Raw genomic sequence first — 72089 nt, 5'->3', positions numbered from 1 at the left:
CACTTTTATTTGTTTCTTCGCTAGAAATTGATCGCATTATTCATGGAGATATATCTACAAAAATATTGCTTTCCCATTTTTATCTTTACATCAGATTGATAGATCGAATTCAAACAAAGATTTTATTTTTCGAGCACTAATCATGCATGATTAGCTGGTGATTTTAGTTTTATTGACTGTATCTTATATTTTGATAGGAAATAATGGGTCACTGTTTGAATCATGCATGTAAAATAAGAGAACAGTGTATATCGCTCAGAAATTCTTCAGCATGTCTAAGATCAGGTAAATGATTGATAAATAGACAAGTTATTCTTTTTGGAAAATATGAAAACTTTTAAATAATAATGAAAAAAATCTCAGTTATCTTTAAATTCCTTTTGTTAATTTCAGGTTGTCGACATAGACACTATTTACTCGATGATAAGAAAAGGATTTGCTACAGAATTGTAGATACAGTTAACCTTACATGGTCAAACGCAGAAAAATACTGTAAAAATGACGGTGGACATTTAATAACACTAGATGTGGAGGATAAAAATGGCTTTATATCTAATGCTCTTCAAAGTTGTAAGTTTATGTTTTTATAAAGCTGTTAGATGAATGACACATAAACCGTTAAATTATGAATATTAATAGTATAATAGTATAAAATCAATTTGTCATAAAAACCATTTCGTTTAAAGCTGAGCACTACTCGTAAAAGGCATTGTCCACAATATTTCTCGCTGAATTCCTGAAGACCCGGTGTAAACATAAGACTGCTTACCAACTGTGCGTATTTTGATGAACAGGTCTGACTTGATAGAACGTACAACTAGTCGCACTGAAAGTATCAAATGCAGGACAAAAGCACATAAACAGGTCAATGCATTGATAGACCCATGGTCCGCATCGCTCACCTGAGCAGCATTAGTCAAGCATTTTGGTGTCTTATACAAAATATTAAAAGAATGTACTAAAATGTTAACTTAAAAGAATGTACTAAAATGTTAACTTTAAAAAATGATTTTGAAATTTTCCTCCAGATAGTATTGTTTACTATTGAGACCCTTATGTTACAGACTAATTTTATAGTCATATAACTTATTGAGCATTGCAGATCATATGAACAACTGTACAGTTTACATGTAAAATAGGATAATACTAACATCAAACTTTGTTGGGCCCAATTGTGCAAAATTCGGCAAAAATCTAAACAATTCTTTAACAGTCAAACATTTTTCAAAATTCATGTATATCAGTAAAACTATATGATATAACATTTTAGCGGAGAACAATGAATTTTTTTCTTTGCTTAATTTCATCTCCCAATGTGGGACAATACTACCCTTGAATATTATGATTTTGATGAATTTGAATTAATACAATCTGAAGTTGCTTTCACTTACACTACAGACTTTTCTAGGCAGTTGGTTTCAATAAAAATAGTTTGAAAGTATTTCGTCAATTTATTCAATTTATTTTTTTTGGCCAAATGGTTTCTAGGAGGAATTTTCTCTCTCTATATATTTTACTGTAAACAACCTCTTCCCAGTGAGACCCACCCTACCCCTTGGCATCATGATACATGTATGAAAAAACTTTATTCTACCTTACATGAGGATGCTCCCAGACAAGTTACATTTTATCTGGCCAACTGATTTTTAAGAGGAATTTTTGGTCTATAGATTTGGTAAAATTCGATCCCAATTGTTGCCTCCACCTCTCCCCGGGATTTTTGATTTGACGAACTTGAATATATCCTATTTGAGGATGCTTTAAGGTAATCGAATCATATTAGGACCAAATTTTTCCAACCTTGAATATTCATCATGTATTTAATACTTTGATATTTATATAAAGCATTTAAGAGTAGAAAAAGGGTTACCGAGAGAATTTTTCAAAAATATTATTAACTAAGCAGTACTTAATTAATGAAAATTGCATTAAGGTCTATTTTAATAAGTAAAAAAGTAATTACTAGGAATATCAAAAAATACTTTGGTGGAAAGATGTATTTTATCATTCACAGGATGAAACTGTGCCATTCAGTCAACTGAATGTTAACTGAAAGATCTGAAAAGGTGACTGAATTGCAGAGCTATGTCATTTAATCACATTTCAGTTACCTTTCAGTCATATTTCAGTTGACTGAATGGCACAGTTTCATCCTGTGATTAGGAATACAAAAACTAATGTAAATGAATTTTAAACCGTATATATTTTGTTTAGAATGAATTTTTATAGAATAAAAGCAAAGGGGGACAACTCTTCAAAAAAAAAAGAAAAAAGGTCATTAATTAGAACACATTCCACTCTTACAGATTAAGTTTTAGTCCAATCTACTTGTGGACAATTTTTGAATGAAAAAATCTACAGTTTTTTTCAATATTTCTATATTATCTCCCATTTGATTTAAATTAAAATTACTTGAACTCCTTTACCTAACATTGGTTTTTGCCAAGTTTGGTTTAATTGATTAAACCATTGGTTATGGTGAGGTCGAAAATGTAAAAAGTTTACAAACAGACGCCAGACAAAAAGTGATCGAAAAAGCTCGCTTAATCTTTAAGCTCTGGTGAGCTATAAATGTACAAAAGTGCAAATTCTAAAGCAACATAAGAAATACTACACTTCAGCCATTGGGTTCAGGTGTAAAATGGGTAGTTCGCTGTGGAGGTCTTACCTGTGTGGAGGTACATCTGTTACTCTTTCGATATGAAATTATCAAATTCTACACACTTTCTCCGGGCCAGGAGAAAACTTACATCAAATATACAGATGAATGCAATATTTACAGAAAATGCACATATAACAATATGTAAATACAAAAATTAATCTAGGCCACAAAATGGATACCACACGTCGGCCACAAATTTAAGGTTTTCAGTAGGGTGTAACGTAATTCAAGGGGTGACATGCATATACATGCCTTTGTGACAGTGCCTTTTTACGAACGATGTTTAGCCTTAACCAATATCTGGTAAATAGCTTTAGTGCTAGATATACCATGACTTCATAAAATTGATTTTATATATATACCTTTACGCATCATTACAAAAATAATATGTTTCAAATTTCATAAATTTGTAGGCTCATTTCATTTACTATATCTTGGCCACCAGATGTTATATTCTTGACCCTAATGATATTTTCAATTTCATTTTGTAACAAGTCAACTCTGGCCGCTACTGGATTGGATTACACGATAGAACAGTTGAAGGCAATTTTCATTGGATTGGTGGAACTCAACTCGATAACAATAGCTTTGTTTCCTGGGGTCCTTATCAGCCGAATAATATTCAAATTGGACATAGGTTTTTAACAAGGAACGCTGACTGCTGCACTATGGAAAGCGATGGGTCATGGTCGGATGATGATTGCGATGACTTAAAACGGTTTATATGCGAAATAACATTGTAATGTAAACATTTTTATCGAAAATTAAAAACCAAATTTTCACATTTATAAAATAATATTTATGAATTATTATTTCTACTTACTATTTATGACAAAATGTTTCAAAAGGAATGCAAGATAGTCAATCAATATACGAATTTTGATCTAAATACTGTAAACGTGGTTAATTACGTGAGGGGGAAAATTACACTAGTTGCGCAGTAAGCTTAAAACTTCGTAAAACTCCCCGCGAGTATGGTAAAAAAATTAAAACTTGTGTATAATAAATCACGCAACTGCGTATCAATACCCGTGCGTATTGTTTGACTCCAAAAAATATGTGTACTTAACCATCAGCTGAAAAACACTTAAACAATACATGTGTATCGTTTTATGTACAAACGTTTTAATGAAAAATATTAATTTATCGTAAATTAGTTTTTTTATATGTAATAGAGAGGAAGTAATCAAGAGTACAAATCTTATTGATTTTGTTCACTTGCAAGTGTTTTCATTTAATTAATCGCAAAGTCGACATATTGATTTGATCAACCATTTCTTTTGTTTAACTTGTTTAAACTTTAAACAAAAATATTTGATATCGTTATTGCTTTGAACTTTCATAATTGCTGTTTATTTTGTGTATTTTTTTTTCAGTTTTCTTCATAAATATTCATTAATATATTATGAAAGTTTCGTCTTAAAAAACGTTCATATTAAATGGAATCGATCATGTCGAATATGTGTTGTAAATAGATGTATGTTTCATGTTGTTTATTTTGTGTATCCAAATAAAAATTATATCATTCAAACACTAGCAGGTATTGGGGTAGATTATTCATCAACTTAAAATATGTTAGAGTATTTGATAAACAGAACTTGAGGAAAACTAATACCGCCCCTCTCAAAAAAAAGAAAGAAAATAAAATCCTGCTTTCAAGTAGAGCACACAATTTGGCGTCGTGTGGGTTGACAAATATCAGTTTTACAATCGACGAGCTATTGAGTACATTTTAAACTCAATTTAATAAGTGACTGTGGTTTATACCTTTAAATCAAATAGTATTTTCGCTGACCTTTTTTAAAAATGAGGACATACACAAAAAATAATTAATTAAAGTAAGGCAAACATTCAAAGCAACCTGCAACAGGTTTTTTCATATCTTAAACATACTCCTTTAGATGCATGCATATCGTAAAAAAGTTTTTAAATAACCAAATAAAAAAGGCTTTTAAACATAAACTTTTCTCATCAAAATGAATTGAATGATTTTGTTACAATGTTTAGATTACTTATCAACACAGTTTATGCTGATTATTCAGTATACACAATTGTTTCATCTTACACTTTGATGTTTAAGATATTATCATGGACTTGTGCTTAACCCATAGAAACCTGTTTTGTATTGTCAAATTATGTGAATGGAATGTAGATTTATTTCTTGTTAAGTTTTATCCTATTGTAAAAAGTTAATATTTATCAATTTACATGTAAAAACACCACAGACTGCATTCTGTTCTCAAAAAAAGATATTTGAAAGCGTACGGTACATTGTATACAGGCAATAATTTTTAAAGTGAGATTCGCAATATTTGTTCAATCGTTGCTTGTACTAACGTTTACTGTTCAAGGAGTGCACATTCGTAATTTACGATAAAATACAAATCATTTGCTATCTTTTCAGTACTAACTCAAATAAAACTTCTTAGGAACTAGATGGCGTTTTTGCAATACTGCACAACGTCGGCCAATAAAAGGAATGTACTTTTTGTACGGTTTCAGGATTTGAAGATTTTAAATGTATGCTACATGTAGCTGTAATATGATGAAAAAGTGATAATAGCCAAGTTAAACTTGAATTCAATGTTAAATTATTTACGATCATCGTTGACCTGTATCGTTTAATTAGTTGCGAAGTCGGTAAATTTATACGATCTTCATTTTTTTGTTTAATTTATATTTGGTTAAACTTTAATAATGGTTCTGAGTCAGTTTAAATTACAGTCATGCAATACACTTTCAACTGTGTAATTTAAGGTAACAAACAAACCTTACTTGAATAATCAATTACATGTAAATATCTTGTTGCATTTTATTCTAAAATACTATTGATAGATAATATTATTTCTTGACTCTCAAAGGAGACGTTTTAAACATTATTTCCCTATGCAATTTCAATTTGGTAACACTTCTTAATGAATTATATCAGATGTTAATTTAATATACAGTGTAAGAGGAATTATTTCTTGCATATTTGTTTTGTTTTTGTTCAATTCAAACGAGATACTATTAAACAGCTAATTAAGATCAATTCAATGTCGGTTTATCGTGTACATTTTTCGAACTGAAGATACAATTCTTAACTATGATCTTGATTTGGGGATCAATTCGTAGGCATGTAACGATAACTCTTTCTTGATTTGAGCTGCTGTATTATGCGCACATATATGTTTTGCATGATATGTAATTTTAAGTTAGCTTTAAAACATGCATTTGCAATATTTGCCCACCTTCTATATGAAGTTGGCTTAAAAATGATAAGAAAAAAATCCAAATGCTGACCAAGATCTATATTTAGTATGCCTTTTGTAAAAATCACATATTTTAATTTTAACCTCATTGTTTGACAAAGATATGCATAAATGGCAAAATTCCCAAACAAACAAATTCTCCTTTTAGAATAATAGAATAAAAACAGTACTGTTGATTGAACTATTGTTTTGATAAACCCAATTTCCGGTTACACAAATTGGACGTATCCCAGCTGCATTTCGTCGTCCATCTAGAATACAGGTGTAAGGTCAATTACAGTTTGAGCAATGTCAAACCATACATCTAAAACCGAAATAATAAATGGCTAATATTTCTTTTTTTATGTAGCGATCTGGTCCTTTCAGGCAAAAATAAAAGTTTATTGCAAAATTTTCATTCCTACAAAAATGCTCTCTAAAACCACAAAAGCCAAACCAGGTGCTTGAGAGATACCTTTTGTCGTTGCTTTGAAATCTTTGAGAGCTCTGTGAAAAATGCAATCGATAACAAGGGTTATCAAATCCATCGGCAAAAATAATGCAGTTATTCAGAACCATTTCTCCATCTTCTTGATAACGAGCAGATATCTTTCGTTAAATATCTATAAAATGAAAATAAGAAAAAATATATAACAGGTAAGATCTAATGTTGAATAGATTAAGTTTTGTCTTTTTAAAAAAAAGATTTATAAATGGAATATTTTGTGTCGTAGTATTAATATGATTCATGTTGTCAAATGCGCATATCAAAGTAAAAATCACATCAATCAAATACTAGCAAGTATTTAGGTAGATTATTAGACTTAAATATAAGAGGATCTGATAAAAATTAATATGAGAAAAACTGACTTTCCCAAACAATTTAATATATTTACATTCTACTGTGTTTTTCCATTAAATTCCGTGATGTTTAAATGCCTCTAAATGCAACAAGTAGTCAAAGGTCAAATTGACGAGTTTTATTATGACGTCACAAACGTTGAACGCTGTAAACTGCAACGTCACAAGCGAAAATCAAAGCTCACGCTTGTGGCTGTTATTGTGGCTCTTCCATCAATATTAACTTACCCTAAGGATACGATAGGAATTTTAAGGTATGAATCACATTTGCAGACAAGGCAAGAAGTTAAAAAAAATGTAAATATAAGCATTAAATCATGATTTTTTGAAGTATACACTCTCATAACTGCAGCGGTGTGTGCATACAAATTTTCATTTTTTGAAGTATACACTCTCATAACTGCAGCGGTGTGTGCATACAAATTTTCATAACGCGCTAACGCGCGTTACTCAATTTGTATGCACACACCGCTGCAGTTATGAGAGTGTATACTTCAAAAAATCATGATTCAATGCTATAATAAAATATATAACTTTTTTTCATCAATGATGTTTAGATGTCATCGTTATGTGAAATGTGGAATTAAAGAATTGTCATATAAAAACATACACATTTCATATTAGTTGGCTCTGGTATTCACTAATTGATTTAGATTTCTTTAAAAAGAATGATTAAAAATTAATAGTTATTTATTTGTCACAAAATAAAACCTGGTCATGATTCGTTTTATATTTAATCATTTATAAATATTTGTGCCTCGTTTCGTCTAATTAGTAATATATTCGATATATTGAATTGATCATCTCTTTTTTTTTTATTTGTTAATATTTGTTTAAACCTTTAAAATGTTCTAGATCGGTCGAAAGTTCATGCATTGCAATTTCAATTGTGTACTTTAAGGTTCCGAGCAAACACTGCGTGAAAATTCAATCAAACCTTATCTTTTGATGCATTTCATTCTTAAATACTAATAATAGGCATCAATATTTCATTGTTCTCTTTTTTTGCTTAATATGTATTTAGACTCTTGAAGAAATCTTCCAAATTTTCATTTCAATCAATTCAATGCAAATTCAAACATTATTTATTTGATTTTTTGATGAACTATTGAGTGAAAAACACATATAAGTTGTTTATTCTTTTATTTATATTTATATACTATACCAACTTTATATGAAAATGAATTACAATGCGTAGTGTGCAATACAAAAATAATCTGGTTATCCACGTAAAAGCCTACGTTGTTGGTTAACTGAAAAATACTGATTTTATAAGAATAATATTTAACAGATATTCATAAACATACGTAGCTTAGATTTTGTTTGGTAAAATTGTTAAATTATTAACCGCTCTTTACATCTGATGACGTACAAAAGACGTATACTTCTAATCAGAAATTTTACTTGCCCGATCGGACAAGTCTACCCAGAGTTTCACTTGCCCGAATAGAGATTTTACTTGCCCCGGGCAATCGGGCAACCGTTAATGTCGATCCCTGCATGATGATCAAATATGTAAATTTGCATACAAAAAATCATGCAGTTTTCATTAATGAATTATGTACCGTATTTAATGAATTTAATGAATCCATAGAATCCAAATTGTGTGCTATATGCAAGATTTTGAAATGATGTAATTATTTTGCTGCATAAATAAAAAATGATTTGCTTTAGGGAAAAAAAATCCCAAATGACGAATATCATAATTACATTTGCCTGCACAACTAAAAACTTCACAAAGTCCTTGATATTACAAACAATTATTTCCTTTCTGTAGTAAATAGTTTTATTGTACTAAATAGTGGATCAACAGCTATACTGTGTCGCAAAATATCGAAAATTAACATTTTGCTTAGTTATTCTAATAATCATAAATACCTCAGAGTTCAAAAGGACTTGACAATGTATGGAAAATTACCAATTTGTTCCCTTTGAAACGCCCCCAAGCCTATAAGTTTCAATTACTACTTCGCTAAAAACTATTATGTTTTCGGGGGTTTATATTGTAACATACATGAAAGTCCCCGGATGATAAAGTGAAAAATTGTGCGAGGTATTCAAAGTGGCTTATAAATAAAGAAAAGATGAAAACAACTCCCACCATAAATCTCCGTAAGAAATCTATTGCCGTTCTGGTGAATTTTTTCGAGTGAAAAATGACAATGCGTTAACAAAAAAATCTTGAATTTTCCCCCTCTCTTCGATTTCAATTGTATTTCATTCAGAGGTACACGTGTGCATAGTTTTATTTGAAATCGTTTAAATGTGCTGCATATATTCATGTATATATATCTCATAAAGATCGATCATAAAATCAAGACTTGCAACACTCATAATGATCAAAAAGTCTCTTCTGTAAGATAGGTAATGGGCAGTGTTGTACTGGTACACGAAGCCATACGCAATTTGGGATTTTCTTTTGTCTTGAATAGGTGTGAAAACCCATAGGGCATGTCGTTTTCTACCCTGGGTTTGTTAATCACTATACACAGGAAATGGTCGCGATCTTTATACACAATAAGGAATTGTGTACAAAAATAGACAAGTTTGCATTTGAATTTTTTAGATATATTCGAGATGTATGCATTTAATTACTTGAACAGTTTCCCATGATGTTTTGTGATGTAACAACCTCATTCCATTTCTTGTGAAGAATAACGCTTTTAAAAATTCGAGTTAAAGACAGCAGTGATATAACAAGCATATCAGGTTAGAATATGAGAACAGTAATTATTTTACTATAAATATAATCAATCTAACTCTGATGTAAACCTGAAAAATTTCCTCGAGACCTTAGATTGCAATAAACCGCTTTGCAAATATTCTTATAAGTTACTGTTTTCTAGATCGTGTATTATATCACTTGTACAAAAAACCTTGCCCATGAATAAGTTGATTAAGAAAATAAAATACACACAACGCACAAATATAATCAATGCTTTTTAATGTGTACTTATTGTTTTCTATAATACGTTTGCAAACTGGTTGAAAGTCTGTTGAAACTCGATCGCTAGGACATATAAAGATCGGCATAAACATTTCATCAATTTAGTTTACCCAGTATGCAGTTTACGTAGATTAAATATAAAAGTTTCAATTCTTCTTCAGAATTTAAATAGACTGAACAAAAACAATTATAATCCGACTGCCAATGATACTGAACAGTTTTTGATTAGGCTATGCAAAATTTGAATGGATTGTAAAATTACATCGTCAAGTATCTAAATGTAGAAGCATCGATGAATGATTTTAAACACACTCTATAAATTTAACATTTATATAAAAACATATATCGTATGTTATTCTAGATTCTAGTTTCATTAAATAAAATAATGTATACATGTATATGAAGTGTAGTGTAACATTACTGTTAATAATTTTTTAGTCGACGGAGATAACTCGCATTTCAGTTCGATACTTTTGTTCACCTGCAATTTATCGTCAAGACCGCGGCGGTGTAGATTTGCTGGACAACTCTACCGCGGGGGTACGCGGTTTTACCTGAGACACCTGTTTTAAATTGCGTTGCAATTTGGACCACGGGGGTGCGCCGAAAATACGGAATCCGCGTTGACGGTACTGTACATAAGTAAGGTATATATAATAATTGTAAGCAATCCTTTCATAATACATACTGCATTATATTGTACAGTTATTCATCTTATTTTAAGGCTAAGTGATTTTTGCCCGAATGACAATTTTATCTTGCTTAACTAGTAATAAATACGCGTACAATAGTCAATACCAACCAACAAAAAGGAAATAAACTTATGATATTTCAAGATCACTTAAAATTATTTTTATTTTAATACATCATGCTGTAAACAGATAGCCATGCTATTACCTTGAATTGCTAGCATTACATAATGGTCACTATGATATTTATGTGTACCTAAATAGTGCGGACTGAATGGTATTAATGATAATTAACAGAATGAACTCTGTGACTCTTGTAGTAATGCGTAGTATTCCTAAATGATGTTATGAAACCAGGTGCAAAATACGGGCACAATAATATCCAAATTGAGAGTTTAACAACAAGTGACATATTTGGCGATTCGGTGTCTGCAACGATAGCTCTGGTACTCTATATTGAGTCATGTATTGTGTATTCTATATATTAACTTTTGTAACCTTTTATGCCATGTATGAATGAACGTATTATGAGTAAGTGATGCCTCATACTAGGTGGGGGACTCCAAGACCCAGGACTCGGAGACTCACATACTGCATCCAGACTCTTTGATTGGCAGTTTTGACGGTTTTGTTACTTTCTTTAGGAATAAACTATTAATCTTAATTTTGAACACTAAATGTTCACTCATGATCGTCGTAAATGGGCCGAACTAGTCAGAACTGTCCATCATAAGTAAAACGTTATATATACCCATGTGAATTGAGGTTGAGCAGACTCTTGATTTGGGCTGCTTTTAATTGCTGTAACTATACGATCACGCTTTAATAAAACCGCTTGATACTGTACTTGTGATCACTAAGTTTGAGCTGACCTTCAATTGGATCCGTAAAACAGAAGGCTTACAATGCATACATTAAGTTACACACATTTGTCATTCTTTTTTATCTAGCATAACAAAGTCCACTTGACTTTGCCATCAATTGTTCTCCTTTTTTGCAGGAAAAAAATAGCTTGGTCGCATGTATTTTGTTTTTGTCTATAACTGTTGGAAATGTTGGCGTTTAGACGGTTTAGTACATACACATAATTGCACAAGAAACTGAAATCATGCTTCCACAATTGATTTATTTTTATGACATATTTCTCTGATCTTTGATACATTCTATATTTTAGTACATAACAAAGAAAGAATTGTAACTCTAGGATTCTATTTACTCTGTAAACATAATTGAGAGATGCCTTTCAAATTCCCCATACACATAAAAGAACCACTGTTAAAATTGTACATTGCATTTCACCATGAACTAAGTAATAAGCATGTGTAAAACATACGAGTATAAAACAATCGAACGTAGTCACGCACTACTACATTGAGCATTATGGTAATCAACAAACATGAGATATTCAAATAAATACAAAAGCACTGTGTGTTACAAAAATTATACAACTTTAATTCGTCACCTTTCATTTTTCTGCATAAGGTAGCAACTAGAGAAATTTTCACTAGAACAATGTTGTAGCGTCCTAAAAACTATATTTTATATTCAGCAAATATAGATAAATATATACATTTTAAGATCAAATAAATATTTATAGAATACAATATATATGCATTCAAGAAACCATGAACATATCAAAATGAAATGATGCATATGTAATTTACATGTACTTGTAATTAAATCATTAAATATGAGACTGCTACATATACACCCCCTTTAAAAAAACATAACCCCCTCCAAAAAAAAACCGAAAAAAAAACAAAAAATGTTCTAGAAACACCAGTTTTCACATATTCTATGATACGTTTTTTCTGAAATCGATGGACTTAGAAAGGTTTCAAATAAGATGATTTTGATTACATAAAAGTAATCCAAAATTTTGACTTTTTGCATATTATACTAGTTTTAAATAGTTCATTAGAAATTAATTAATATAATTAATGATATATATAGTGACATTATCTTCGATTATCTTAAGCATAAATATACTCCATATTAGTCAAACATAAAATGTTCATATTTTCACTTAATTACTTATATTTTATCAACATGACAGTTTAAGATCAGTAACTTGACCTTTTGTAGCTATGAAACGGGTCCGGCAAAATCATTTGAATTTTATGAGAAAAGACACTAGTGTAATGAACAAAATGGTACATGTATATAACTTTTGTACAGTGCCTTAAAAATGCAAGCCGCAAATTTTACCTTAAAAACTACTAAGATATCCCAACAGAACTAGACCACACACGAGTAATAAAATATTACCAACAAGTTCAGCAGAGCATGAACAAAAATCACCATCTTCTCTCTGTGTTAAGCGAAAAAAGGCCAAATGGAAAAGCGACTTTCCGATAGTAAAGATGGCTTTTGTAAGCTGAACTTCAGCACTCAAGAAATCTTTAATTGTGAAAGATATCAGAAGGCAAACGACAATTTGAGGCATATCTTCAAACCATGTGATAAAAGTTGAAAACTGTAAAGGAACACTGCTTTCATTTTCTTTATATGCGATTTTTCTTTGCCGAATAAAAACAATCAAGAAGACACTAATGTTTATCACAGTCGCCATTGCTCCAAGAACAAGGAATGTGAAAATGATAGCTTTAAATGTCTTAGCCTCATTATCACTGAGTAAGTTATCTGAATTCAAGTTGACCTTTTCATAAAAGATCCCGTCTATGATAAGATCAATGACATCCAGAAGTGGAAAGAGGACCATAGAAATTCCAGTAAAGCAATGCATTGTACCTTACTTATGAATCCACAATAGCCTGTAATAAAAAAAATTAAGAAACATATTAACTTTTTAAGAAACTTCTATTCAATAAATTTTAGCTAAGAGATGCTGTGAAATCATTTAATTTCGTGGGGGCCAATTTTCGTTGATTGTGGATTTTTTGCTTATTTGTGGGGATGTAATTTCGTTGATGTGTCAGTTTTCAGTTTGAGTAGGTAAACTAAATCTTTAATAATTAGTTTTCATTCAGGATGTAAATTCGTGGGCAAGGGTTACCCACGAATACCACGAAAATTGAGCCACCACGAATTCTAATGATTCCACAGTATGCAATCTATTCATCAAGTCTTACCATATGCCTAGGTAATCTCTCACTAACATGAACTCGCCAAGATCTATCTTATGTAACAGTTTCTTATTCTAAATATATCTTTGGTAATTTCAGTCGAAAATTCTGTTTTTACCGATGCACGATGGAGAGAAAACCAAGATATAAATACTTTATACCGTTATTGATTTCACCTAATTACAGAGTGTTTTAGTTTTAATACATTCGCATTGAACCTCGATTTGTTCAACAGCTTAAATGAATTGGTGCGACAAAAAAAGTCACGAAGTTTTTAATGCTTCTTAAAGAAACAGTTATTTTCACGTAAAGCATTATTCATATATATATATATAGTATGATGATTATTATTCCTATTGACTTTAAGAATGTGGAATGGTCAACAAATTAACAATCAGATTCACCTAAAATTTTAAGATATGATTTCTTTAGCTTTTAACATTAATTGAGGAAAGAAAAAGGCCATTTTATTAATCTTTAAAATTTTGTTATTTTGATATTATTGCAACGTGAATTTATTTAAAACTAAAACTCTTGAGCAAGGCTGAGCAAGTGTGCGTGCAAGTCACAATTAACAGCTAAACGAAAGCATTGTTACACATTCTATGAGACATAATTTAAAATTAACAATCTCTAGATATAATGAATATTCTTAAAATTTAATATCAACATATGAATCTTCTTTTTTGCCCGATCAAGTTCTAATCTTAAATCTTGTGACATAATGACCTTAGAATTCAAATAAAATGGTCTCTTGAAACTAGAACCCCACACTTGAATCACTACGTAGGATGATATATCACTAAGAATCAACTTCCAAACAACTTCAGTATAAACAAATTTTGTTTTAGTAAATCATCTAGACTAATGCCCCCTTAAAATTATAAAACAGATAAAAAATGTTTAAAATACCATGTGTGTTTTGATAATGCTTCAACAAGTTTCAATCTTTTTGTGTTTTTAAGGGGGAAGAGGGGTGGGTCCGAAGAGATTTTTGGTCTTTACTTTTCCCTATGTAAAGAGCTAGTCTTTAACTATGAAATTGTGGATATAGCCTTGTGATTGATCACAACTTTTGTACATTAGGTTCTAATGAAATATAAACGAAAACAAATATATTCAAAAATATATTTATTTAATAATTATAAAATGTCATATTTTGTAAATCCTGGGAGAAAAATTTGCTTCAACATTTATAGGTCAGGCACCTTTCAGAAAAGTAACTCCTGATCAAATTAAAAAGAAATGTCTAAATGTAGGATAATGCAAATAATTTGCATAATAATATCATGTTTCCAATTTTTACATTATTGTTTTTAAAGGGACATGGTCACGATTTTGGTCAAACATTATTTTTCGATTTTAATGTTCACAATGCTTCATTAAGGCATTTCTAATAGGCAACCAAAATTTGAGTGCCATTTGTTAAGTTATAAGTGCGTTACAGAGCTTACAATTATTCGCAATGTAAACAAAGCTTTTGTTTACAATTTGAGTGTTGAAGTGGAAATTCCAGTTTTAGACCTCAAATGAAGAGGTTAATTGTTCGGAACTTTTTATTTTTGCTTAAAATGAATAAGAAGATAGACAAATCAGCTTCAAAAAGATTTTTTATTGGTATATTGAATCTATGTAAACAAAAACAGGGCAGGAGCCCTGTTTACATGAAGAAGAATTGTGAGCCCTGTATCTTGCTTAAAACTCATCGACTGCCAACCAAATTTCATTTGATCATTAGAAATGCATTCTTAAAGCATTGTAAATAATAAAAGCAGAAATATGAAATGTGACCAAAATCGCGACCATGCCCCTTTAATGCATGGAAAAAACCAGGTTCGAAAATAAATAAAAAAAGAAAAAAAGATAAAACCCAAACGAAAGTGAATTTTAAAAAGATATACTTTCTGACCAAAACGTCAATATCAATGGAAAATTAAACACAACCGAGAAAAATCGAAGGTGACTACCAAGAAAGATAATGGAAGAATAACAGTAAGATCTTTTGTCTAAGACGGAATACCTTTAATCTATCATCAACACTCTAAAATTGTTGGTAATAATAACAAAGGAAAATAAAAAAAAGTTTTTTCGAATGCTATCTATTGTTGAAACTTAGAACAGATCATCTTTAAATTCGTTGTATGTATTCTTAAATCCTTTAAATTTTTCAAAACTTTGTACTGTAAATCGGACATTTATCGTCCGTGATTTAGATCAATCAACAGGAAACTTAAAGTAATTCAAATAACATTATAATGATTCTTTTTTTTAATGTCTAAATAATTAATGTTAATAATGAAAACAGCTCTAGTCTTCATTCGTACGATTCAAACGTATGTGAGTAAGGCTCTATATTTAACACGGGGAAACCAGTGCTAATTTTAGATAAACTTTGAAAGGCTTTTTGTTTTCATTTGCTATCTTTAAAGATGAAATATTTCATTCAGTACATAAGTTGTTTTGAATGCTGAATGTTTTTTTGTTTTTGGTTCCTGTAGATTATATTAGCTATTCGATATGAAAAAAAAACCCCTGACATGACGTGTTCAACTGTGTTTTCTTTAACACATGAGGATGCTGTGTAATCTAGACAGAGATTAAACATGTTAAAGAAAACATGCTTCTTAAAAATGTGAATCAGTATCACATATTGCTATCATTGACTGATGTATACAGAAGCATAAGTTCAACTTTAACATTAAGATGTGCATGTTTTCATATATAAAAACGAATGCACTATTACATAATTACATGTAATCACCTGGCTGTTTACAAGCATCACATGCTATTATTTGTCGTTGATAAAAAGCAACAATGTCTGCATGATTTATTTATGGTAATTATGGTAAATTTAAATTTACTAGAATCTTAACACTTAATTTTTTGGCACCTGTTTAAATTTAAAAGCAATCCATTGAACCTTAGTAAGCCTTAGTTAGGAATTCACAATAGCCTGTAGTATAAAACAAATTAAGAAATATATTAACTTTTTAAGAAACTTCTATTCAATAAATTTTAGTTAAGAGACATGTGATCTATTCATCTAGTCTTACCAGATGTCTAGGTATTCCCTCACTAACATGAACTCGCCAAGATCTATCTTATGTAACAGCTTCTTATTCTAAATATATCTTTGGTAATACCAGTCGAAAATTCTATTTTTACCGATGCACGATGGACAGAAAACCAAGATATAAATACGTTATACCGTTATTGATTTCACTTAATAACAGAGTGTTTTAGTTAATATGCAAGTACATTAAACCCCGATTTATTCAGCAGCTAAAATTAATTGATGTGAGGAAGAAATGTCACTAAGTTTTCAATGCTTCTTAAAGAAACAATTATTTTCACGCAAAGCATTATTTTCTGTTTTTCCATCGAATCTTGACTAATGGTCCCTTAAATTGTCCATTGTGTTAAAAACCATTTTTAAAAAGGATATAACAGATCAAATATGTTTAAAATAACAACTGTGCTTTGATGATGCTTCAACAAGTCTCAATCTTTGTGTGTGTGTGTGTGTTTTTTTTTTTTTTTGGGGGGGGGGAGGGGGTCCGGAGAGATTTTAAGTCTTTACTTTTCTTTATGTAAAGAGCTATGAAATTGTGGAAATAGTCTTGTGATTGATCACAACTTTTGTACATTATGTTCTAACGATATATAAACAAAAAAAATATATTCAAAAATATATATATTTAATAATTTTCAAATGACATATCTTTTAAATCCTGGCAGAAAAATTTGCTTCAACGTTAATAGGTCCAGGCACTTTTCAGAAAAGTGACTCCTGATCAAAATCAAAATAGAAATATCTAAATATAGGATAATGCTACTAATTTGAATAAGAATGTAATGTTTCATGTCTCCAATTTTTCAATATTCTTTTTAATGCATAAAAAACCAGGTTCGAAAATAAATTTAAAAAAAAAAGATAATTCACAAACGAAAGTGAATTTTAAAAAGAAAGTACTTTCTGACCAAAACATCAATATTAATGGAAAACTAAACACAACCGAGAAAAATCGAAGGTGACTACCAAGAAACATAATGGAAGAATAACAGTAAGATCTTTTGTCTAAGACGGAATACCTTAAATCTATAATCAACACTCTAAAATTGTTGGTAATAATAACAAAGGAAAATAAAAAAAAGTTTTTTTCGAATGCTATGCTATTGTTGAGACTTAGAACAGATCATCTTTAAATTCGTTATATGTATTCTTAAATCCTTAAAATGTTGTAAAACTTTATACTGTAAATAAGACATTTATCGTCCGTGATTTAGATCAATCAACAGGAAACTTTAAGTAACTCAAATAACATTATAATGATTCTTTTTTTTAATGTCTAAATATATAATGTTAATAATGAACACAGCCCTAATCTTCATTCGTACGATTCGAACGTATGTGAGTAAGGCTCTATATTTAACACGGGGAAACCAATGCTAATTTTAGATAAACGTTGAAAGGCTTTTGTTTCTTTTGCTATCTTTAAAGATATTTAATATTTCATTCAGTACATAAGTTGTTTTGAATGCTGAATGCTGTTGTTGTTTTGTTTTTGGTACCTGTAGATTATATTAGCTATTCGATATGAAAAAAAACCATGACATGACATGTTCAACTGTGTTTCCTTTAACACATGAGGATGCTGTGTAATCTAGACAGAAATTAAACATGTTAAAGAAAACATGCTTTTCAAAAATATGAATCAGTATCACATTCTTACATAAAAATGTGCATGTTTTCATATATAAAACGAATGCAGTAATACACAATTACATGTAATCACCTGGCTGTTTACAAGCATCACATGCTATTATTTGTCGTTGATAAAAAGCAACATTGCCTGTATGATTTTGCAAAAGCATAAAACTGTGGTAATTTTAAATTTAATAGATTCTTCACACTTAATTTTTTATTGGCACCTGTTTAAATTTAACGGAACAATTGTTCCAATACGGTTATTGTACAATTTAGAATTAGCCATGTTTTTAATTTGCACATTAAGAAAAGATGATTTCCGAAAAATAATATTTAAGTATTTACCAAATCAAAACTTTTCATATCAATATCAAAGAGGGAAATGCATTTGTTTCAAAATCATCGAAACATGTATGCATTAAAAATACACAAACAAACAACATTAATGAAATGGAAAAACTTAAAGGTGTTCAATTACATCGATATATCTGTGATGAGAGAACTATAATCTTTGTTATACCATACAAATGAATTAGTATTCAGAATTTTTTCTACTCGAGTCTACTCTGCTTTGTTTTGCCAGTTTGAAATATTAACAATACGAGGTTGCCCCAAAATAGCGTAGACAAGTGGCGTTATTCAGTTAATCGAAAACGCATGAAGATGAAACTTGTGACATAAAGGGTTGAAGTAGTTTGCATTCAAATTATGACTTTAAATCATTTTTTAAAGATTAAATCAGTGAAATGTAAGCAAGCTAAATCACAACTTCGACATGCGACGCAAGTGTCGTTTTTAATCAAGTCGTTTCTGCAGACATGAGAAACTTTTTCAAAAGATTGTGGGCCAACTTAAGTCATGATGATAAAATTCAATAATTTAACCTGCTACATGTACCAAAAAAACATTATTTTTATATCTTACTCTAATGATACACGTATAAGAGATTGAAACAAAATCGTTTGAATGTAATTAGGTTTTAGACATTTCTCTAAAAAATAATACAATACGAACGTTATCGAAATGTGTTACATTCATGTATACTCATGTGAACACAATAAAGAAGTTTAACGCACGCACGCACGCACGCACGCACGCACGCACGCACGCACGCACGCACACACACACATCTTCGTCCTTTTGAATCCATGTACAAACTATTAATCATGTTAAGTATTCAAATTTTTAGCTCGTTCCTTATAATATGTTTTGTTATTTGTCATTCCCTGTACATCCCCTGTGTGCCACTGTACAGAGCCCCTGTATACCCTGTCATCCCCCGTGCGCCCCTGTACACAACCCCTGTGTGCCACTGTAAGCCCCTGTCACCCCCTGTAATCCCCTGTGAGCCACTGTCTGCCCCTGTGCATGCCCCTGACATCCCCATGTACGGTCTTTATCTGCTCGCTAAGTAAATAAATAGTTTTTAATTAATTTGTATTTTTAAAAATTTATATATAGCATTCATGTTTTAGACGGTGCTTGTTTATCTTTGCATTTCATAGAGGGCAATATTATTACAAGCGTGAATAATTTTGACTTAACATTGAAACAAATCAAGATATACTTGTACACCGATAAACCCCTTATTTTATTACATGCATTTAAACAAATGACCATGTTCTGTAATTTGTAAAAATAAAATAGAAAGAAAAAAAGAAAGAAAAATAAGTGGAGGAGTACGTGAAATCTGCAATGTTCTGTGCCATGTAACCTGACTGAGATAAAGAATAACAACACAACATGATCAGCACGTGCAGATAACCACACACCGATCGAAATGATGAAATGATCACCTATATTTTGATTGTTTTCACCAGTGTTATGATGCGTAGAATTAAACAGCCTTTATGAAGTTCATGTAAATCGCTGATAATTGCTGTCAGTATTTTTTTTTTATAAATCATGAGAGAGAGAGAGAGAGTGTGTGTGTGTTTTGATTTTTTTCGGAAAGGGGGATTCGACCGGTCCATTGACACTTTTAACTTCTATCAGCTGGTGTGCATTTTCCAGTTTAGTTATTTATATGCATTATTGTATAGAATTGTCCACATGCATATACACTGTAGAGCAATGATACCGTTAATGAATGATTTAATGCACGACTGTATGCAAATGCCGGTAACGGGGTACCATTTAATTATACACACATGCATTCATTTATATTAAACAATGGTCCGGATTTCGGATCAGAACATTATCAGGCATTTATTTAAATTTTATTTCATTTGAAAATTGAAAAATATAAAAGAGCAATGTACATTTTTAATTCATATCAGTGTGCCAAACAATGTTCAGAATAAAGCTCTTCAATCTTTACATGTTTGAAATTCTCAGAGCTGAAAAATTGAAATTTTCAATTTCTTGTTTCTTTACTTGACAAACTTGGAAAAAGGTCATAAGGGGTGTTAAAACAACATATTGCGTTATTAATTGTGAAGTATTACCGAGTATCCAGACCTGAGGACGTGTGTGTATATACAAGTACACGTGTGTCTGTCACCTCATTGTTCCCAGTCTCGCTACCATGCACTGCAAATTGTCAAGAAGGGCTGTATACAGTATATAGCTATTATGTAATTACTGACCGACCATTCAGATCTGAGGAAGTGTGTGTTTATAAACGTGTACACGTGTGCCTATCATCTCTTTTTCCCTATCTCGCTACCGTGAACTGCAAATTGTCAAGAGGGGCTGTGAACAGTAGCTATTATATAATCACTGACCGAGTGAAATAATGTCAACATCATCTCCTTTGAAAAATGAAGCTTCAATCAGCTAGTTGTTAATCATGTGTCTTCAAGTTTTTTGATCAATTGATCTGGAGTAGTATAAAACATTGATGAATTAAAAATCAATTTGACAGCTCTAAATTAATCTAAATAATTATAGAAAATTGGTTATGAAAGTTAATAAGGATTGCATGTTTCCTTATTAAGAAATTAACTCCCGGTTAAACTATTAGTAACATTTAATTAAAATTCAATGCAGTCTCTCTCTCTCTCTCTCTGTATAAACTCCATAGGCTACATGTATAGAAAACACTAGTTCTACATTTACATTTATGTTGTGTATGTTCTGACCAGGGCTGCGGAATGATAAAGAATAGGTAAAAAAAATTAGGATTGCATGTTTACTTATTAGGAAATTAATTCCCGGGTAAACTAGTACTCTAGTATATAATTAATAAATAATTTAATTCAAAGTCAATGCAGACTCTCTCTCTCTCTCATGATTTATCAGAGGTTTTTTTAATAATATCTCAATGTCTATAAAACCTCCTACATGTATAGAAAACACATTTACATTTTCTGACCTTTGCGGCAGATTTCTGTTCACTGGCAATTAATTAAATTAGCTTTGATATCTTCCACTTTGCATTAAAAAGAGATATGACAATTATATTTTGGAAATTAATGAAATTGATTATTAGATTAAAACATCAGTTTAAATTCAATTCAAGAGTCCAATAAGCCGGTCAGAAACGTATTGAACAAACATACTAAAATATTTCTTAGACAAACCTATATAAGCTATTGAAGCTTTATTTTGCTATTCACGGGAAATTAATAAAGGTATAACCAAGAACTTGATTAGCAAAACGAAGAAAGGTGTACTCCATCGTTACATGGCTGTTTATAAATTATATATTCTGACCGATTTATTGGTTTTAGTGCGCTCCTATATGTTTAGATATATACAAAACCATGTGCCGCGCTTGATCTTAGTTTCTAGTGTGTTGTTTATTACCAAGAATCGTATGATTCATAGGCTTAAGATATTCATAAGTAAAGTGTACATATATTTGTAGACAATTTTAAAAACTGAATAATTCACTCTATGTTGTATTTTTTATGTATGTTTTTCAAATATTAGGGAGTAGCGATGTTTCCGAGCTCCAAAGGACTACATGCCCTGAGGGGGCTTGCACACCTAATATAAAACATAATTCCTGCCCTCACCTGAGGTTTACCACCCGGTGAATCTCAAATCTTTAGTTGTTAGCATGATTTTTGAAGTATCGATAAATTATCAACTAAAACATGTGATTTCTAATATTACGATAACAGTGTGTCTTGTGATTCGGCGCTGTTGAGTGCATATATTGACTTATAGCTCAAAATATAACACATGTGATTTCAATAGTTGAAAAAAAAACCCAGTTAAAAGCCGTACAGGGGATGTCAGGGGCATGCACAGGGGCAGACAGTGGCTCACAGGGGATGACAGGGGCGTACAGGGGGTGACAGGGGCTTACAGAGGGCTGTGTACAGGGGCGCACAGGGGATGGCAGGGTATACAGGGGCTCTGTACAGTGGCACACAGGGGATGTACAGGGGATGGCAGTGAAAACACAGGGGGTGACAGGGGAAGACAGGGGAGTTCATACATGTACGGACAGGGGTTTTTAGAGCCAGTAGTGTAAAGAAATATATCAATCTATAGAATCAAAATTGTGTGCTTTACACAAGAGTTTGAAAAGATGTAATGATTTTACTGCATAAATCTGAAATGATTTGCTTTAGTCAAATAACCAAATGACGAATATCATGACTACATTTGCCAGCATAAAACTTCACAAAGTCCTTGATATTTCAAACAAAGAATGATTTCCTTGTTCTAGTAAATAGTTCTTTTGTACTAAATAGTGGATCAACAGCTATACTTTGTTCTAAAATATCCTAGATTTACATTTGGCTTAGTTATTCTAATATTTATAAATACCGCAGAGTTCTAAACTTGACAATGTATGAAAAATTACCAATATCTTTATTTTAGCTTATCAGGTTTCAATACTTCAGTATATGTTAAACATATTATGTTTCCGAGGTTTTATATTGTAACATTCATGGATGTCCCTGGATGATAAGTTGAAAAAATTTGCAAGGTATTCCAAGTGATATCTAAATGAAGAAAAGATGAAAACATCATAAATCTCTGTAAGAAATCTATTGCCGTTCATGTGGATGTTTTTAAGAGAAAAATGTAAATGAATCTTGACAATCTTTAATTTAGCCACCTGCTCTGATTTCAATTGTATTTCTTTTATAGGTAAATTTGTGCGTATTTTTATTTAAAATAGTCCAATTGGCTTCATATATATATATATATATATATATATATATATATATATATATATATATATATATATATATATATATATATATATATAGGTTCCCTTCGTCATCGAAAGCAAGATTTTTGTCTTGCCTAGATGGCCCAGTGGTTAGCGCGGTGGCCGCTCACTGCTAGGAGAATGGGTTCCAGAGGTCGTGAGTTCAAGCCCCGGCCGGGGCGGAGGTGGAGCTCCAACAAGGTGAATTTCTTTGTGCTTTATGTATTTCTTTATCATTCACTATGGGCAGGTATATGTCAATTTGAGAGTTATTGCAATGTTTGTGCTTATTATATGTATATATCTATGCAATGTGTATCGTCCCGATCCTCTCAAATTGTCGTTTAACTGCATTCCACCTGTATCTCAAAACGACCGTGTAGTGAGCGACCAGCGCGCTAGGTTCCTTTCGTCATCGAAAGCAAGATTTTTGTCTTGCCTAGATGGCCCAGTGGTTAGCGCAGTGGCCGCTCACTGCTAGGAGAATGGGTTCCAGAGGTCGTGAGTTCAAGCCCCGGCCGGGGCGGAGGTGGAGCTCCAACAAGGTGAATTTCTTTGTGCTTTATATATCTATCTATCTATCTATCTATCTATCTATATATATATATATATATATATCTGTAGATAGAGTGTAATACACATTAAATATTCGGCAGCAGAATGAACAAAATTGTTTGCAACACCTAGCATAATAAGCAGCAGCTGTAGCATAAGAAATTTTAAAAGTCAATAACACAATGTCTGCATTACAGAATACAATCATAATAGGCTTAATTACTCGACACCACTTAAAAAATAGCGTACTGATAAACTGAAAGAACAGATATTTCAAAAAAGATAGGAATAATGTTTTCGTAAGTTTGAAAAAGATTCAATATAGAATGTTTTGTAAGTTAACAGATAAAACACATACAACGTTCACAGATTAAAAAATAGTTTATATGATTAATAATTATATATAATTAATAATAATCTTCTTCATCTTTTCATCGAGATGGGATTTTTTTTTTCTTTTTGCGTTTTTTTTTCAACGTAAATATCCGATCAAAAATCTTTGCATGTGAATATAGAGTTTCATATAACTAATCAAGAAAAATACAACATAACATCATAACATCGTTTGATTTATCGTAATGGATTTAAAGAAAAATCATAAGAAGTCGATTTAAAATCAACCTAGACGCCCCAACAAAACAGCACCACAGAGGAGTAACAATCCGTTCCCGAGGATCTCCGTATAAAGCAACCAATAGCTTCTCTCCTCACCTTTCGTCAGTCGGAAATAGGCCAAATACAGAATTGACTTTGCAATGGTAAAGATCGCTTTTGCAAGCTGAACTTCCTCGCTCAGAAACGCTTCGATTTTGAAGGCCACAATAAGGCAAATGACAATTTGAGGCACATCTTCAAGCCATGTCATAAATGGTGACAACTGTAAAGGAACGGTGATTTTGCTATCTTTGCACGCGATGTTTCTTTGGCGAATGGCTGTTGCGATGAATAATTCGATGTTGATCAATGTAACCATGATTCCGACGACAAAAAATGTCAAAATAATGGCCTTATAATCCTTGGCATCTTCATAAGTCAGAACATTGTTTGAATTTGATTTAACTTTGTCGTAGAAGATTCCATCCATGATAAGGTAAATGACACCCAAAAGCGGGAAAAGTACCATAAATATTGCAGTTAGCCAATTCATTTTGACATTAAAAAAAGTACACAGCTTATGCATCCAAAATACTCTCTATTATGAAAAGAAAAGTTCCGGATTATTTACACTTCAAATGACATTGTTGAAATATTGTTAATGAAAGAGAATAAATCACTATTAATCACAAGCATTCTGAGAGTATTGCATAAGCAATACACGTTCCCTACCGGTTTGTCGAAATTGAAGAAAACAATGCACTGTTATGCAGAATATCATTTCTTACCGTCTCAACAGACCAACCCGATAACAAATCCGATTGTAATAATACACGTACAAAAAACCCTTAAATTTACAACACAATGCTTAACACTACTTTACAGAACTTATTTGTTTGTTAGAAACAATAAAAGGAATGGTCCAAGTAATGCACGATATTATTACTGACAAGTTGAACATACTTTCCTCGTTTTTTATACACACTGAGCCTGATAACGAACCCGAACATTAAAAAATTGGAATATAAAATATTAATTTTCTCGAAAATATGTCAACCAGACGCAACAGAAGTGTAAACTTGATCTGTAGTTTGACATTTTGAAGCTGTTCAGCAAATTTCATATTATTCCTCAAACGCATAAAGAAAAAAAGTGTGGAAAACTGAAGTAGGGCAGACAGACGGACGAACAGACGGACTGACGGACGCAGAGGAAAGCTATAGTCCCCTCCGGTGAAAACCGGTAGGGGACTAATAATCTTACCAAACAAATATAATCGTCTCTAACTGAATTACTCTGACTTGTGATATTGAATGTTTTATATATACAGTATGACAGATAACATTTTGGAAATTCCCTCGACAGCATTATTTTTATCGCTGAATAATAGAACTTTAAAACGAAAGTCTTCAGAAAACCCATATAATTTCAAAAATCGGGTATGAAGGTTGTTGAATGAATGTCAAAACCTTAAGTGCATAAATTAAGTTGTAACAGCAAAGTTCTTTTTTATGTCTACAGGGAAACCTAAACCTTTCTTTTAAATCATAAAATTTTCAGTGAATGTTAAAAAAAACTAAGGTAAAAGCCATTAATGGTCATATCTTGAGACTGGACGATATTTAACTATAAAGTAGACAAAAATATGTAACTCCATATCTTAAATAAATAAAGATGTAATATACTATATAGATCATGGTCTACCATTCCAACTGTACAGTATCATGCTTCTTTTATTTCGGAATGATACAAAATATGCTCTGCATCGACATAATAATCTGGCTAAATAACTAATTTGCTGAAATTTAATATATTTTAGATTAATTTCGATCTAAAGGTAAAATTTATTGAATAACCGCGGAACTAAAAACAATTAATGCAACGTCAAGGCATTTATGAAACATGGTTTTTCAAAAACTCTTTATAGTGCTTTCACACAAACTATGAATTTCAAATATAACTGATAGCCATTCTCGCCTTTGTTATTATAGTTTTTTGGCTTTATTTAATAAGGTCACAGTACTTTAAGAAGAACTGAAATTGAACACTCTGATTAAAATCAGATCTTTGATCCGCTCCTTTTTTCATGGTCACTACGCGAGGCGTCAACAGAAAAAGTAACGAATCGAGGATCTGATTTTAATCAGATTGTGAAATGAAACTGAAATTTATACAGTAATATTGATCATGTTTTAATGAATTTGTCCATGATAGTGTGTACTATGTAGATACTCCAAGTCACATGTTAAAACTACCCAGACGGGTAAGCAAAATGATATCGCTTAAAAGTAAGATAACATTTCCAATGAAGTCAAGTTTGTAGAGCCACAATCTCGCTGCTTCATAACGGTTTTTGGTCATGCAGAGATACACCAAGTAAATCATCGCTTTCACTACTGTAAAAATTGCCTTCGTAAGTTGAACACTTTCACTCAACCAGCTATCTACTTTGAAGGCCAAAATGAGACAAAGTGCAATTTGAGGCAGATCTTCAAACCACGTTATCAATGTTGACATGTATAGCGGTACTTTTATTTCCTCTTCTTTGTACGCAATGCCTCTATTTCTAATGAACGTTGTTATGAATATCCCAATGTTTATCAACACAGCCACACTTCCGACGATGAGAAACGTAAAGATTGGTGCCTTAAAATTATTTGCATCATCTTTGGTAAGAACATTTTCTGGGTTAGATTTCACATTGTCATGAAATATTCCATCAATGATGAGATCAACTGCATCTAGCACAGGGAATAGTACCATAAGAACTATAGTACACAGATCCATTGTTTTATTTGTTATCTCGGTAAAGATCCTGCATGAAGTAAAGAGAATTTGTTAAATTTCTAGATGCAAAAGCAATACAATACAAATTATAAAGAAAAGAAAATATTCCTATACAACTTTTAAGTCGTTAGACATTTTTTCTTTAAATTTACGGGGATTTTGGAATAATTCAATAGTTTATATATACAAAAAAGAGAGTCCCGGTCAAACTCTAGAACTCATTGTATTTATAGGACGATGTTACAGTATTTAAAGTTTTTAATTTACATGTAACCTTGTGTAGTTAATGCTGGAAAACAGATGTCTAATAATATTTTTGTCGAAAAGTGTTTACAAATATTTTACAGATGAAAAAAAACCAAATCATTTTTAGAGATCACGTAATTACATATATTTTTATAAATGAATGTGTGTTACAAATTTGCAGGAAAACGGAATATCGTGTATTCATGTCAAATTGAACCATATTATTTTATATTTCCTGTTCCTTTTTTGGGACTAAAATAATAAATTACATCATCGTGTTTTGATGTTACATATTAAATGATTTTGATATGATATTAAATAACAAGGAACTTATATATATATATATATATATATATATATATATATATATATATATATATATATATATATATATATATATATATATATATTTCACTTACAAGAAAGAGGTTTGAAATTCTCGTGTTAAGGAGGCGAAAAAAAAAACTATCTTTACCTGACATAAGTTCAATGTTTCCTGTCTGAGATATTTAACTTGACTTTCAGTCCTATATAAAAAAAAAACCCCACTGTTCTTTACTAATGTTGAGAGAGTTTAAGAATAAACTTATCAAAGTTAATGTGAAGTTTTATCAAAGTCAAACATAAGGACAAAAAGTCTACAGGCTAGCCATATCAAATCCGTTGAAAAACGTGCATGCAAAGATAAACACGATTGACTTTTGAATCAATAAAAGAAAGCTTTACAACTTACACGACCCGTAAAACACATTCCTATATGCATGATAAAAATAAAATGTTTCTCTCTACAAAAATAAACTTTAATAATATGTGATACCAATCTTATAAATTTTATGGGCTCTGTATTTAATCAATAGATTTCCTGTTCTAGTTTTTAGTCACCAATGGCACCGGATAACGAAAATTCAATTGTCACTTATGATATAAATAGTGAACAACAATAGTCGATATCATCATTCATAACAATGAAGATACTGATCGCTGTTATTGTTGTCCTCTTTGAGACAGGCATTTGCCACTGTCGTAAATGCGAAGGGTAAGTATATTTTCGATCTTTTTCACTTTACTGCTAATAGTTTTCATACATAGTAAGTGAGATAAGCCATGAATTCTGTTATAACCAACCTGAATGTTTATGAAACAATGTTAGATATTATAAACTTTTTGATTAATGATTTTAAGTAATGCGTGAGAATTGCATGACCGGCCAAGTTAATGCATTTTGTTTTTGTAAAATGTGTAACTTTATATTTAGGGGGAATAACACTTTCTGTTGCAGTGGACATATTTGGAATGCTGAACTGAAATCTTGTACGCGTGAGTTTAAATCATACATGAATTTCATTTCAGATATTTTCTGTTTACAGTATTTTAAAGCGTATCTTTAACAATATGCATCATAGCACGGCATTTGTATGTAAAGTTTTGAGAACATATAATCACATTTTCCTGAATTACTTAAAGATATGAATATCTAGCATGTGGTTGGCTTAAAAATAACAGAATAAAAATTATTTGGGGGGGGGGGGGGGGGGTGAATTGACTGTTAAAATTCTACCACTATATGTATCCATGAAAAAAAAACCCCTGCAGTAGTCGAAATCGGGGTTTGTAATCGAAGCTACACCCATCGCACAGAGATTGACACCAAATACGAAAGATTTAAGTTATTTCACAATGCGATCAATTCGCCATGCTGTGAAATACTGTCACAAAAGGCAGAGGTCACGGGGTGCTGAAGATCCTTAAGCGAAATTTTATTATTAAAATCATTAATTGTCGGTCATCGTTGTTGTTTTTAATGTTGTCGTAAACTTCTCATTTTTTGCTCCAGAACTACTTGATTAAAGTCATTTTCATTTTTCCGAATAAAGGGCATGGCTCCCTTCAAGAAGACATGGTACAAAAAATGAAAAAGCGGTTGCTCTCATGAATACCTTGCCTAGAATAAAATAATTTGTTAAATATTTCTGATGATGCATTAAAAGCCGTAAATTCATCATAAAATTAAACTAAACCAACATGTATTATTTGTCCGAAGCATGAATGTAGTTTTTGTTGCGAATTTATCATTATGGTGTGCAAATGGGGTGCAAGAAGTAGGACACAGCGGGTTTGTTGATAAAAAATGATTTCCTGCACAATATATAATGGTCATTTCAAAAATCTAAATATTATATAATTATATGACTTTATTTGACCTCGTGAAAGTGTTGATTTGTAAGCTCACATAAGCTGAAAGCTCAAGTGAGCTATTCTGATCACATCTGTCTGTCGTTCGTCTGTCTGTTCGTCTGTAAACTTTTCACATTTTCAACATCTTCTTGAGAACCACTTAGCACAAAGCATCCTTAGCTTATTGGAATTCAAAGTTGTGAAAAGTAAGGACCAAGCTCGCCTACAAAAGAAGATAATTAAGAATTAATGACAATTTTCGAGAATTTTTCAAAAATCTTCCTCTCAAGAACCATTGGGCCAGGAAAGCTGAAACTTGTGTGGAAGCATCCTCAAATATTGTAAATTCAAAGCTGTGAAAGTCATGACCCCCGGGGGTAGGATGAGGCCAAAATAGGGGGGGGGGGGGTGACTTTTTATATTTGAAAATATAGAGTAAATCTTTAAAAATTCCGGTAAAAAACCCCGTTAGGCCAGAAAAGCTAAAACTTGTGGAAGCATTCTCAGGTAGTGTATATTTAAAGTTTAGGAAATCATTACCTCCAGGGGTAGGGTGGGATCCACAATGGGGAGGGGGGGGGGGGGGTTAACTTTCTACATAGGAATATTTAGAGTTAATCTTTAAAAATCGTCTTCAGAAACTAATTAGCCAGGCAAGCTGAAACTAGTGTGGAAGCATTTTCAGGTAGTGCAAATTTAAAGTTGTGAAAATCAATAGCCCCAAGGGGTAGAGTGGGGCCAAAATATCTATGATCGAATTTCTATGTAGGAATATATATAGTAAATCTTTAAGAATCGTCTTCTCAGAAACTAATTAGCCAGGAAGTATGAATTCGAAGCTGTTTGAAAGCATCCTCATGTAGTGTAGATTCGAAAATGTAATAATCATGATTCCTGGGGGTAGGGTGGGACAACAATTGGGGTGGAATGTTTACAAAGGAATATTTAGAGTAAATCTTTAAAAAATCTTCTGCCAGGTGATTATTTAATATTGTTTAGATTTTGGCTCCTTGACAATTTCTTGACGATTGGGTCTCACAAGGGGTTCAGAGTTTGATGTATGTTTATATCCCATTTATAAACAATTGTTTAGGACCTTTTTTAGAGCTGCAATGCTAAACATGTGTTATTACTATAAAATCATCCTGATAGAAAGGTGACTAATGATAATAAACATTAGAATATCCAGTAGAAAAAAATTATATTTATTTATACAGGATCTACATGTATTATACTACATTGTCTAGATAGTTTCTGTTATGACTCCATTAGGCTGATTTTATCATACCTATTGTTCCTCAGGTGAGCGATATGGCCCATGGGCCTCTTGTTTTAGTTGCTCATGTCAAACCAATTTTTAGCCTGCAATATAGGATACCACGGGCAGCACTGTGAGAGTCGATGTCCCTATCCTTTATATGGGAAACACTGCCAGATGATATGCGTGTGCGAAGAAAATGATTGTCATCACGCACTTGGTTGTTACAATGCAAATCAAGGTATGTTATTTTCAAAGCTGCTTGGTCTGAATTTATATCAAATTTATGCACGCTTTTAAACGATGGCTATGCTTAGTATATGTATAATAATAGACATTGCAGTAGTTTTGCCCGTCAATTATGCCAAATTTCAATGAAGAAAAAAACGTATAAAATTTGCTAACAAAACAAACGACATTAAAAGGTACCTCGTTATTTCGCCTCATGTTAAATTTCACCCCTGACGACGGGACGGGTATAGTTGTATTACGAATTTGACATCGCTTTAAATACAGGTCGAAATGATCAGACAAATTACAAATATACATGTGTACGTTTTGTTCGCAATTATTTCTAAAGTCTGCTTAAAGCTTTCTTTACAATCAAAGCATAGCATGCGGGTTGAATAACCCTAATCAATTGGATGACGCAACCAAGCGGTTTCCTCTTCTAAACATTCCCGTGAAGCATTTTGGTTTGTTTTTTCGTTTGCCCAAATTATTTTTATTTAATTTGAATATTTCTAACTTTGAAAGGAGACTGATTCTGCTGGTGTAAATAGGAGAAAATCCATAACTTTCTAAGATAAATGATTTGTATGAAAAAAAAAAATAAATTGATACTGTAATTACCGAAAAGTCGGACCAAACAGCTTTAAGTTCGAATGTTTGACATTTAACATATGTCACATTTCTCTTTCTGAAGTTAAATTGAGTCGTAATTAAGCAGTACAGATATTTTGCTGATTTTATATCGTTGTTTTTTTATAGAAAGGAATGGGCTGTATACCGTTGACATTTTAAGAAAGACAATATTAGGGAATAACGACAAAAGAACAAAAAAGAAAACCCATGTGAACCAATCAACATCCGCAGGCACTGACTTAGGTAAATTCAGAGACTTTATTATTTAATTGAAAGAAAAAACACATATTAAATAAAAGAAAAAAACTTAAACGAGTCTTAAAAATAAATGTTCACTATATATTGTCGCTAGCATCTGATTTACATGTGAAAAGAAAAATTGAACGGAAACATTTATTATTTTCATAACGTCGCCCAAAAACTGTTTGCTAGGAAGTGACATTTAAGACTAAAATCGGTATACTGGCTATGAGGATGCTTCTTGTCCCACACTATACGTTGTAGCAACTATATATTTTACGAGGTGAATCCGAGGGAAATAGTTGCTGTCGAGGGGGACAATAAACTTGCTATCGTCCGAAAAGACAGTAAATAGGTATTTTATCATACCGAAGAACACTTTATTTGTCGGCGATGCAGATTTTTTTTAATGATAAATTTATTAGACACTGAATTTAACGTAGCGACTCGGATTACAACAGAGGTCTTCCGAGTTAAAAAACAAGGGAAATCGAATGCCGCAGGTGAATAGTTTTGATTACTCGTCACCATAGGCCGATCACACGAAAGCTTTTTTCACGGTTAGATACAGTACATGTAGCATGTTTATTCGTTGTTATTTTACACAGAAACTATTTACAAAAGTATGAGATAGATGGTAGATAGATAGATAGATAGATAGATAGATAGATAGATAGATAGATAGATAGATAGATAGATAGAAAATACAATGCAAGCATAGATAATACATTTTATATACATTCTGATCATATTCTAGGTTTTGACAAAAAAGAATGCGAAGATAGGAGGCATCATGGCAAATCTGTTAGCACTATAAAGACGACCATTGTTTGTCTTTTTGTCCTTGCTGGCATACTCGTCTTGCTGTACACGGGAGCGCGCTTTATGGTGACAAAATAACAACACTCGCTCTATTAACTGATGTTAAGCTATTGTTTTTCCATGGACAAATACTAAATGTAAGATAGAAAATATCTCTATGCAATTGATCTGACTTGAAAATATTTTACTATATAAAGATATTACATAAATGGATTATTCAGCAGGCAATGCTTATGTAAGCCTTCTCTATAAGGTACACATAATTATGACATACATGTATGATTTTATTCAATGCAATTTTGAATAAGGTGCTTATCTTAAAAGTGGATAAAAGATAGCATAATGCTGCTTATTATGGTTGTATAGTAGATAAAAATGTGTATAATGAGTACCAGCAGATAAAACAACCCAAACAAAACAATGGTAAACAGGTAAGTAGAAAAAGAAAGCCCTATGAAAATTATGCCAACTCTTTTTTTTTTGCAAAATATATATTTTAAATTGAATAATCTTAGAGTTAAAAAAAGGTGACATAACGCCCCAAAACTTTTGATTTACTTAATTCAGTTGTTAGGATGTGTACATAGGTATACCTAACAGAAAACGTTCTAGCTTCAGGAAATTTCTAACCGTGTTTTCAAAATAATATTTGGGGCACGTCGTGACTCACAGCAAAAGTTTTTTTGAATACAACGATATTCTAGCTTCCCTAAATAATTTTCTTAAAGTTTGTGTTTTCCGACATTGCGGAAACTTTAAGTCTCGTCATGCACGAGTGACTTGGCGCATAGTGTGAATTGTTTTTCGGAGGTCATTTTGGTCATTGCAACGTTCGTTACAAAATTGTTATGATCTTGAGTTGATGGTATTTCTTCACTACCCAGCATTTATTATTATACCTCAATATGATTATTCTATTATATCTGATTGGTCTAGAAAGTCACGGGACAGGGGGATATCATAGGAATGAAAAAGTATATATGAGCATACGATGTAAACAAATATGATTAAATCAAAAATATGTAATCATTATGATTCTCTTTATATCTCAGAACCAACTTAACTATCTATGATTTATGAAAGAAAAGTGAGACAGTTGCATGGGAAATCAAACAATCACGACGTTAATGTTGCAACTGTTGAAAAGTAAAACATTATGAGAACTCAACGTATTTTGTGTAATCATATGTTGCTTGGTAGAATAAAACGTGTATTGCATTAATGTTACCATCATGCAATACATGAGTATTGTTAATTTTGTTCTGAAACAGAGATACTTATACAGGGTATATATACTAATAGCAAAGCATATCATATTGAGGCTGATAATTGGTGCAATGATAGTAAAACGTTGCAAGATTACATGGAATACGCAAAACAGACGCATAAACACCAGCGATTTTTTTTATGATCTTCATAAATCGTGTATCACTCTTGCGAGTACACAAAACGTTGTAAAACGTTCGTACTAATGTTCGTGCGTTGCACTGCGATAATTTGGATCGCGTTGGGTCGCGTCTGAATAGTGTGCATGTCCACTATTCAGAGGAGACTTCATGCGACCAGTAAAACTTATGCAACGAATGCGAGAGCTCGTGCAACGTAAGCGAGGGCCCGTGCAACGTTTGCGAGAGCTCGTGCAAAGCTCAACAATTTCGATCGCAAAGTGGTGTAAAGTGGTCGTGCGCCAATTGTGAAAAGGGCTTTAGAAACACCCACAAAGAAAATGAACTTAAACTGCAAATATGTGGAATTTTTCTAAGTCAAAGGCGCAAAACTCTGTCAAAAATTGCTCTATCATACCAAATATTGAAATTTCATTTCAATATGTTCATCCTCTGCGAGGAAAATGAGCGGAAACTGCAAATAACTGGAATTTTTCTAAGTCAAAGGGCCACAACTCTGTCGCAAATTGCTCGATTGTACCTAATATCAAACTTGACCTAGATATTATCATGATAAACCTGTATACCAAATTTCATTTCAATATGTTCATCCTCTGCGAAGAAAATGAACGGAAACTGTTGGTGGACTGACCGACCGACCGACAGACAGCAGCAAAGTAATATGCCCCCCCTTCTTATAAATAAACACTTAGAGATCAGTCCACAAAATCATGAATTCAGTTTTTCCTTTCAGGTGTGTGGGAGTAAAGAATATATTTTTTAACATTATATGCATTAACACCTATACATCCATTTTGGCCCTGCCCTAGAGTCAAAGTCCGTACTTCAGGGGACTTGAAAATTAAAATTTTCAATAAAGGACTTCCTGGTAGATATAATTATAAGTCAGTTTTTTATACAGATGTGTGAGAATAGAGAAGAAAATTTTTAAACATTATATGCATCAACACTATATTGCTCCCCCCCATGTCCTTAACCCCTGACCCAGGGGTCATGAATTTCACAAATTAGGTAGAGGACTAGTGGACATCATAACCATGTATTCAGTTTTTTGCCCACATGTGTAGGTGTAGAGTAGAAGATTTTTTTAAGATTTAAAACATTTTTACTAGATGACCATATTGGCTCCACCCTGGAGCCTGAACCCCTTACCCAGGGGTCATGAATTTTACAATTTTGGCAGAGGTCTCATGGACATCATAATCATAAATTTGTTTTTAACAAATATATATGGGAGAAGGGAAGAAGATTTTCTAAGATTTAATACATTATTACTATATGGCCATATTGGCTCCACCCTAGAGCCTGAACCCCTGACCCAGGGGTCATGAATTTCACAATTTTTGTAGAGGGCTTCATGGACATCATAATAATGTATTTAGATTTTACAAATATATATTGCTGAAGAGAAGAAGATCTAAGATTAAATACATTTTTACTATATGGCCACATTGGCCCCACCCTAGAGCCAGAACCCCTGACCCAGGGGCCATGGATTCCACAATTTTGGTAGAGGGCTTCATGGACATCATAATCATGTATTTAGTTTTTTACAAATATATATGGGAGTAAAGAAGAAGAATTTTAAAGATTTAATACATTTTTACTATACACTGTATGGCCACATTGGGCCCACCCTAGAGCTCGAGCCTGAACCCCTGACCCAGGGGTCATACATTTCACAATTTTGGCAGAGGGCTTCATGGACATCATAATCATAAATTTGTTTTTAACAAATATATATGGGAGTAGAGAAGAAGATTTTCTAAGATTTAATACATTTTTACTATATCACCATATTGGCCCCACCCTAGAGCAAGAACCCCTGACCCAGGGACCATCAATTTCACAATTTTGGTAGAAGGCTTCATGGACATCATAACTATGCAAACAGTTTTTTCCTCACATGTGTGGAAGTAGAGAAGAAGATTTTTGAGAATTTGGCTTTTTTTTTTTAATATTTGGACCAACCTGTGGCGCCTCGGGAAGGGTAGAACCAGCAATTTTACAATTAAGATTCCTCTTACCATAGAGATGCCTCACACCAAAAATGATAACAATCAGCCTTGTAGTTTTTAAGAAGTAAAAATGTAAAATCGTTAACGCACGACGACGGACGAAAACGGATAGCAATAGGTCACCTGAGTTTACTCAGGTGACCTTTAAAAATCTAAGTTCTTAACTTTTTGAATATTAGAAGGTACATTTATTAAACTAATTTAGATCTAGATCAGAAACTATATTATCATGCCTCCTATCAGTTTTATTTGTCGCTTTATATTCAATACTCCTCTATTTTCGCATAGCACACAAAGGATTTGGAGTACATGTAAGCATACTTTGCCGAACAAGAGCAAGACATGTGTTTAGACAAAAATCAGTTTGAGCGGCGATCGATTATCGAACTCACGATACTGATATTGGCAGTTGATTGCGTATTTGGTTACGCCACGTCTGACTCTAGTAAATACTTAGTGTTAGGATATATAATAAGAAGTTACAAACAATGACATAAAACAATCAATAAGTTAATAAAATTTAAACAATTGTTCAAATGTTGATAAGGATATCAATGTCAGAGTTTGTAATAATATTGAATACTTATCTTTCAAACATTTGTAATTATCTGATACCACTGAGTCTCCAAAGTGCTTTCTTTTACGACACCTAATTAAAGGAATGAAAAAAAAAGATTCCTGTATGCTTAACAACAACAATCAATAAGTCGATTTACAAAAAATAACTCGTGCAAAATTAAAAAGAAAAGAAAAAAAAGAAACTGAAAGACCCCCCCCCCCGCATATTTCAGTGTGAACAGTTTGAATGTGTTTTTGCATGAACGTGCAGTGAACAGAAATTTTTTTACACTAAAAAAAAAAGATCTATCGGGGGTACTGGAGGATTTCGTCAGTAATGTACGATTGAATAAAATGGAAAACTGTATAAGAAAAAAAACCTAATTCAATATTCGTCAAGGTATATGCCGATACCTAAAGAAGAACGGATTTAACATTGGTGTTATTAGAGATCCACATTTAACGAAGACAAATAGTTGTTTCACTTAAATATTGAGCTGTTTTCCATCACCTTGCTCTCATTGTATAGGACCTGAACATTCGTACAACTATCACTTTATTTTCAATATCAATACGCCTCAATGTCTACGAAATACAGTTGATTTTGAAACAATGTTCTAATCTCGTAGGAGAAGACAAAAAGAAGTGCGCAACCTATGCTTGCGGGACATTGGAACTGTTATGTATGATCAATTAAATATTTCTATTAATATTCCATCGTGTATTACATCAAACATGCAATTCTAGTTAAAATGCCTCATGTCGTGTTCAATTATTTCCTTGTTTACCTGTCATAAAATCATTCATAAGCTTGATTTACCACAATATTAATGTAAACATGTTCTGAATTACCATTCGTGTTTAGACACTACCCCATACACATTGTTCTCTGTATGGAACATGTTGTTTGACGTACCGCTTCACTCATCGACATGCAGACGTATTCTGACTCTTATTGTCATCTTATCAACATTTCTATATGCTTATAAAATGATGTATCATTAGTTTTCGTTTTCAGTAATTTACCTGCTAGCTGTGCCGAGAGAAATTTAAATCCAATAGAGACTGGAAAAAGCATCTGAATTCCAGGCCTCATGAACGGATGCTTGTCCTGTGTGCTATCTGGCTCTCCAAAATGAAAAAAAAGAAGTCGCCCGGCGGATGAGTGATTTTAGAGTGCATGTTACAGACAGTCACATGGCACAGAAGATTTCTTCTCCGAGATATGTACCCAAAGGATTACCTGAGGTTCATCGTGCTTAATTCTTGGAGGGCTGATGCGGCTGTGTGGGCTAGGACAGAAACGATGAGATTGATCAGGGTGAATCAGCTCAGAAAGCGGCGTATGAAGGAAATAGAACAGGGATGGGATGCGGCCAATTCTCCCTCATTGACCTCAAGGAGAAATCTGTGTCAAATTGCAGTGAGGAGCCTGAGGATGATAGCAAGAGAGACCGAGAGTTCTCCCAGACCTGACCTCACAAGTGATTACCAGCAAAAGACCATCAGTCTGGAGTGTGGGAGTGATCAGTATCTACATCACCCTGACTCCAGAGGCGGCTCGAAATCCCCCAATTCTCTCTTCAGTCATGAGAAAGTCTAAATCCCTGTTCCATGATCTATTTTTTCAGAAACCCCCTCTATGATCATGTTGCCTCTTCATAAGAAACGAAATCTCTGCATGTTGTCCTTGCTGTGGTTTCAGAGCACTTTCAAAGCATCAAGAAGGGAACCTGCCCACAGCCTATGTTCCGTCAAAGTAATCGAGTGCGTGTCATTCTAACGATCTTCCTTCCGTTCCAGGTCACCCAAGAAGTTCTGCCGCAAAAACTTGCTAGATGGAGGATTTTCTCTCCATTGACGAGCAACAAGAGGGCCCTTTACCATGGACTGCCAGCTGAAGAGTCCCTTACCATTGAACATCAGTTAGATGATTCTGCTATACTTTCAGGCCAGCAAGAGGAAGTGCCAACTTTTGCCATAAAATGATTCTTGTCGGTCTCGTAGCGCCACATGCAATTTTTCTGGGCGATGACACTTCTGCCCACGAGCCAGCCAGTATTTCCAGTACATCAATTCTCGTAGAACTGGCAGATTCAGAGGCCCTAGCCTGGCCTCCCTTGTAGACAAACCACTTCTTTGCGCAGGAAGCGGTAGCAAGCCAGTCAGTTTCTTCCATGCTAATGCCATTGCTCTATGTTTCCTAAACGCCACTGCAAGCTTCCATCCTTGACCGGTTCCACCAATTCTGAACCTCCTGTGACTAGTTTAGCTTCATACATGGACTTATCAGAAAACCATTTTAGTTTAGATGGGGCACGAAATGTCTTGTAGTTTGGAGCCATGCCACTGCTGCCCCAAGGAATGACAAATTGGTCTGGGGTCGCACCATTTCACATTTCTCTTGAGAAGCCGATCCACACTTGGTCACCTTTAGGTTTGGAAACCATGACACCGGATCAAAAGTTGCAGGGTTGGGACTAACGGCCCTTTCCCTTGAAACGGATGGTGTCATCAACTCTTCATCCCTAATGTCATCCAGATCTGTACTACTGTGTGAGTAAAATTTCCTGTGTCTTCCTTTGTCAGCAAAACAGGGGATAATTAAAGAAAAGGAGACAGACAGGAAGCTCAAATTGTACAATTACAAAAAGCTGTGTTCTCTGGCGAGAAAAAGAGTTCTTTCCCTAAATGACAATCTTTACTTGGAGGTGCTTTCCCACAGTGAACGAAGATCGTGGACATTGTAATAAGTCTCATAAATGAAATTGTGCCATTAAGACTGTCATAAAATTCAGGAAAATTTTCATTTTTTTTGTGGTGGTGTAATATGTTTATGTATGATCAGTTAAGTAGTTCTATTTAGGGTTTTCCGTTTTCAACGGAAAACCCTTCTGTTATTCTACGGTTTCTTTTTCTTTATTAGGGTCTTCCGTTTCCAACGGAAGACCCTCTTGTTATTCTACGGTTTCTTTTTCTTTATTAGGGTCTTCCGTTTCCAACGGAAGACCCTCTTGTTATTCTACGGTTTCTTTTTCTTTATTATTAGGGTCTTCCGTTTCCAACGGAAGACCCTCTTGTTATTCTTCGGTTTCTTTTTATTATTATTAGGGTCTTCCGTTTCCAACGGAAGACCCTATTGTTTTTCTTCGGATTCTTTTTCATTATTATTATTCTTCCTCTGACTTTTTTTGTGGCTTATATCTCAAAAACTATTCAACCGATTTCCACGAAATTTTCAAAACTTATTTGGTATCATAAATACTCGAGGTTATTAAAATTTAAATTAATGACGTCACTTCCGGTTTCAGAAATGGACGATTTTGTAAAATTTTAAGGGTCATTTTGTCCACGCATCTCCTCCGAAACTAATCAAGATAGAAGCTTGAAATTTTCAGGGATTGTAGATAAATGTATGTAGATGTACCCCATTGCCTTCACTTATGAAAATTATGCAAGGCTTCGAAGCTCGCCTGAACCTGAAAATAAGCACCAAATTTTTCCTTGAAATTTTTGAACATTTTCTGAAATATCTTTTAATGTATACATATTTTGTGAAATAATGTAATGCAAATGATGTTTATTCTTGCAAGACCTTTAATTTGATATAAAGGAAAAGGGGCTAGCCCCTCAAATTAGGGGCCTAGAGGGCTCTAAAGTCTTCTTACAATAACCTTTTACTGAACAACAATTTGTTATCAATCATAGAAGCAAAAATGTTTATCGTACAACTGTTTATCTATACAGTACCATAGCTTAGTCATATATTACGTAATTAGGGGTTTCAAGGGGCCAGAAGTTCAAAACTTTGATCATTTTTATCGGAAAAAGGAGAAACATTTTGAAAAGCAATGTAGAACAAAAGTTGCTCAAAATAATGTTCTGTACAATATGCCAACTTAAATTTTTGATGATGGCCCCACTAAGGATTTTAAGGGTCGGCCCCTTAAACACATTTATATAGATATCTCGAGAATGGTTAACACTTTGTGAACACTTGTTGAACTAAATATGTTTATATTTGCAAGACCTTTAATTTGATATCAAGAAAAAGGGGCTGGCCCCTCAAATTAGGGGCCAAGAGGGCTCTAAAATCTTCTTACAATAACTCTTTACTGAACAAAAATTTGTTATTAATTATAAAAGCAAAATGTTAACTGTACAGCTGTTTATCTTTATAGTACCATAGCTAAGTTATATATTACGTAATTAGGGGTTTCAAGGGGCCAGAAGTTTAAAACTTTGATCATTAATATCTGAAAAAGGAGAAATATTTTGAAAAACAATGTAGAACACAAAATGTTATGAATAATGTTCTTAACAATATGGCAATTAAAATTTTTTGTTGGTGGCCCCGATAAGGAGTTAAAGGGTCGGTCCCTAAAACACAGCTGTTCAGATATCTCGAAAACGTTTAACAATTTGTGAATACATGCGAACAAAAAATGTTTACATTTGCGAGACCTTTTATTTGTTATAAAGAAAAAGGGCTGGCCCCTCAAATTAGGGGCTAAAAGGGCTAGTAAGTCTTTTCATGATAACTTTTTTATAAGCAATAATTTGATATTTTTCATTTAGCAAAAACAAAGAACGTTTTAAGCTTAATCTAACGCTGAAATTCGTTTTAAAATCGGACCATGCACAATTGGGGTTTGAAATTTGATTTTTCCGGAAATACTGATTCCGCGTTCTTGGTTTAAAAAAATAATTCGTACCAAAAATAATCGTGTCAAGTCGTACATGAACACATTCGGGTTTATTTTGTTAAGACATTCTTGAAATCGGAAAGGTTTTTGTTAAGCCGTACTAAAAATCAATCGTATTTTTGTTAAGTCGTACCAAGAATTATTCAATTTTTTTCTTATTGTTTTAGTTACTCTTGTTCTTGGCTTAAGAAGACTGCTTCTTACAGGTACTTCTAGCTTTTCTCTTGACATTAACGGAAGACCCACTCGTTGCTTTGCAACGAGCTTTGCTCTAGTTTTTTTTCTTTTTCTTTTTTTTCTGACTCCTTTTTGGCTTCATAACTCAAAAAGTTTTCAACTTATTTAAAGGAAACTTTCAGGGATTATGTGCAATTATAATGCCTCAAAGATATTGAAGTTTCCATAACAACGTCACTTCCGTTTTGACGTTACGTCATTTTTAAACTTTTAAAAAAGTCATTTTGTCCGCGACATTTCTCAAAAATGCTTTAAGATAGAGTCTTGAAATTTTCTGTGGTTATGAATTTGGCAATTTACATGTGCAATAAGGCTGGAAATAAAAATCCATCACTTCCGGTCGAAACCGGAAGTGAAACAAATTTTTCGAAAAAATGAATTTTCTGATCAAATCAAAAATGAATATGTGTTTTATAAAGCTTATCAAGCTGAATCTAACACTGAAACCCGTTTTAAAATCGGACAATGCATTAAAGAGATATCGGGGTTTAAAAATTGATTTTTCCGGAAATTTTGTTTCCGCGTCTTTGGTTTAAAAAATAGCGTAATGTTCAAAGTAAAGTTAACTCGTACCAAAAATTATTGTTAAGTCGTACTTGAACACATTCGGATTTTTTTTTGTTAAGTCGTTCTTGAAATCAGGAAGGTTTTTGTTAAGTCGTACTTAAAATCATTCGGATTTTGTTAAGTCGTACTAGGAATAATTCGATTTTTTCATCTTTTTATTTTAGTTACACTTGTTATTGGTTCAAGCTTTGCTTCTTACAGGAACTTCCAGCTTTACTTCCGACATTAACGGAAGACCCACTCGTTGCTTTGCAACGAGCTTTGCTCTAGTTATACTTTTTTTTCTTTTTCTGACTTTTTTGGAGCGTTATTTCTCAGAAACTATTCAACCGATTTACACCAAATTTTTAGGAGTTATAAAGCATCAATGTCGCTACTGATTATAAAAATTTCAAATGATTACGTCACTTCCGGTTTCAGATATGGACGATTTTGTAAATTTTTAAGGGTCATTTTGTCCACGCATCTCCTCTGAAACTAATCATGATAAAAACTTGAAATTTGCAGGGATTGTAGATGAATGTCTGTAGATTTCCCTCCATGCTTCCAATTGCGAAAAATGCGCAAGGCCTAGAAGCTCGCCTGAACCTGAAAATTAGCACCAAATTTTTTCACAAAATTTTCGCACATTTTCCGTAATATCTTTTGACGTATAAATATTTTGTTAAAACATGTAATGCAAAAGCTGTTTCAATTTGCACGGGCTTTTATTTGATATCAAGAAAAAGGGGCTGGCCCCTTAAATTAGGGGCCAAGAGGGCTCTAAAGTCTATTTGCAATAACTTTTTAGTGAACAATTATTTGTTATCAATTATAGAAGCAAAAATGTTCATTGTACAGCTGTTTATCTATACAGTACCATACTTAAGTCATATATTACGTAATTAGGGGTTTCAAGGGGCCAGAAGTTCAAAACTATGATCATTAATATCTGAAAAAGGAGAAATATTTTTAAAAGCAATGTAGAACAAAAGTTGTTCAAAATAATGTTTTGTACAATAGGCTACCTTAAATGTTTTTGTTTATGACCCCATTTAGGAGTTAAAGGGTCGGCCCCTAAAACACATTTGTACAGATATCTCAAGAACGGTAAACATTTTGTGAACACTTGTTAAACAAAATATGTTTATATTTACAAGACCTTTTATTTGATGTCAAGAAAAAGGGGCTGGCCCCTCAAATTAGGGGTCAAGAGGGCTCTAATGTCTTCTTATAAATAACTCTTTACTGAACAATATTTTGTCATTAATTATAGAAGCAAAAATGTTCATTGTACAGCTGTTCATATATACATTACCATACCTAAGTCATATATTACGTAATATATTACGTAATTAGGGGTTTCAAGGGGCCAGAACTCAAAACTCTGATCATTAATATCTGAAAAAGGAGAAATATTTTTAAAAGCAATGTAGAACAAAAGTTCTTCAAAATAATGTTCTAACAATATGATACCAGCCATTTTGTTGTTAGTGGCCCCGGTAAGGGGTTAAAGGGTAAGCCCCGAAAACGCATTTGTACAGATATCTCGAGAACGGTTTACAATTCATGAACACTTGTAGGACAAAATATGTTTATATTAGCGAGACCTTTTATTTGATATCAAGAAAAAGGGGCTGACCCCTCAAATTAGGGGCCAGAAGGGCTACTAAATCTTTTCATAATAACTCTTTTCTGACCAATAATTTGATATTAATCATAAAGTAGCAAAGAAGCTTTTATCTAGCTTAATTTAAAACCGAAACCCGTTTTAAAATCGGACGATGCATTACAGAGATATCGGGGTTTAAAAATTGATAAATCCGGAAATTTTGATTCCGCGTCCTTGGTTTAAAAAATAGCGTAATGTTTAAAGTGAAATTAACTCGTACCAAAAATATTGTTAAGTCGTACTTAAACACATTCGGATTTTTTTGGTTAAGTCGTTCTTGAAATCGGAAAGATGTTTGTTAAGTCGTACTTAAAATCATTCGTATTTTGTTAAGTCGTACCAGGAATAACTCGATTTTTTTCATCTTTTATATTTTAGTTACTCTTGTAATTGGTTTAAGAGCTCTGCTTCTTACAGGAACTTCCAGCTTTACCTCCAACATTAACGGAAGACCCACTCGTTGCTTTGCAACGAGCTTTGCTCTAGTTCTTATTATTCTTTTTTTTCTTTTTCTGACCTTTTGGAGCGTCATTTCTCAAAAACTACCCAACCGATTTGCACGAAATTTTCAGGAGTGATAGAACAACGTCGTCGCTACATATTATCAAATTTTCAAATGATGACGTCACTTCCGGTTTCAGATATAGACGATTTTGTAAATTTTTAAGGGTCATTTTGTCCACGCATCTCCTCCGAAACTAATCAAGGAAGAAGCTTAAAATTTTCAGGGATTGTAGATAAATGTCTGTAGATGTACCCCCATGCTTCCAATTATGAAAATTGCTCAAGGCCTTGAAGCTCGCCTGAACCTGAAAATTAGCATCAAAATTTTTCACGAAATTTTTGCACATTTTCTGTAATACCTTTCGATGTGTACATATTTTGTTATAACATGTAATGCAAAAGTTGTTTTAATTTTTAAGGGCTTTCATTTGGTATCAACAAAAAGGGGCTGACCCCTCAAATTAGGGGCCAAGAGGGCTCTAAATTTTTCTTACAATAACTCTTTACTGAACAATAATTTGTTATTAGTTATAAAAGCAAAAATGTTCATTGTACAGCTGTTTATCTATACCGTACCATATTTAAGCCATATGTTACGTAATTAGGGTCTTCAAGGGGCCAGAAGTTCAAAACTTTGATCATTATTATCTGAAAAAGGAGAAATATTTTTAAAAGCAATGTAGAACAAAAGTTGCTCAAAAAATTGTTCTGTACAATATGCAACCTTAAATGTTTTTGATTATGACCCCATTTAGGAGTTAAAGGGTCGGCCCCTAAAATACATTTGTACATATATCTCAAGAACCGTTAACATTTCGTGAACACTTGTAAAACAAAATATGTTTATATTTTCGAGACCTTTCATTTGATATGAAGTAAAAGGGGCTGGCCCCTCACATTAGGGGCCAAAAGGGCTCTAATGTCTTCTTACAATAACTTTTTACTGAACAATTATTTGTTATAAATTATAGAAGCAAAAATGTTCATTGTGCATCTGTTTATCTATATAGTACCATACTTAAGTCTTATATTACGTAATTAGGGGTTTAAAGGGGCCAGAATTCAAAACTTTGATCATTAATATCTGAAAAAGGATAAATATTTTGAAAAGCAATGTAGAACAAAAATTGTTCAAAATAATGTTCTGAACAATACGATACCAAAAATTTGGTTGTTAGTGGCCCCGGTAAGGGGTTAAAGGGTCGGCCCCTAAAACACATTTGTTTAGATATGTCGAGAACGGTTTACAATTCGTGAACTCTTGTAGAACAAAATATGTTTATATTAATGAGTACTTTTATTTGATATCAAGAAATAGGGGCTGGCCCCTCAAATTAGGGGTCAGGAGGGCTACTAAGTCTTTTTATAATAACTTTTTTCTGACCAATAATTTGATATTAATCATGAAGCAGCAAAAAAGCTTTTATTAAGCTTAATTTAAAACTGAAATCCGTTTTAAAATCGGACGATGCACTACAGAGAAATCGGGGTTTAAAAATTGAGTTTTCCGGAAATTTTGATGCCGCGTTCTTGGTTTAAAAAATAGTGCAAAATTCACACTGAAAATAACTTCTACTGAAAATAATTCGTCCTGATCATGAAACTATATAAAAAACATAAAATTATGTGCATATTGTAGAGTTTCCAAAGCTTAATACAAAACTGAAATTCGTTTTAAAATCGGATGATGCATTGCAGAGAGATCGGGTTTTAAATATTGATTTTTCCGGAAATTTTGATTCCGTGTTTTGGTTTGAAAAATAGTGCATAATTCACACTGAAAGTAACTCCTTCTGAAAACCGTTCGTACAGGTCATAAAACCGAACTCCTTTTTTTAAATGTTAATCAGAGTGTTTATCGAAACAATTTCCTTATTTCGTTCGATAATTACGTTGTTAGTTTTTATTATAGTCTTTTTAGTCTTAATCGAAATAATTATCGCACGATTCCCCATGTCAACTCGCCATGTTTTAACAACAGCTGATAGCGGTTTGTCTACATTTTTAAAAGAAGCATGGCCTGCAAGACATCGATAGTGGAAATTTCAGCTCAACTAACGTATGACAGATCATAAAGGTATGTTTCAATACAGGATATGTCGTATTGACTTTTTCTTTTCAAAGTATTTGCACTTTTCAATCTAATCCGAGATTCCTCTGACTCTAACCTCCGCTTTTGAAGTACGTCACAATATAAAAGCGGGCGTTAGAGTAAGAGGAATCTCGGAATATTATATGTCCAGTGTATTTTCACACCATCTTTTGAATTTCTATTTGTTATTATGTATATGTATGTCTTACTTTGTATTGAACAACACACCGCACACTGTAAAACAGTGCATTTTAAAGTGGTGGGAGTCTTAAGGTACACAAGAATAGAATGTTGTAATTGGAGTGCATGTTTGCATGATGATAACTTTGCCCTAAATATTTGAATATAGCAGATCTTTACCATATCGCCTTCATTTAATTTATAAATTAAAAAACTCAGGCTTGTGTTTAATTAAATAAATATATTTGACATAGTAACTATTCAATCTAATTAAAATTAGACCTTTTGTCTCTCTCTCTGTTATAAATGGTTATTGCTTGTGTAACGAGCATGTAAAACAGGGTGCTAGATGAAAAGTCTCAAATTTCGTATTATATCAAGCTCAGATTTTAGGTCAATGTTCCATGATATCTATTAAACAGTCTTCTCAAGATATAAGTATTTCACAGAATCATTGTAATTTGAGAGATTAGTTTATCTTTTATACATATTGATTCATTTTAGGTAAGCTTTACATGCATATCACATCTACATAGTATGTAAATAATTTTACTGCATGTGCCTTAGAGATCTCTCTCTCTCTCTCTCTCTCTCTCTCTCTCTCTCTCTCTCTCTCTCTCTCTCTCTCAAATTTTTTATCTTGGCAAAGTGTCAGAGGGCAACTTAATTTTGTGACAAAAATATCTCGGTCTTGTAAAAGAAATCTAAAGTGGATTGAATTTTAAAATGAGCATGCTCTTATTATCAATCCCTCATTTTTTCAATGTGCAACCAAAATCCAAAGCTTTGTAAAATTGTTCCTGGAATTTTCTGCGCATTATACATAGTATTGTTTTCAAAACATAACTCATAAGAAAAAAAAAAAAAATCTCGCTAAATTTATTCGCAAAAAACCCCAGTAGAATTGACAAAACATGGTATACATGTAGCAGAAGCTTATGCTTTGACGCTGTTCAGATTGGTAATATATGTATTCCTTTGTAGTTTATGAATTGAAATATTGCTGTTGCACTACAAGTAAAACAAACTCTCTCTCTCTTGCTCTTGCTCTCGCTCTCTCTCAATCTGATATGTCTACACCCAAGAAATTTTTTTAATGTTATGTTATTATGACTTGATATGCACATTTTTGTTTTTGTACTGCCTAAATGTTAATGTCATGTATTTGGATATGTCATACTTATAACACTGCATGGTCAGTTTATTTTTTCCAAAAACATTATGTATATGTTAGTGTAAGCACAGCTATTACAAGTACATGTATTTTAACTCAGCTAATTTTTTTTTTTCATTTCAGCTCAAAACGAACTCTTGTTACCACATTACTTTTACCTGTTGATTCGTATGGTTTCAGCTCTTGAGGTTAACCTGTCACCTCTACCCACATGCATAGTCCTTGTGTTCTACAGACTATCTACCGGTATTTCAAATTAAAACGGATAATGCATGAACAATAATGGAACTTTAAGAAAGCATCATGCCCTATTGTGGTTTGTTCATGTTTGATAAGAAATTATAAAAAACAAAATTAAGGCTGTTTAAAGAAATATGATTGTTGTGAAAATTTGTTTTTCAATGAAAGTATGCAATTATATTTCCTTCATTTTTTATTTTATAAAGATATTTAGATGTCTTTACATAATTGAAAAATCACCCAACTATTTCCAATTGTCTCCATTAAGATTACATGTAGGATATGTAAATGTACATTTGACTTTTGAATAACACCTGCAATGATAATTACTTTTGAAATGAGCAAGAAACAATCTCTTTTTACCCTTTTAAGGTATATGTGCATTAAAAAAAGTAGACACAACATGTCAAATTTTAACATTTTTAATGGAATTCTCCTCCGCCTCCAGCTACCCGGGTGTGTTTGAATTTAATTTTATTTAAGGCAGATGTTGAACTTGTTGATCTTACTGTTTTAGCATGGTTAAAAAGAGACAAGAAACCAGAATAGATTAGATATTCAATAAATATGATTGTTAGCTTACCTTTTTTCATGGAAAAAAAAAATCACATGCAAGAATACATGTCTATTTAATTATTAATATGCTACAAATCATTCAAGAAACAAAAAAGATCAAATTTTAGTATCATTAATGATTGTTTTCAAATATGTGTGAGAAATGACTCAAAGAAATTGCCACAAGTTTCATAGAATTAGGTAAAAGATTTCAAACCATGACTTTTTATGAAAATCAAAAGATAGGGGGAGGGTATACATGTAAGGGTATTTCTAAGTGATGTGATGCTTTTATCAAGATAATATCATGTAGATGTATGTTGTATTGAATAAGGTTTCTTATTAATGGTGGTTGAAAAATAATTGACCTCTAAAAGGTCAGGTAAAGATGTTTTACTATGGAGAACCCTGTAAATCTGTGTTGAGTAAAAGAAATTGAATATGGTGGGTTCACTTAAATGGCCATATGTTTATTAAACCTCAATGGAATTGTCAATATGTAGTATACTTTTTTCTCAGAATTGCATTAGCTTTCTTATTCTAAGACAAGACATCTGTTCATAAAATGTACTAAGTTAAAGGAAGCAAGGGACAGATTCGGATAAAGTACCTGTTAATATTTTTGTAAATTAAGGTACATCACTACACCTAGACTTATACTTTTTAAGACACTACGTCACAAGATGGCGATTTAAATGTTTTGTTGAACTCTTCATATCGTTCGATTGGGTTGTATATCGTCATAGCTCAATGGTTAAAGTATTGGGTTTCTAAACCATTCGAGTTCGAGTCTGCCTAGAGCTTTTGTTACTGTTTATTGAATTAAATTTTTAAAAATGTACTTGTTCATTTAAAATTGCACATTTTTGCCTATTTGACTTAAACACTTCTTATCAATTATGATATCTATCATTATCAAGTAATTTTCTGCTGATTTGTCAATTGAGAAAATATTTCAAGGTGTTTTGAGCCACCTTAAGAGATGCTGTACTTGAAGGCTTATGAGTGTTGCTAAGATTCATAAAATGAATTTTAATGATTATCATTAGAGGGATCTCCCTTGTTGGAATTGGTATGCAATATGAAGGCCCCTAATGTTTAATAAGTACATGAGAATTGAATGGTGAAACTTGCGGCTAAGACTGTTGTGTTGACTATACACTGTGAAATTGCAGGTTACAAATGGGAGGTTATATAACTCGAAATTTATGTGGATGGGACATTATATACCTAATTACTGGGTATGAGGATGATAGCAAGTTTATTGTCTTCCAAGACAGCCACTATTTCATGGGGCGAAGCCAAGTGAAATAGTTGCTGTTGAGGGGGACAATAAACTTTCTGTCATCCAAATAGTCAGTAAATAGCTATAGGTATTTTAATTATTATTCTGAAGAAAACTTTATTTGTTGGCAATGCAGAATTTCTTGATTATTAACAAATTAGAATTATCGGACTTTGAATTTAATGTTGTGATCGGATTATATCAGAGGTGTTCCGAGTTTAAAAAGAAGGGAAATCGTATGCTGCCGGTGAATACTTTCGTTGACTATTCACCATGGACAGATACCATAGAAACTATTTCACAGTTAGATGGAATAGCATGTTTAATCATTTTAATTTTACATAGGAAATATTCACAGAAATATAATAAACTGTACATTGGTAAGTTTCTGACATTTGATGGTGCAACAAGCACACAGTTTGGAAGGTCAAAGGTGACATCTTTTGTTTCTGACTCCTTTTCGGCTTTATAACTCAAAAAGTTTTCAACCGATTGAAATGAAACTTTTAGAGATTGTGTGCAACTATTATGCCTCAAAAATTCCAAAGTTTAAAAAAAAAAAAAAAAAAAACTGAACTTTATTTATTTTACAACGATTGATAAACAAGTTCTACAACTTATATTAATATCTCTCGTTGGCACGGATGTTAGCGCGAGGGGGTCATTGGTGTGGGAAGAAGCCGGAGTACCCGGAGAGAACCCACGTGTCCAAGCGGGCGACCGCCATACCCTATCACATACTACCTCTGTCGATCACGGGGATCGAACTCGGGTCGCAGCGGTGAAAAGCGAGTGCATTGTCCACTACGCTACCTGGACACCAAAGTTTCTTTGAAAACGTCACTTCAGTTTTTACGTTACGTCATTTATAAAATTTTAATAAAGTCATTTTGATGACTTCGATGTTTCATGAAAACGCTTTGAGATAGAGGCTTGGAATTTTCAATGGTAATAATTTTGTCGATTTACCACTGTAATAAGGCTGAAAATGAAAATCTGTCTCTTCTGGTCGAATCCGGAAGTGAATCAATTTTTCGAAAAATTGAATTTTTTTATCAAATCAAAAATGAACATGTGTTTTGTATAGCTTATTAAGCTGAATCTAACACTGAAAACCGTTTTAAAATTGGACGATGCATTACAGAGATATCGGGGTTTAAAAATTAGTTTTTCCGGATATTTTGATTCCGCATCCTTGGTTTAAAAAATAGCGAAATGTTTTAAAGTAATATTAACTCGTACCAAAAATAATTGTTAAGTCGTACTTGAACACATTCGGATTTTTTTTGTTAAGTCGTTCTTGAAATCAGAAAGGTTTTTGTTAAGTCGTACTTAAAATCATTCGGATTTTGTTAAGTCGTACCAGGAACAATTAGATATTTTCATCTTAGTAACTCTTGTTATTGGTTCAAGAGCTTTGCTTCTTATAGGAACTTCCAGCTTTACTTCCGACATTAACGGAAGACCCACTCGTTGCTTTGCAACGAGCTTTGCTCTAGTTATTATACTTTTTTTTCTTTTTCTGACTTTTTTGGAGCGGTATTTCTCAGAAACTATTCAACCGATTTACACCAAATTTTTACGAGTTATAAAGCATTAATGTCGCTACTGATTATCAAAATTTCCAATGATTACGTCACTTCCGGTTTCAGATATGGACGATTTTGTAAATTTTTAAGGGTCATTTTGTCCACGCATCTCCTCTTAAACTAATCATGATAAAAGCTTGAAATTTGCAGGGATTGTAGATGAAGGTCTGTAGATTTCCCTCTATGCTTCTAATTGCGAAAAATGCGCAAGGCCTAGAAGCTCGCCTGAACCTGAAAATTAGCACCAAATTTTTTCACAAAATTTTCGCACATTTTCCGTTATATCTTTTGACGCATAAATATTTTGTTAAAACATGTAATGCAAAAGCTGTTTCAATTTGCACGGGCTTTCATTTGATATCAAGAAAAAGGGGCTGGCCCCTCAAATTAGGGGTCAAGAGGGCTCTAAAGTCTATTTGCAATAACTTTTTAGTGAACAATTATTTGTTATCAATTATAGAAGCAAAAATGTTTATTGTACAGCTGTTTATCTATACAGTACCATAATTAAGTCATATATTACGTAATTAGGGGTTTCAAGGGGCCAGAAGTTCAAAACTTTGATAATTAATATCTGAAAAAGGAGAAATATTTTGAAAAGCAATGTAAAACAAAAGTTGTTCAAAATAATGTTTTGTACAATATGCTACCTTAAATGCTTTTGTTTATGACCCCATTAGGGAGTTAAAGGGTCGGCCCCTAAAACACATTTGTACAGATATCTCAAGAACGGTAAACATTTTGTGAACACTTGTTAAACAAAATATGTTTATATTTACAAGATCTTTCATTTGAAATCAAGAAAAAGGGGCTGGCCCCTCAAATTAGGGGTCAAGAGGGCTCTAATGTCTTCTTACAATAACTCTTTACTGAACAATATTTTGTTATTAAATATAGAAGCAAAAATGTTCATTGTACAGCTGTTCATCTATACATTACCATACGTAAGTCATATATTACATGTACGTAATTAGGGGTTCCAAGGGGCCAGAACTCAAAACTCTGATAATTAATATCTGAAAAAGGAGAAATATTTTGAAAAGCAATGTAGAACAAAAGTTGTTCAAAATAATGTTCTTAACAATATGATACCAAAAATTGTGTTGTTAGTGGCCCCGGTAAGGGGTTAAAGGGTCGGCCCCTAAAACGCATTTGTACAGATATCTCGAGAACGGTTTACAATTCATGAACACTTGTAGAAAAAAATATGTTTATATTAGCGAGACCTTTTATTTGATATCAAGAAAAAGGGGCTGACACCTCAAATTAGGGGCCAGAAAGGCTACTAAGTATTTTCATAATAACTCTTTTCTGACCAATAATTTGATATTAATCATCTAGCAGCAAAGAAGCTTTAATTAAGCTTAATTTAAAACCGAAACCCGTTTTAAAATCGGACGATCTATTACAGAGATATCGGGGTTTAAAAATTGATTTTTCCGGAAATTTTGATTCCCCGTCCTTGATTTAAAAAATAGCGTAATATTTAAAGTAAAATTAACTCGTACCAAAAATGATTGTTAAGGCGTTCTTGAACACATTCGGATTTTTTTGTTAAGTCGTTCTTGAAATCGGAAAGGGGTTTTTCAAGTCGTACTTAAAATCATTCGAATTTTGTTAAGTCGTACCAGGAATAATTCGAGTTTTATAATTTTATATTTTAGTTACTCTTGTTATTGGTTTAAGAGCTCTGCTTCTTACAGGAACTTCCAGCTTTACTTCCGACATTAACGGAAGACCCACTCGTTGCTTTGCAACGAGCTTTGCTCTAGTTAAATATTTCATTGTGTATTACATCAAACATGGATGCCTCATATCATGTTCAGTTATTCCTTATATCTGTCATAGGCGTGATTTACCAAAATATTGATGTTAACGTGTTCTGAATTATTGTTCGGGTTTTGACATTACCCCGTGCATTTTGTACATTTTTACGAGATCGAGTTATCATCAATGACCCTTAATCATGATGATTGTTTTTTTAATGGATTTTTCCCCCTTTTTAGTAAAATGCCATTTTAGTACTCTTTCTGTGAGAGAATTCGTCATTTTACCGCTAACAAACTTCTATGTATGAAACATGCTGTTTGACATACCGCTTCAACCCTGGACATGGGCCTCAGTTTATTTGTGGTTGATTGTTGTTGTCTCCTCGATTGATTAACTTATGTCTTTGTAGGGAACTTCCGTGTTTAAATTTATTCATGCGCGCACTACTTCGTAGCTTTTAATTTCAAAACGCCTATAAATGTACAATATCGCAAGGATGTGAATTTACGTATTTGCGTATTTTGACTTATAAATATGTGTCCGTGTTGGACAAGACTTTGAATAGGAATAAAATGTTTATTTATGATTTAGATATGATTATTAGAAAATTATGATAGCTGTCCGGAATGTCTAATAAAAAATCCGTAGATATTTTTGATTGGTTGTTCGTGTCCGGACAAAAGAGAACAAGTACTCATTGGTTGGAATAGTTCATAAATATAAGTCAATTTCAGCAGTATCGTCACTTGATCCATCGATCACATCCCGTTCAGTTGATCACTCCTCAGATAACCCCAGATATTGAGCATAACGAATCTGGTTGTAGATGATGTATTTTTATATATAAGGACTTCGTCGTCCGGACAGAACTTGTATAGTATAGCAACCATGTAAGACCATTCTTTCTCGAGTGTATAGTTCTAGTAATTAGTTGTGGTCTATGAAAGGAACTGTTATATTCATCTGTACTGTTCAAGTGAGGAATTACAAGTTTTTCGGATTGTCTGAAATCAGTATTATTGCGGATTTTTTTCAATTTAATGTTCAAATTTTTATAACGAGTTGTCCAGATGTCCGGATAAGGCTGAAAAGATTACGTACAATTAACTTGAAATTATGAGGGCTTTATTAGCATACATGGTACAAATTGGGGAGGGTTGATTTTAGCAGATATAATTAGACTGCGTGTGTCGAGCTTAGCTGTCCGGATTGGCGCAAGTTCATATTTTTAATATTTATTAATTCAAAACAGTTTATATATGCTGTTCATTGATGAATTTTAGCTTGAAAGCAACAAATCCTGCGGATACGAGAACTAGCTGCATTTCATTTTTAATGATGAGTGTTCAAAACGGTGATAGCACTGGGTCTAAGGTTGTTATGCTTAAAATGGTCAGCATCTAAGTCTGTGTAATGATATTAATTGTATGGAGGGTAATCGTGTTCAAAAATCCAGACATGTAAACTTGTAAATCCGAATATGCAATCGTGTTGATGTGTGAGCCTGAGCATGAATATGTGTAATTCTGATCGTGTAACCTATAAAACTCGGGCATAAACACGTGTAATATTTGACTCAGTTCCTTCGCATGATGCACATTTTGCAACTTTATTGTTTACATTAGTTAATTAAACCTTCAACTTTGCACACTTTCAATCCGTAGTTTCTGCATTTGTAACTTCAGGCTCGGCAATAGCACATCTGACATGATGTAAAGTCTACAAGTTTGTCGAATTTTGACATGACCTTATATGGCAACTGCCTTGCTGCGGGAAAAGGCATGCCGTAACCGCCGGACCGGAATGAACGAAAAATAAACAATATTTTGTTGCAATAAGCTTTTAATGAACGACACCTTTTTTATCGAAAACACCGGTATTATTTTTAGAAAAAAAATTGAGGTATGATTGAAACTGGACCAAATAGGAAGAGGTTCATGTAGAAAAAAAATCGTTGCCGATGTGACGAATGCGCTAATTTCCGTAATATAATTCTCATGGTATTATAAAAGAAAATGCCTAATATCTTATATCTCTTAAAAAAATTGACATGTAATTTAAACTGGAATATAAGTAAATGCGTACTCTTTTCTAGAAATGAGACGGATCAAGAAATTTCCTAAGGGGGTAAATATATTTTGAGCGGCATGGGGTTCGAAGACCGCCGTGAGGTCCCATGTAACCCCATTGCTTCTGAATTCTAAGAATTTTGAGAGTAAATTTTTAACCGGGTTTCCGATTATTGAAATAGTAAAAATTGCAGACGGGCGAGTGGCTGTCAAAAAGGTACCCTTATTGTATCGATAACTCCTCGCATAACTAGCGCATATTTTTTGTGCGCCGTAAATTGAAGTTTTACTATGGGAGGCACTGTAGCTCAAAGATCGTCAATCTGTATTTTTAGACAGGGAGCTACAGACCTGCAGCTAGTTCACAAGTGGCTGTAAAGCTGTATTATATTAGCTTTCCAGAAAAATTTTATCAGCCAACTTCACAAGGTGAGTCTGAATTGAACCGACATTCAGGACGTCATACTCAATCCCGTAATAATTGCTTAAAATAATTTTTTAAAAATGTCAATTTTTACATGCATGATAGGCTTTTTTCCCTATATATTGCCTCCATATAATTTTGCCATCCTGAATAAAATGTTGTGGTGTTTTTTCTTTTATGGCAAGGAACGTTCGACCTGTTACAGTAAATTCAAATGGACAAAAATTCGTTAAAAAGGTAACATCAGAATTATCAAAAAATCACCAAGGTATTACAAACGAAAATAAAGGTACAGGAGGATGAAGTTTGCCAAAGATTCTGAGTTATGTTTAGATCAGTCTTTTGAAAAAATAATTGTCCAGAATACATGCTGGTAAAGACATTCTTTTCACAAATAATGATGCATTATGGTATCAGACAGTGTTAAAACTATAATAAAATTATGGTATCGGAACAAATCCTTGCGGATTAATGCTTTGAAAAAAATTGCACTGCATAAGATCTACAATTATTACAGTAACTCTTCTAAACCATTCTGAGTTTGAACCCCGTTAAATAGCTATTAAACTGTTTGTTCATCTACTGCTTTGACACCTCAGGTACAATACATGTATAACCCTTATTACAACGACGAACATCTTTGACCTATATTACTTTGTTAAGTATGGGATGCAACACATGTACTTCGTGTTTGAATTTTTTGTATGTCGAATGCTTTAAGTGTATGTACAGGACATGCTGGTACTATGGCAACCCAAGTCAATGCTGTATTAGGTGCGTATCAAAGAAACTTTTAACGTCTTTTCAAGTATTTAGCTTAATATCTAATTTATTTCTGAATTTTAGGCAGTTATAATTCAAATAATATAATAAAGTGGGCATTGGCTCTAAAAGCAACATATGGCGAGACTTCCTATTCTGAAATTTGAGAGTCAAAATTCCCATTTTCGGGATTCAATGATTATTATTAAAGGTACATTTGACGGTTAAATATTTCAATGCATTAAGGTTAAAATTACTGTATTTGTTGCCAAAATAGAATTTTTATGAAATGTTTTGAAAACGTCAATACTATATAATTCTGGGGATTGTTTTAACAGTCAAATATGCTTCTCGACATGAAACGTCAATACATATTTAACAGTCGGCATAACAATAACAATAGTGTCGTGGTAAGCATGCACTGTTCATAAATCGTAGCAAGGGTTTTATACATCGTGCACGAGTCTGTGGCTCTAAATACATGCCCTAAGTACATGTATCAAACCCACCAGACTACCATTTACTAGGCATTTTACATGCTAAACACAATTCTGTATATAGAGAGTCTCTTTGGGTTTTTTTTATTCATTAACAATTGTGACTATACCATTTATAGTTTATTACTCTTGACAATTTAAATCTCGTTGCAGGAAGGAAATGCTAGCAAAACTAAACATACAAACTTCCACATTTAGACAGCTAAATTAACGGCAAATTAAAAGCCACAAAATTCATCTGATAGCGTTCATTATATATTTGAAGAAAGGGAAGTTTCATGTTAAATAATATTGTTTGGCGCCAATAAAATGTATCTTTTATTTCATCAAAACAAAACATTGTATGGCAACAGTTGTTTTTAGGCATGATGATAATAATCGTATGTTGCTTTTTATCTTGTTTGGTTTTTTCCAGTTCGAAAGTCTGCACACAGTAAGTGAATTTTTAATTTTAGACATTATGCAGTATCAAAAAAAAAGGCTTTAAGAAAGAATAATTTTGGAATGTATTTATTTAATGCAACGTTTCTTTATAGTTCATTTTAATACGCATCTAGATAAATTCATTTGCAAAGCTTTTTTTTGAATTTTTGAATAGTTCCGAAGGTGTCCTCAAATGCTGTCCAGGATATGTGTGGAATCATACAGAAAACAGATGTGTTTGTTTGTATTTCGACTAAAACCATTAATATTTTTATTTATTTTTAGAAAGTTTAGACATCATTGCATATTTTGAACTAATTTGCCATTGTGCACTTGACATAACTTTATTTCTTCCTGTCCGATTTAATGTGCTCGCATGAAAGAGGATTATTTAAATGAACGCACTTGCAATAGATTGATTTTAGTTTGATGTATTAAAGCCATGCATACATAACTTAAAGAGTTTGTGTATATATACATTTCAATAATGTGATACGGTAGACATTGACCTTATTGTGAAAAAAACTATCTGTACTAATTTTTGAATAAAATCCGATGAGTGTTTTTTAAATTAGTATCCATTATAAAAATATCTTTTGCTTGGTTCTAGATCTGACTAATAATACCACGTCACTGAAACATCAGAGTGTATATTCAACACCGCAAACAACAAGTTTTAACAGTAAGAATAGTTTTCTTCATCTGAAACTTTGGAAATTTAAATGTTAAAAAGGGCGTACAAAATAAAAGAATTGATTTAAAAAATAAACGATACGACATTTTTAATGGTTACAGACGTCACACGGCAAGCCAACTCTAGCACACATCAGGAGAAACCAAATGAAAAGGAGTCAAAGACTTATGGACTTTTGAAATACTTTATTTTAATTCTACTTGTCATTACATTCATCGTGGGTTTGTTATATGTAAGACTTGTTTTTCGTTGTCGTATTCCACATTCCTAGGTTAAAGAATAATAGACAAAGGAGAAAGGCTGAAACGATACACCCTCTTTACGATACAATACGTATTGCAAATGTGCAATACTTGTGCCACGATTCAATACGATCCATGTTTAAGAAAAAACAAATCAAACAAATGAACTACAGATATCATTAATGCAAGTCACACTTTTATTTATTTAAAAATTTAAACAGATAATTTGAAAACTAAAGCATTATTTAGGTCAATAAATCATGACAATACAATGAACAGAACAAATGTAACTTTCATTGACAATCATCTATCAGAATGACTTTTAGCCCAAATGTATTTTATCATCCTTGTTATTGTTTGAACGGTCACACATTTAAGTTTAAAAAATTCAAAAAGGAATGCCTCTTATCAGACAAGTACCTCAGACCATTTGACCCGACAGTTGATTAGTGGTGTGATTTCAACGAAGTAATTAATAGATTTAAAGCTCGTGAAGAGTTCATTTGCAAATCGTAAATAAACTTTTTTTAGGTAGGAAGTAGACTACTGATTAGACCAAACCGTACCCCAGAATAAACCCCAACTAAACTCTGAATATACTTTTGGGGCTTACTTGGAGTTTACCCTGGGTCTGCATTTTGAAAATGTGGTTCCACTCGGGGTTTACTCGGAGTTTAATTTGGGTTTACTATTTAAGAATTGCTTTTTGGGGTCAACTGTACGCACTGAAGTAAGAAGCAGACCAGTCTTTGATCTTTTTATCGTACTGACTGTATTTCTTGTCCCTTGTATATTCCGAATACACATGCTTTCATGGGTATGCTTCTGATCGGGGTTTATTCTCTGTGACCGCTCTGGGTTTACTTTAGGTTTACTCTGTCCACTCTAGTAAACCCGGTTTAAACCCAGAAAGTAAAACCAGGGTTTAGTCGGGGTTTACGTTCTGATAGGTTGGGTCTGATCGGTTATGTAAGCATATCACCAAGATTTAACTGATATGGTGCAGGTGGGTTCTGTAGTTTGATATGTTTCATGAGCTGTTATTATTTGCATCTGTCGCAATATGATAGAACAACTCAATCACCAGGCCAAAACCGATGTAATAAACCGAACCCGATTTTAAAACTGAATTAAACCGAAAATCGAAGCGGTGAATCGAAAATTGAATCTGACGTAAAGTTTGAATAGTATCGATATTCCGGTGAATCGTTTCAGCCCCACAAAGGAAATAAACATGTAAAAAGGTAATATATTCAAATCTTATTTTTGTGTTCTATTTACATTATTGAGAGCGACATTTTTGAGATCGTGTTTTTAAATGTGATCAATAAATCATTATCTTCATAATTCGTAAAAACGTACATATTTTGATATAACATGATGTGTAAACAAAAAAAAGTAAGATGCCGTTATTACTTTAGCATCTTTATTTGATTTGATTGAGTATGTGACATGTTCCTAAGGCTAGTCAAAACCAGTTTTCAAACTAGTCAAATCTTTCCCGAATCAACTTTGCAAAATCAATATCTTTGCAATGAATTAAATATTCGAATCTTTGTATGACTAACACACAAATATGCAATAGAGGTGTTAACGGAAAAAAATCAGCAGTTTCGTTTCATTGTAAAAAAAAATTACTTGCTGAACTAAATTTAGTAGAAAAATGCACAACACATCTCTTAAAAAAGTGGAAATAACACTTCTATACTTCTAGATCTTGGTGTAAAATAAGCTTTTTTGGTAATATTGTAGCCATCTCAATTAATATGAAACGAGATCTAATGACAAGCCTTTAACAGGATATTACTTCCGGTTTTGTTAAATTTCCCCAAGATCGTTCTAGATCATTTTTGTAACTGATCGCAAAACGTGCTTCTTAAGGCAAAGAAAATATATCAAATATTTTGTATAAATTGCCAACTATTTAGAACATTTCTGTGGACGAAAAGAACAGTAAATTCTAAGTGAGTACATCCTCTGAAATCATTTCTACAGCTCTGGCTTTTTCAACAACAGCCATTCTACCTGTTTTTTAAAACTGTTTTTGAAGTCTAAGAAAGATTTCCAAAAAATATTCTTATCTTTCTCAAAAATGCAGCAAGATATCAAGCGGATTATGAATAAACTGTTACTTGTTTCACATTTAGTTGGACATTTGACAAATGAAAGAAGACCAAGATTGTTAAAAGATCATGAATCTTACACATTGTTGTTAACAAAGACAATATGCAAAAATATCATACGGAAGAGAGTTACAAGTTATATTTATCCATAATTGATTTCCGTACGAAAGGGCTTTAAAGGGGAAGGAAACTAAAAATATGTTGTACAAAAAATCAATTAATTATCATCTACTTTAATTGTTAATCGTATTTATTTTTATTAAAAACCCCGGAACAATGGATAAATCAAGAAAATCGATCGCTTAATTTAAATTTCCCGCCGCCATGGGGGCTGCCATTGAACTTTAATCTATGACGTCACACCATCTTTACCGGTTTGTCTTACCAACTTTGTAAATCATGATATTCGCTTGAAATGACACGTTCTGGAAAATTTGAAACAATATTGATTAGAGATCGTTCTTTGACCTTTGCAAACTTCAAACTAACGTCAAATGGAGCATGTTCGTTGAAATCTAAACGCGGAGGTTAGTGTCAGAGAAATCTCCGCGTAAATGTGGAAATTGTCAACAGATGCCAAGTATCATAGAAAATGTCTGCCGTCGTTATTACGACATGGTAATTCCGACTTTAAAGAATGAATTTTAAATATCCCGATTACAATTATAACAATTATTCAGTTAGCGAAGAACTTGACTTGGAATAAAAACTTAAATCGAGGTCGTTTTCAACTTTGAATGATAGCAGATTAACAGCTGTCATTTATTTATAAAAATGCATATATTTATGCATACAATGATACATGTATCTATTCTTTAGATTGACGTGTGAACTCAAACATTATCAATTTTGTTTAGTCGATTATTTGAGTAACAGAAAGGCATAAACCAGCGTTAATTATACTCAGAGCACTGTGTACATTCATTTATATATGTAAACCAAACCAGAATAGATGGTGTGACGTCAAAATAATTATTTTTTTTGGTTTTTAATACAAGAGTTCTACATCATGTCAGCCTCCAGTAAATACGATTTCTCCAACTTCAAACGTTCATTAAAGCTTAATTACGTATTTTATTTTCAAAACAGCATGACCACATGTGATAATTTACACCACTTTATTAAAATAAATAAATTATGTTTTTGACTTTCCTTCCCCTTTAACGTATGTAGTTTACTTTACGTTTGAACATAACCTCCATCTTTCGATACCTAATACAATGTATACATGGTATATGTTGCTCTTTGCCACCAGCGTGACTTTAATTGTTACATTACATTGTAACACATTGCCTAACATTATATTACGTGATACTACAATTGAATTTTAATTGAATTATGTCATAATTCTGCATTGGATCTTAATATGATGTACATTTAATTAATTCCGAATAGTGATTAATAATAATATACCAGTATGAATTTTATTAATTGGCTGTATTGAGAAACTGAAATCGAAAATTGGTTACGTACAGTGGACTCATTAAAATTCGTGGGTAACCCTCGCCCACAAATTTACAACCTAAACGCAAACTAATTATATAAGAAAGGTTTAGTTTACCTACTGAAACGGAAATCTTACTCATCCACGAAATTTCATCCCCACGAATAAGCAAAAAATCCACGTTCATGAAAATTGGTCCCACGAAATTAAATGATTCCACTCCTTGTGATCTGAAAACGCCAAGGACTTGAATAAACGTATTAATCAAGTTCAGCCCCCAAGGAAAAATAAAAGGAGGAAAGAAATACTGGTGGGAAAGAGCAAACTCATAGCTAATGGGATAAACATATACCCTGGCTATTTCAATATTAGAACTACAAATTAATTACTATTAACCTTCCTAAACATACCGTGAAATAAACATATATTCAATGCAACAAAAGAATAACGTACAAAAATATAACTGGAGGGATAAACATATGCCCTTCCGTAACCCAACAATAATCAAAGTACTGAAGTACTGAAAGCCGGGCTCTTTTGGTGTGTCTTTATGCATATTGTGTAGTAAAGACTGAACATCAAAATCTCTCTCTCTCTCTCTCTCTCTCTCTCTCTCTCATGCTTTTAAGGTCGGCAAAGCATCAGAGAGACCAAATTTTGTAAGCGGCTATAAACATTTTATAAAAAAAACAAATTTTGTATAGCGGAAGCTTTACCTTGACGCTGTTTGGTTTATTGTTTACTTGTGCTATTTATAGTAACATTGGCGATTTGCCTGCCTATAGCCAGGACTCTGCTTTCAGCAGAGCCCGGCTAATAAAATCTTGAACAAAGTAAACACAGTGTTGACTAAACTTGGTAATTACGATTTAAAGGCATCCGATTTTCAACGTCTCATAGGTCTAATTTTACAGTCGCTCATACCGCAGTCTTCACAGTGAGAAGCCATGCCAATTCGAAATGAATGACTAGTAATTTTCCCCAACTAGATATTAGCAAAAGATTAACAATTTCAATATCACCGAAAATTTGATCCTCATCACAGGTGTGCATGGTACATAGCAAAATAAAGGACCCTCCTGCACTCCCATTTGATTATTATAATTCTTAAGGCACTGGGCAATAATCTGAATCCTTAGCCCCATGTATTGTAAGAAAGAAAGGTTTTCCCAGGCTATACTTGAAACAAATATGAAACAAATTTAATCAGTATTGTGTCATTTACGATAGAAATTTGGTTAAAATGTAGATTTTTATCTGGCACGGTAAAGCTGGACGTAGTTCGCCGATTCTCAAACAACCATAACAGGCTAACAAAAACATTGCTCGAAATATAATATTCTGATATAAATTGGATATAGTATATTGTAAAGAATCAAGGAGTTTGTGCAAAATAGCCCTAGTTATTGGTATTCTAACATCAGTTGTCGGTTTGATCTTACGAGCTCCAGTTAATACTTTTTGTACAACAAATGATGAGCATTGATCTTGGAGGCCGTTGAGTTTATGGACGTGACTGATGGCCGAGAGATAAGATGTTATCGTCGACGGTGCGTAGTCTTTTGAGAATAGGAAAGCAACATAGAGAACCAATATGTGTTGTTGGACGGGGATATCCGTTCGTAAACTGTACTTCTCCGCAAAGTTCCTAAACGTTGATCATGCGTGAGTGTATGGTGATGAAGTTGAAGCTGTCAAACTGGAGTCCAGGAGTTTGTTCACAACCAGGGTCAACTTGGATAAGGCGGAAGACTGGGAATCTCGACTGGTTGTTTGTCGGCCCTATGTGCTAATTGTTGGAATTGCTGCACCTTGGAACGAAAACGCAAGTCACATAGTATATTTTCTTTTGATGTTAAAAGATTTGCTTTAAAATAAATATCAAATTCAAGACAACTAGCAACGAGCTGGCGAACAAGAGACATGATATCTTTACCATTACATGTTTGTTTGTTTATAACATGCACCAATGCCTGATTATTAGTGTTAAATAAAATACATTTGTTAGTCAACATTTTTCCCCACACTTTTATTGCCACAACTATTGAGTTAAGTTCTAAGACTGCAATAATTTTATAATGCAAATTACTATCCCAGTTTCCATAAAACCACTGACTACCGAATACCGCTGCATCTGTGTACAATTTAAGCTCATGCGAACTTGACCACTTATCGGGGAGGAAAAATCGAGGATCCATTGAATTTATCTAGAAAATATTCCCAAACTTTCAAATCCTCTTTCACCTCTTTTGTCTTGAGGCAACCTAGACTCCATCTTGCACGAATCCAGCTCAGAGTAAGTAAGTTATAGTCTGAAGAGGACCACACGTTTTCTCCAGGGATATTGGAACGCCTATGTCAACACACATTGATAAAAATGCCTTCAGCTGTCAAACACATGTTAAGGGACAATTGTGGATAATAATAAAATCATCTAACATATGAGAAATACACGAATTACCCAGTTTATTTATCGCTATCCACAGTTCTTGATGTGACTGATGGCAACTCCAACCGAAGAATATTGAACAAATGATTCCTCGCGTGGAATGCCATGATGACGTTAACTGATTTGTTTCTAGGATAAGATAAATGATGAATCATTCTATATTCACCTGGTACCTTTTTCTCTACCGAATTTAATGGGGAATACTGTAAATTCCTAATTAAACGCGAGGAATTAATATCCGCGTAAAATCGCGAGAAGCCCGTCTCGCGAATTTTAAAATCTCGCTTTTAATTTTCAAACATATGTAAACTACATGAAACTATGATAAAATTTCGACATTCGCGATTTTATGTTCTCGCGATTTGATGGAAAATCGTTAAATCGCGGAATTGTATTTCAACAAATGGTTTAGAATCAAATGGACCTAACACTCTACCCGATGAAACTTCTTTAAGAATCTTTTCAATTATATCCGGACAAATAACAGCTGATCTAAAATTTTGAGATTCTACACCAGGACATTCACCAACAAAACCTAATGAAAAACCATTTGAAAAACCATTTAATAAGTAGTTTGTGTCAGTTTCGTCGTAACCAGACATCCATTCTTTTTTGGTTTTATAGTTGTTGGGCCCTTGCTTAGTAAGAGGGGGTGACCTAGACGATTTGGCGAATTTGGATTTGTTGTGGTGACTGATACTTAAATTTTTGTAGGACAAGAAAGGGCCGCTGAACCTGTTTTATGCACTGGATGAAAGGGTGCGAGCCACCACAGTTATTACATATGTGCTGAAAACGACAGGAAAAACCTGCAATGCACTGCTTACCTAAGTGGAACTGGAAACAAGCTCCTCTGGGGATTGTTTTACTCAATTCTCTGCAATGTCCCTGACCGCTTCTAGATGTTTTGCGAGTTTAGCATGTTCGTGTGGATAAATAGCCATATACCTATTCCAAGCTGTAAGCCAGTCGTTCATAGAAGACAATTCTCCATCAGTATCCTCTCTCTCCACCTGGTGAATTGTAAGCATACCTGGCTTCATTGAATTTTCTACCTGAAGGGGAAGTTTTCCCTTACCTTGTTTGTTCCGGAGTAGCAGACTACCAAAATCCACGTACTGCTTTGACCAAATCTTTGATTTCAATTTATCGGGTACACGAGCTTCAATGGAGACCGATGTACTAACAAAACCACTGCTGGACCTACCCGATGTTATCTTATCAGATTGATTAACAATTGCTGCCTCGACCATTTCTTGTATAATGCGTTATCCCTATTGATATTTGAATTAGTACTTGATGCACATGCAATGCTCCCCTGACTAGTGATGGCAGTTGGCTGGAGAGCATTGAACATATTCGAAATTCCCTCCTTCAGGTTCGCGGTGACTTTTTCCGTGACCTCTTTTGTAATGGTTTCCAAAATCTCCGGAGAGATGGTAGAAGGAGAAGTGGATTGTGTTACTGAGGTATCCTGAGATTGTTTTCCTCTTTTGGCAGATGTTCGTTTCGTCAAATCTGTAGATTTCCGCTTAGGTGCCATGATAAACACTGTTGAAAATAATTGCTGTGCTGGTATTAGCAAATGGTATTTAAGTACACATTTAAAATGTGATAATAATGGATTTTTTTAATTAATTGCACAAATATGTCTTTAATCATACAACATAAGTGCAAAGTAATTATTACAATATCAGAAAGAATGTTGTTTTATGAATGAACACAAAACAAATGCAGTCTCGATAAGAGAACAAAAAACGGCCTCGTTAAGAGGACAAAATACGGTCTTGTTAAGAGAACCAAAACAAGGCCTCGTTTAGAGGACCCGAATGCGGTCTCGTCAAGAGAACCAAATGCGGTCTCATTAAGGGAACCAAGAACGGCCTCGTTAAGAGGACCAAAACAAGGCCTCGTTTGGAGGACCCAAATGCGCTCTCGTCAAGACAACCAGATGCGCTCTCGTTAAGAGAACCCAAAACGGCCTCGTCAAGAGAACCTAAACGGCCTCGTTAAGAGATTCAAAAAGCCCTCGTTAAGAGGACCAATGCGGTCTCGTTTAGAGAACCCGAAAATATTATTGGATGACATAAAAAGAACTAATGTAGAGAAAAAACATAGATAGTATGAGCAGTAATTAAACGGATGAATTTTTTGTTGTTGTTTTTGTTTTGGTTTTTTTTTTAGATTGTTTCCCTATCTAATGCTCTGCAAATGTGAAAATATACTTGAGTTTGTAGAAAAATTCTGAAGTGTCGGTGATGACATAATGCGACCAATTAACATAGCGTGCCCTTGAAAGAATGAGACCACGCAAGCTGCGATACAAATGAACATGCCCTTGCTTGTTGAAATGGACGCCGTCTGCTACGAATATATGATCGCAATATTTGTCTGATGCTGGTGAAGGAAACAATCCATTATGCTCCAAGAAGGACGCATAATCGAAATTGGTTATGTCCTTCTTGATAAGAGCGTTGGCTGCATCGACAAGTTTATTATAATCAAATGACTCCCTAAATCTTGGAAATAATTTACATACATGAATCTGTGAAACACTACACCTTTTCTGCAAAACTGATACAAATGCTAAGAGTTTGCAAGCAAGTTCCTAAGGTGAATATAATCGTCTTACGTCATTGCCCCCAACCATAAGAATGATACGGCTGGGATGTTTTAATGAAAGGTACGTAAAATGCCATCAATAGTACCCCCCCCCCCCCCTGTTCCTTTGTACCTTATTTCATGTGAGTTAATACCCAGATCATCACCATACCTTAAATCTTCGATGGAAACGACGGACAATGGAGTGTCCGAGAATCAAAACTTTAGTTGAATTCATTGTAGGAGTATCAGATCATAAAATTATTTGTAATAGATGAGTGACAAACATAAGACTTATAGTATATACAACGCTTGCCGTTTGAATTTTTAAAGAAATGGTCCGAAGGAACAGAATTAGTATTCAAAGGTGTTACCCTTGCGGCGTCCTGAAAGAAAGTGAATTAGCGCGTCTTTCTTAACGAAGAGCGTCGCTAGAATTCCCGCGTTTAATTTCATTGGTCAAAAGATGACACTAACATTACGTGACCAAATTGAACAATCTCTTCTTCTTGATAATACACATTTAAAAGTGTGATAACTTGTAGTGCGAAAAATTGTAAAATCAATGTATATATAAAGCATTTTAAGTAAACTTAAAATTCCTCCTTGTCCTGGCCCTAAAAGTGTAATCGCATCGCTAATCTGGGTTACATTGGCCTTAACTATTTTTCAAAGGCCCATTATAAGTTTAGGGATGGGAGTCGTTGTTTTACCAAACTCTAAACTTTTTTCTTGTGTTATACTTTAAATATATCTTTTAATGCCAAATTGTTAATATTCTTCTAAAATCGTTCAAACCGTTTGGGACGTTAAGATTGTCCAGGGATCACAATTTGAGAAAGAAAAATTTCAACACTGCAGCAGATTATTTTAACCTCGTGTTTATTTCTCGTATCTTTTAACAGGCCAACTTAAAAAAAAAAATATTTTTCTCTTCTCCCATATGTGGGGAGAAGCTAAAATCATGACTGTGATGTACATGAAGCCCTCAACTTATATTGAGTTCAGGCCTTAAGGTGAGGTTTAATATTGACTTATAGGGAAAATGTAATCTTAGATAATCTTCTTTACTACCATATTTACTTGTAGGAAACTTGATGCATGGTTACGATGCATGGTTATGATGCCCATGAAGCCCTCTACCCAATCTGTCAAAATCATATCCCCTGGGTAAAGGATTCAGGCCCTAGGGCATGATCAATGCGACCATAAAGTTAAAATGTATTAAATTTTGGAAAATCTTCTCTACTCCCACTCTAGTGGGAGATAAGTTTAATGCATGATTATGATGTCCTTGAAGGTCTGCCTTAAAAAGTATCCAGGAAATGAATATTTTTACACAGCACTTGAAGACATTTCAAAAGGGATATCAAGATCTTTCAACAGTAATCCAAATCTTAGTGCCATCATCACTATCAACAATTCATCTACTCTTCTCAGTTTTCTTTTTAATGTACCATCCAACTTATTGTTAATTATTGTGCCACAAATCTCTTTTGACATCTTGTCTGCTCCTCATGAAATTAAATTCGACAAAAAGGGATTAATGCTAGTCATTTACTTAATCTTTAGAATGTTGTATAGACTCATTAGCAATCCCTGGTAGGAATGAGAGAGGATCTTTTTAGTGTAGTTCCTCGTGTGCTGAATTCACATATTTAATATAAAACGGTTTCAGCAGTTCAGTCTATTAACAGGGTTAGCTGTATATTTTACCTTTTTTCTTCAATCATATCAAAATCAGAATGATTTTTTTTTTCATCAATCTATGAGTTCAATATTTTTCCAAGTATTAGTTTGCAACTTGCCTGATCCTACAGTGTAGTGCCCACTAGTGATGATTCAGTGTATCTGCTTAGTCTTCAGTACATGCAATAGTAGAATTTTCTGCACGTTCTGGATCCCTGTCTATCTCTTGTGTGGATGACCTATTAAAAGTTTTTTCTGACTTTGAGGCAGAAAAAAAGTTCGAGTTTTCGCTAGGCATCAAAATGTATGACATAGTCATGATTTGTACGACGCTGGTGTACATCATCCAGAGAAAATGGACAGAATAAGGAAAATGTTTCAAATATGATAACAGATTATAATGGTTATCTAACAGTAGTTGATAAAAAGGACAATGCATACTGTCATTTTTTATCCGGTCATTGTCGTTATTATTTACATCAGACAAACTTTCAAAAAGAGAGAAAATTAAAAATATAGAATAGTAAAGACGGATGTGTAGGTAATAGTTTGAAACATATTGCGATATGCACGTTTATACCTTAAGGGGGTGTGTGGCCCTCTTGTACATTTGAGGATCAATATGAAACATATTTAATTGGCTTTTTTTCTGTCCAAAACTGTAATCAAAAGATTATAAAACAATAAATATGAGGTTGACACGTTGTTTTGTGCACAAGGTCCGCATAAAGGAACATTACAATACCCTATGCAGTTCCCCTTGCAAACCGAAACTGACACAGTTTTTGGACCTAAGCACAAATCATCTCCGCTGACAAGAGTTAGTTCTTGAAATTAATCGATAAATTTGATGTAATGTACGCTGAAGCATGTTTTTAAAAGGAAACTTATTTATAAATACCTTAGAAATATTCATTGTTTGAATAGTACGAACAATTTAGAATTTATGCAGTCGTATGTATTCCTATGCCAGAGTTCAATATAGTCTCTTTTAACCATCGGCTGTCTCCGTACATCTACGACAGGCAGAGTATCAGTCTATATTTAGAGGTCGCATCATCAAGCTATCACGTGACCTGGTATCTTTTACTTTTCGGAGATTAACGGAGACAGCCGAGCATCTAATTGAACAAGACTAGAGTTGATTGTTGGTTAGATCCATACACTTTTTGAAATATTTCGAATACCGATTCATAGTTTGATGAAATTAATTCTATTTTTAAATATTACACAACATGATTCATAAGAGGTTTTCTCGAAATTCTTGTCGGAAAAGTTAGAGGATTGATATTATAAAAATGTGTTAAATTCAAATAGAGATTATAAACTACTTGCCAAGCAAAATGAAATATCGTTGATTTTAAGATAAATTATTATTATAATCGATAAAATCAACTTCAGTACTTTGATTATCATTTAGAACTGCGCAGCTAGAGACTAAAATTCAAGATTAAAAATATATGATTGCTTATTAAAGTTGCAATTTGTCTCAATATAGGACACATTAATCTCAAAATGGGTCTCAAAACTACCAGTCGTTACGAGATTTATTTGTTTGTGTCTACGGATGTATATTTTCATTGAAAAATATATGTGTAACTTTTATTTAAAAAAATAAACTGTTTGAACCCCTAACACTACTAAGTCAAAAAGGCACTGACATTCTTATTTTTTACTGATAAACAAAGACATTTACTGACAATGTACTGACATTTCAGAAACTTAGAAAAGGAGTTGTCCCCTCCACCACTTTTTTGGGAGTATGTAAATAATGGATATGAAAATAAGGAAATGAGGAGTGAAATTAAAGTTATATACTACGCAAGCCCCCCCCCCCCCCCCCCCCCCCCCCCCACGGATTAGGATTTTTGAAAAACTTTAAACATCCCTTTTCTTTTCTTTTTTTTTTTTTTGCTTGTCAAGATTTTTTTGGATGAGTGTTTAAAATTCCTAGAACTCGTAAAGCAAGATTTTCAAATTCTGTTTTCTTTACTTGATAATATGGGAAAAGATCATTAAGGGGTGTTAAAACAGCATACTGCATAATTGTTTAGCAGTATTGAGCATTCGGATCTTAGGTCATGTGTGTATATCAAAGTACACGTGTGTCTGTCACCTCATTGTTCCCAGTCTCGCTACCGTGCACTGCAAATTGTCAAGAAAGGCTGTGCACAGTAGCTATTACATAATCACTTACTTACCATTGAGATCTTAGGACGTGCGTGTATATATACATGTACACGTGTGTCTGTCACCTCATTGTTCCCAATCTCGCTACTGTGCACTGCAAATTGTCAAGAAGGGCTGTGTACAGTAGCTATTATGTAACTACTGACCGAGTGAAAAAATTGTCAACATCATCTCCTTTGAAAACTTTAACTTCAATCAACCACTTGTTAAACATGTGTTTTAAGGTTCTTTGATCAATTGATCTGGTGTAAAATAAAACATTGATAGATAAAAATTAAAATGACAGCTCTAAGTTAATCTTAATAAATTATATATATTGTAAGTTAGAGAAATTAATTAGGATTGCATGTCAACTTTTTGAGAATTGAGAATTCAAATCAATTTGTTGATAAACTATTTGTAACTTTTATTTCAAAATCAATGCAATCTCTCTCTCTCTCTCTCTCTCTCTCTCTCCTCTCTCTCTCTCTCAACCGCTTTAACTATAAATTGGCAGTTATGAAAATTAAAAATTAATTAGGATTGCATTTGAACTTACTGCGAAATCTCTCTCTCTCTCTCTCTCTCTCTCTCTCTCTCTCTCTCTCTCTCTCTCTCTCTAAAAACTCCTACATGTATAGAAAACACTAGTACTGCATTTACATTATATCGTGTATGTTCCTCCCATGGCCGCGGAATGATAAAGAATTTGTAATGAAATTAGGCTTGCATGTTAACTTATCAGGAAATAAATTCCCGGGCAAGCTATTAGTAAATTTAATTCAAATCAAATTTTATATACAAATGATTTGTTTACATGGGATTCACTGCATATGGCAAAACATATTGAATTAAAACATTTAGAATGATGTTTAAATTTGTACAACACAATTTTATGTGTAACAAATAAAGCCCCGTGTTACAATCTTTAAAAAAAATACGACAATTTTTCTAATCATAATTTTTTGTGAACATTTAACAAATTAAATATTATTTAACAGACCCAGTTAATAATTCAAAAGTAATTTCACTCTATATAAACTGTACAGTGTACCTAGGTAGCTTAATTAATTAATGGTGAAAAATGACATAAAAGAAAAAAGATCAGGTAAAATTTCATTCAATAAGAGT

At 33.0% G+C, this 72089-nt stretch overlaps 2 protein-coding genes, 1 long non-coding RNA gene and 1 pseudogene across 4 annotated transcripts in view; all 4 read left to right on the top strand.

Moving 5' to 3' along the window:
* The window catches only part of LOC128185379 (uncharacterized), a 1151-nt gene extending 346 nt beyond the window's left edge, over positions 1–805 (top strand). Inside the window, exons 2-4 of the mRNA XM_052854986.1 lie at positions 198–285; positions 394–570; positions 795–805. Of these exons, the coding sequence (XP_052710946.1) occupies positions 198–285; positions 394–570; positions 795–805 (276 nt within the window). The remainder of the gene's footprint in view (positions 1–197; positions 286–393; positions 571–794) is intronic.
* Positions 806–28425: 27620 nt separating this feature from the next.
* On the top strand, positions 28426–33009 carry LOC128183253 (uncharacterized). 2 transcript variants are annotated; one of them, XM_052852199.1, is made up of 5 exons: positions 28426–28517; positions 28737–28792; positions 31018–31155; positions 31905–32021; positions 32776–33009. In XM_052852199.1, exons 1-5 carry the CDS (start codon positions 28447–28449, stop codon positions 32916–32918), a joined length of 525 nt encoding a protein of 174 aa, XP_052708159.1. In that variant the 5' UTR covers positions 28426–28446; the 3' UTR covers positions 32919–33009. The 2 variants fall into 2 exon arrangements, with proteins under 2 accessions (XP_052708159.1, XP_052708158.1); XM_052852198.1 differs by having other exon boundaries at positions 28737–28798.
* A 4713-nt stretch (positions 33010–37722) lies between these two features.
* Positions 37723–39233, top strand: LOC128185378 (uncharacterized; annotated as a pseudogene).
* Positions 39234–46436: 7203 nt separating this feature from the next.
* Positions 46437–48351, top strand: LOC128185971 (uncharacterized). The gene is made up of 2 exons (XR_008243867.1): positions 46437–46564; positions 48057–48351. It is a non-coding gene; the product is annotated as an uncharacterized LOC128185971 (long non-coding RNA).
* The last annotated feature ends 23738 nt before the right edge of the window (positions 48352–72089 follow it).

The sequence above is a fragment of the Crassostrea angulata genome, chromosome 5 (assembly GCF_025612915.1).
Source record: "Crassostrea angulata isolate pt1a10 chromosome 5, ASM2561291v2, whole genome shotgun sequence".
In the NCBI taxonomy this organism is placed as follows: Eukaryota; Metazoa; Mollusca; class Bivalvia; order Ostreida; family Ostreidae; genus Magallana; species Magallana angulata.
Note: the sequence above shows the minus strand (reverse complement) of the source record. Positions and strands in the feature narration are given on the sequence as shown.

Excerpts from the sequence above, each read along its gene's own strand:
- LOC128183253 (XM_052852198.1), top strand. The coding sequence starts at position 28,447 with ATGAAGATACTGATCGCTGTTATTGTTGTCCTCTTTGAGACAGGCATT. Across the intron at positions 28,799-31,017 it reads TGAACTGAAATCTTGTACGC|CCTGCAATATAGGATACCAC; the intron begins GTGAGTTTAAAT and ends ACCAATTTTTAG. Across the intron at positions 31,156-31,904 it reads TTGTTACAATGCAAATCAAG|AAAGGAATGGGCTGTATACC; the intron begins GTATGTTATTTT and ends GTTTTTTTATAG.